Genomic DNA, 62,443 nt, shown 5'->3' on the forward strand with positions numbered 1-62,443 from the left:
GAATTTATAGTTACCATGCTCGTAAATAAATACACACATACACACACACACACACACACACACACACACACACACACACACACACACACAGAGAGAGAGAGAGAGAGAGAGAGAGAGAGAGAGAGAGAGAGAGAGAGATGTCACACTCCAAAGGGATGGAAGGAATTATTTTCTTATACTTTCCAAAATGGGAAGTAAGTTTCCTGGAGGCCATCAACGTGAAATTAGTCTTATTTTCCCACTGAGGAAAAAAAAAAAGTATCAAACATCAAACATATCTCTCATACTTAAGCATTTGGTGCACTTACTCTCAAGTCTTTTTAATGTTTAATGTTTCAGTATTTATTATTTAATTAAAATGTTCAACAATTTTGTAAATATTCCTGAGTACCACACTCTTTGATGCATAATTTTGCAGTATCCTCCCACTATAAGCAGGGTGATTACCTGTCCCCTGGACTTGAAGCTCACTCATACAACTTTATTTGATGAAGAGAAAATTGGTAGACTTCACACAGAGGTTTGAGATGGCTTCCACTTCGGAGTTTCTTGCTGTCTTCCGTTGATCATGAGATTATCACCTGGCTAGTACACTGTTCCCAGAATGAGAATGAAAACTAGTGGAGTCCGTTTGCCTCTGCCTGATCCAGCCTAAATTGGCCAAACTCTAACTGGCTCCAAGATGCAGAACTTGGCCCATCTCAAGTCACCAGAGCTATCCACCAAACCCAGCTTAGAAAGCCTGAATCCAAAGATATATGAGATAAAAAGATCTAACGTAGTTTTGGAGGGGTTTCTCTAGTAGAAAAACCTAACTGATATAGATACTATAGTGTATAACTGATATAAGTACTTGGTGTAGGTACTATCCTACACCAAGAGTGTGGGGAAATATATTCACCCATGTTTTGTCAGGAATTCAGGAACCAAAAGAAAAATAGATGGGGAGTGGCAAAGTTTTGGCATGTGAGGTAGATGACTAAAGGTAATAAAAAATGTTTGGAAAGATTTGTGTGCTGCAGGTAGCATCATCTCAAATTTCCACATGTTGCAGCTAAAAGTTTCTACTTCAGCTCTCCAAGAGTTGTATAAAAATGTATATAAATAGTGAATTTTTTGCAAGGTATATAATGAGCAGAATAATTAATATTCTTTATGGAACATTTCTCCAGTTAATAATTTTTAAATACAATTATAATGCACACTTAGAAATGGGTGAAAACAAAAATGGTAAACACAGCAATGTATCATAAATACTGCAACCATCATGCAGGGCAAAACATGTCACATTGCAAATAGCTTAGGTCCACCTCTGTGCCACTCTCCAAGCCCCTACACCTTTCTTCACATACCCTGCAGTAGCAATAGCCATAATTTAGGATGATTATTTCCTTGATTTTCTTTTTTTTTGAGATGGAGTCTCGCTCTGTCACCCAGGCTGGAGTGCAGTGGCATGATCTCGGCTCACTGTAACCTCCACCTCCCAGGTTCAAGTGATTCTCCTCCCTCAGCCTCCTGAATAGCTAGGACTACAGGTGCATGCCACCAAACCCAGATAACTTTCTGTATTTTTAGTAGAGACAGGGTTTTGCCATGTTGGCCGGGCTGGTCTTAAACTCCTGACCTCAGGTGATCCACCTGCCTCAGCCTCCCAAAGTGCTAGGATTACAGGCATGAGCCACCACGTCCAGCCTTGATTTTCTTTACACATTAACAACTAGGTAAGTAATCCTAAACTCTGTGACAGGGTTTTGCCTGCTTTAAACCATATATAGGTGTAGTCCTGTATGTTCCTACTCATGGCTTCTTGGACTCATCTTTATGTTTCTGAAATTTAGTCACATAGTTGCATCTTTATGTGATTCATTTCTTTACACTTCTCTATATTATTCCATTGTACGAATGTGTCGTAATGATTCATTCATCTTTAGTTGATACATATTTGGGGGTTTCTTTTTTGAACAGTTATGAATAATTCTAGTATGACCATTCTTTAATATATCATTTGATTCATTTCCTTTGGATATACACATAGAAAGAGAATTACAGGTCATCAAATATGGCTTTCAAATTCTCTTCACAGACATAGAAAATTCCAAATTTAAATTAACTAAATTTTCTTTTTTATACCTTTACTTACAGACTATATATAGCTATTTCTATATATCTTATTAATCTAAAACTGAACCCAAAGAGAAGCCCTTATTTTATAAACTCAAAATTTATTTAGACTTATGCACATATTTACCACTTGCATTATTTATTATTCTTTCATGCATGTTCAGCTTTATATTTTTAATAATTTTCCTTTTATCTAAAAAATATTCTCTTGAATTTCTATTTATTAAAGTCTGCTATGGTTTTGAAACACACTGAAGACATGATTACATTGAATTCTAGCTTCAATTTTGTCTGTTGAAAATAAGATTGTCATTTAGACAATTGTTTCTTTTTACATAATCTTTTTCTTCTACCTAGTTTTCAGATTTTCGATTGGTCTTTGATATCTTGTGGCATTTGTATCTTAATTGGTTTTAGTTATCTCATCTGAAGTTTAATGGCTTCTAAAAATATATGAATGTCTCAGAATAGCCAAAGTTATCCTGAGCAAAAAGAACAAAACTGAAGGAATCACATTACCTGACTTCAAAGTATACTACAGAGCAATAGTAACTAAAACAGCATGGTACTGGCATAAAAACAGACACATAGAGCAGTGAAACAGAATAGAGAATGTGGAAACAAATCCACACCTATAGAGAACTCATTTTTGACAAAGGTGCCAAGAGCATACACTGGGGAAAGGACAGTCTCTTCACTAAACGGTGCTGGGAAAATTGGATATCCATATGCAGAAAAATGAAACTAGATGCTTATTTATCACCATATACAAAAATCAAATCAAGGAGGCCTCAATGATTCAGTGATGTTTGATGAGTGGTAGTGTTTAGTGTTGATTTCTGAGAAAGAGCATTCCAAGAAGAAGGTACACAGATATGAAGTCCCTGAGGCAATTCTTGGTATATTCAAGAAATTACACAGAGTCCAGTGTTGCTAGCATGGGATGAGCCAGGCATTTTAGGACAGACAGGCAGACAAAATTGAATCACTCTAATGATTACAGGACTTTGTAAGGATTTTGACCTTACTCTAATGAGATGAGAAGCCACTGAAAAATCTAGAGCTGAAGAATGGCATGATCAAATTTGCATCTTCACAGGCTCTCTTTGGCTGCTACCTTGAAAATACATCAAGAGAAAAGGATGTGCAGTACTAGAAAGAATAATTAGGAGTTGATGGCAATTATCTTGGCTACGTATGGCAGCAGTTTAGACGAGTATGGCAAAAGTGATGACAAGGGATTGGATTCTGTATGTTTTTGAGGGTAGAGCCAACAAAATTTGCTGATGCCTTAGAGATGAGTTCTGAAAGAGAGAAAATGTTAACTCTGTGTTTTGGGTCTAAGCATCTGAAAGACTGAAGTGGTCGTTAACAGAAGAGGGAAAGGCTATAGAAGAAACGACTTTGGAGACTAGAGGAAGATCACTATTTTGATTTGGACATGTTAGTTCAAGCTCTTGTTAGACATCCAAATGAAGATGTCAAATGACCTCTTAGAGATCGGATTCTAGAGACCAGGGTTGATGTCTGAGCTGAAGGATTAAATATTGGCATCAATAGCACACAGAAAGTAACTAAGGTTATGACTAGATGAACTTACCTAAGAAGTGGGAATAAAAACAGAACAATAAAACATGAGTGTAGACCATTATTTCAAACCATACACAAAAATTAACTCATAATTAATTGATCATAGAGAAAAATATAAAAACAGAATACTGAGATACTGAGACATTAACTGTACCAAATGCAAGAAGTCAAAATGGGTTAATCAATCATCATATTTCTCATATTTCTTTACTTAGATCATTTTTTCTATAATGATAATCCCCTACTTATCAATCTATCAATATCTACATTGCTATTTTAAATAAAACTTAATTAGCTATCTGCTCACTATCACTCTGATTTAGTAGAAATTCAAGTAAAAGCATTATTGATGCTCCCACCTTCTCCATAGATTTTTAGTATTGTTACTTTTAAATGTGACTTTGATGTTTGAAAAAAAGGGTTATATAATTTGATATATGTAACTATATGTATATAAGTAAATAATACATATGAATAAACAGCCTTATTCCTCTCTATTAAACTTTTGGCTTAATTATCTATAAGGAAACTGCATGAGATCACCAAAAAAAAAAAAAAAAAAAAAAAAAAAAAAAAAAAAAAAAAAAAAAAAACAGACATAGTTTATTAGAGATTGAAGAATTTAGACCTTGGACAATCTGATATTTTCAGTTTACAGACAAGACGAAGAACTAGCAAAAGAGACTGAGAAGTTGTGTCAGTGAACAAGGATAAAATCAGGAGAGGGCAGTATCCTGAAATGCAAATAAACTATATTCAGTGCTGCTCATAGGGCATGTAACATGAGAACTAACCACTGGCAACACAGACTTACTGGTGATCTTGCAAATGTCAGATTTAATGGAGTGGCGACAGTAACAGCCTCATTTAAATGAGTTGATAGGCCAATAGTTGAAAAGGCTTCATACTTTGCTAAATAATTTTAAACCAAGAGGGGACAAAGTTGAAAAAGTTGACTCTTGAGGTCAGCCTTTGATGTTGAAAATCAAAAACCCTCAGCCAGTTCTCAGGACTGACCCAATTCAGAGAAGCAGAGTTCAATGATTGAAGGAAAACTTACATGCCCTCAGTAAATGACACTGAAGATTCACCACAAAAATATTCAGGAAATATTCACTTGACCCTTTCTCAAGCACCTGTAGTCATCTCACCTGTAGCCATAACAGTACCCAGAGGAGAGAACATATATTCATACTCTCAGAATTTTAAACATGGGGTCTGAAATAACATTAATAATATTTGAGTACTAAAAAAGACACCGTGTTTCACAGAATGGAATGGGAGGCTTTGTTTTTGGTCATTTGTTTGTTTGTTTGTTTTTAGAGACAAAGTCTTGTTTGTTTGCTAGAGTGCAGCCCAGGCTGGAGTGTAATGGCACAATCATAGCTTACTGCAGACTCAAATTCCTGGGCTAAACTGATCCCCCTGCCAGAACTTCCTAGGTAGTTGGAACTACAGGCACACAGTATCACAATCAGTTTATTTTCTTTAACAAACAGGGACTTGCTACCTTGCCCAGGCTGATCTGGAAGTCCTGGTCTCAAGTGCTCCTCCCACCTCAGCCTCCCAGATTGTTTGGATTACAGGTGTGAGCCACCTCACCAGTCCTGGAGTAGGAGTTTTTGAAAGTCAGACGCTGCATAAAGCTTTGGCTCATGTTCAACCTAAGGTGGATCTAATGGGTTTATATTTATTATCTCTTCCAGAATGTTAAATTGAAATTAACAGTTTCAACAGCTAGCAGAACTCTCACATTGCTTCCAGACCTGTATATTAAGGGGACATTATTGTAAGTAGAACCAAAAAGAGTTCTCTGAAATTCTCCTCTTCTGTCAAGAAAATGAGTAAAACATAATAACCGCATAGTCTAAGGAATAGAATTGGTCACTGACATGACAAAAAACTCTAAATTCCAGGAGGTGGTTGTCCATTTTTGATCCCTATTCAGTTAACCTATCTGGCCTCTGCCAAAACCAGATGGATTATAGGATGAATGCACATCAGCATAAACATAAATCGCGCTTGAAGATACTCTCTAGGATGTGGTACCTTCACTGAGAAAACATGGTTTCTGGCTCTTTGTATGAGGCTTTTGATTTGGTGAATGCTTTTTAATCTACATCCATTGGGAGAGAAAATCAAAATGATTTGCTTTGGTGTGGTAAGAACGAAAGCATTGCTTCACCATTTTATGTCAGGGCTATGTCACTTCTGTTTTCAGTTTAATTGGCATTTTGCAAAACATCATGCTAACTCAATATATTAATAATATTGCATTAATTGTAACCCAAAAGCAGGAGATGGTGAGTTTCTCAAATATAGTAAAATACCATAACATTGAACAGAAGTAAAATACCAGAAGAAAGATGAACAAGAAGATTCAGTGACCTATAACATAGATGATGATTTTAGGGGTCCAGTGCTCCTAGTCCACGTGCTGAAATACCCTTTTTAAAGTAAACAGCATGTTGCTCTGTATGCATCTATTTCCTGTCACTAAAAATGAGACACAATATTTGTTGGGCCTCCTGGGATTTGGGAGCCAACATATTCCACATTTGAGGATATTGCTCTGATTCACTAATGAAGTTTCCAAAGGCTACTGGTCTTAAGTAGAACTAGAACAAAAAATGACTCTAGCAAACGTAGGCTTTAGTCCAAGCTGCTGTGCTCATTGTGACAGACAATGCAGCAGAATTCAGACCTGCTAGAGGCATGCATGCATAGTGGGCATTATAGGACTTTGTGCATGCTTCTCACAAGCTCACAGGAGAGGGGAGAGCAAACCCCTAGGAAATTAGTGCAAAACTATTCCCTCTTCAACAGAGGAGTGCCCTCTGTCTCAAAAACAAAACAGCAGGTGCAGAAAATTAACCCAAGTATAAAGCGTTTCTAAGCATGCGCATCTCTAAGCACAAGACCCTGTGCAACAGTGGAAATTATATGCTCATAAAGTCAGCCATGATTGGAGGGCATGAGCACATCTGAGTGGCACAAGCAGTGGACTGCATCGGGCACAAACATGTGCTTCCTCAGATTCACTTGACTGTCTCCCATTCCCCTGGTCAGCAGCTTGCCTGACCCACGTCACCCTTCCATTTGAGACTTGAATGGATCACCACATTGTGGGCATGAGGTCTGACTTTCATTACCTCCACCAAGGGACTGGATGATGGAAAGCAGAACAACAGAGATGGTAATTCTGCCTCAGGGAAACCCTGGCCAGTGGGAAATAGAAGACAGAAGACAGCTGAGCAGATATGTTCTCCCTCCTCTGTTGCTTCCATGGACTAATGCTGGCTGTGTTTTCCTCTTGCAGCCCTTCTGAAAAAGTCCTGGGAGCCAAGTGCACACATCTGATGACCACCATGCTCTCTCTCACCTCACTGTGAAGTGGTCGTCAGCAGAGTCATATCACACATCACAACACATAGTTTCACATCTTCTCTTGCCTCAATTTCCATATGACCCGGCTTTTGCTGCCATGGACCTCCTTCCAAATAAATGTCAGCACTTTAATATCAGACATTTGCTCTAGTTCTGGACCCCTGAGACTAAGATATTCATTCAGTGTTATAATTATTATTCATTCATTTTTCTATGAGTTTATAATATGGTGATTAAAGTGATCATTTAGAAAGGATATTAAAAATACTATCTAAAAATATATTTTAGAAAGATAGTTGATAATTAAATTTTTTAAATGAAATGTCATTTTTGTTTATGTAATAACCAGCTAGAAATACCACAATACAAATATATAGTTTGCAATAGAAAAGATATGTGCACATATGCAAAACTCTTTTATATGCTAAGTAAAAAGTATTGTAATATTCCATCTGATTTTATTTTCCACTTTGTCTTTGTGTCACACATCCAATATAGCTGCATCAATGCTATATTATAGTGATAGTTCTCCTAGAATTGGGGAATAGCCTAACTTTTGCTCTGAGAAATTCTTCTTCTTGGATAATCCTGTAACTTCAATCTGAAACCAGAACAGAAATATTCATGCAACTGTAGATTTTGTGATGTGTTACATTTTCATTGGTTCACCACCCCAATATAGTTCATGTATTCGTTCATTCGCCAATTAAATTCGTTCATCAAAGTATCATTTTTGAATAACTATTCTGTGTGCTGTCTTTATGTCTACAGTAAGCAAGATCTATATGATCTCCACTTTTATGGTACTTACATTGTACCAGGGAAGATATATGATAAACAAACAAATCAGATGTGGAGATGATTTATCTTAAGATTTAGATAATTTTGTTAAAATTGCATAACACCAGAAATTAATAGTCACACAGAATTTAGCTGTTGAACTAGGTTATACATTTTCTTCTTATAATATAACTTGCTATTAGTGAAAATGTCAACACACTTTCTCTCATTTCATCATTTACACCAAGATTATAATAAAACGTATCTTTAAGGCATTTCCTATCATCAATATATAGATTTCATAGATGCCGTCGTTTCTATACCCTCTTTAGATTGAGCTTCTTTTTAAAGTAAGGAAAATTTGAGCTTTTTGAGGGATTTTAAGGATGGAAGATAAAGGAGGGAATTGGCAATTCAGGAGCTCAGAGGTGGCTTAGACAAAAAACTAAAATATATAACATCAGATCTCAACTTCAAAAAAGCTTTTGTTTAATTCAAAAACTGGAAGAGATGACTTTTCTAATTGCATATGGAAACTTATAACAGCACTGAAAAGAGCTCATGATCATGTTTCTTCATCTTTTTTATAGAAATGATTTTTTGTAAGCTATTAACATACTATATTAAATCTAATATTCCTCAGTATTGCTTTTGATATACATAAAAAAATGTACACTAGATATATATTTCACCCTTGAATTTTATTTTGTGCGTCGTTATCTAACAATAATTGTATTTGCTTTATACTATACATAAAATAAGAATTCATCATGAACGCCTATGATCCTAGCACTTTGGGAGGCTGAGGCAGTGGATCACTTGAGGTCAAGAGTTCGAGACCAGCCTGGCCAACATGATGAAACCCCATCTCTACTATTAAAAAAAAAAAAAATTAGCCATGCATGGTGGCACATACCTGGAGTCACAGTCACTCAGGAGGTTGAGGCATGAGAATCACTTGAACCCAGGAAGTGAACATTGCAGTGAGCCAAGATTGCGCCACTGCATTCCAGCCTGGACAACAGAGCAAGACTCCATCTCAAAAAAAAAAAAAAAAAAAAAGGAAAGAAAAAAAAAGAATTCATGATTTAAAAAAACAAAAAAACAAAAAAAAACCTACCCCAAAGACACATTCTCATCATTGATTTAGAATTAAATTTCCTTACCATCCAAAAAAATTACAGGCTCAAACAATGATAGTTAAACAGTTACATACACTATGGTACATATACATAATACAAATTACAATCAACAACACCAATAATTTTCTGATATAAGGTGTCAGTTCTCAATTATAAATAGAGATCATAAATTCCTCAAACGAAATATCATACAATAAAATATATGTGTGAAACACACATGGGTTCATAATTCTGACAAATTTCTTATCCTACTTTTGTATAACTGAACAGTTTATATGAAAAATTGATTAAAGGTATGTTATGGTAAATGTTAAGTTTTCATATACATTCAGACATACACACACACATATATACTTTTATATAATAAACTTAAGTAAAAGAATTTTCTAATTCTACTTTTGTAAATTACTCAAATACATAGACTATGCAAAAACTTGTAGGAAATATAAAATGTTCCGGACACCATCAATTTGTTTTCTGCTAGAAAACACACAATGAACCTCTGGTGAATCTATGGAGTTGACAGGTTCTGTCCTTTGGCCCAGCAAGTCACCTGCCACAAAATTGAAAGAAAGTTCTGCTTTAGCTTCTTGTTCCCCCAAATCAGAATGAATGAGTGGAACGATGGATATATGATTCCAATAGCTTGGCAAAGGATTAAGACAAGTTCTTTCTGTTGCTTCTTATAATTCCAAAATGATACGATTAGACATAGAAAGTAAACGGCAAATAGTATGAGGAAAGAGGTCACAGTTTGCAGAGCTTTTATGTGGATCTTGGTGCTAGGATCTTGCGATCCTTTGCCATAGAGCTTCATCTTCTTCAGATGTTTACACAGAGAGCAGATTAACAGCAGAAAAGATATCAGGGTCAGAGTGAATGGTATCAAGTTTGCTAGCGTGACTACAATCAAGTTAGAAAGGTACGTTGCATTCCTCAATTTGATCTTCCAAGTTATGTTTCTTTCATATTCTTTCGTCCACACATTTATATACACGTTTTCCGCCACAAGATCACAAACCAAAAATAACAAAGCCCCTGACACTATCCCCAGAACTACACTCTTAACCTTCCTTTTTAAGTGATGAAAAATAAGTCTGGAGAAATTGACAATCTTGAGCAAATAAAATATGCTGAGGCTAGTAGCAAGCCAGATGCTGAAATGGTTGGTTACTGCCCAGGCATTAGAAAGAAAAATTCTTACTTTTAAACTAGATGAATTTGGATTCAACACAGTTGCATACCAGTGTAAGACTATTACCCAGAGCAAACCAACTCTGGAGACCGCCAGAGCAGCAATAATTTGATCAGCTGAGGAGATCTTTTGTCTCTTGACCCAGGCAATGAAATTTATCAGTGCTATAAAGCCATTGGCAAAATTTCCAAGAACAAATGCAACCACTACTAGAATGGAAAAAACAATGGGTAGAAAACTCATCATGTCAAAACAAAAAAGCAAGTAAAAAGTTCAGGCCTAATGTCACTGGTTGTGACTCCTCTAATATTCAGACTTTAGATTAAATATGCACTTGATTCCTGAATGTTCAATGACATCCTTTATGCTTTTAAATTCTGTGAACAATGTCAACAGGAAAGCACCAGCTTAAACTAATGAATGAGTTCAATGCTGCCTTTATGGAAAATATTGTCAGTCCCAAAACAGCTCAAATTAATTATTATTCATACAGTCTCTGTTCTTGCTATAGGCTGAAATTTTTCTGACTGATGTTGAACGGAAAGCTGGATTCTCATTTGCTAGCATTCAAATAAAGACATATCTTCTTTCACTGCTTTGCAATTTTTTCCTTGTTTCACATTTCCATAATTTGTGTTCAGCCCTTCAGTTGTTAGGGAAATTTTAATACCCAGTACATAGATGACACAGCAAGTATTTAGATTGTTAAAAGAGCCTGATCACATGTAGGATCATAATCACTATGGATTTATTTTTTAATGCCAGATTTAAATACACAGAATCTAAACTTTTTATCAAAATCACCCAATATTTTATTAGGAACCACAGGAAAGCCAATACTCCTTATACTTTGGTTGCTGTAAACCAATACTTTTGTATGGCATCAGTATTAACAAACTCATAAACACACACACATAGACACACACACACTTTCACCCTTCAAGGATGAAAGGAATTTTTTTCTAATAACTTATGAAATGGAAAATGAGTTTCCAGGAGCTCATCCTGGTGGAATTAGTCCTATTTTTCCCATGCCGGATTTTCAGCCAATGAATAATACTCACGAAACATGTCTCTCATCCTTAGGCTTTTGATAATGCTACTTGAAAGCTTGTAAATATTCCTGAGTACCAGATCTTTGTCACATAATTTTGCAGTATCCTCCCACCACAGGTATAGTGAAAACCTTGCACTAGGGCTCTGAGTTTGATCATGTAATTTGCTTTAATGAACAGAAAATTACTACGCTTTACATCGAAATTTGAAATGGTTGCATATTAGGCTTTCTTGCTCTTTTCCATTTATCATGAGAACATGTCCACACTAACATACTGTTTCCAGAATGAAAATGAGTAACTCATGGAGTCACATTGCCCCTGCCTGACCCAGTCTTAAATCAGCCAAACTTTAACTAGATCCAAGAGGCAAAGCTTGAAACCTCTCAAATCACCAGCGCCATCCACAAAACCCCAGCTTAAGAAAACAGAATCCAAAAGCATGTGAGATATAAATATCTAATGTGGTTTTGGAGAAGTTTCTTTTGCAGAAAAAGCTAAGTGATATAGACACTCTGATAAAACAAGAGTGTGAGAAATATGTGCACCCTTGTTGTGTCAGAAATTCAGGAGCCGAAGGAAAAATAGGTTGGAAATGTCAAAGTTTTTGTAATATGAGGTAAATATCTAAAACTAGAAGGAAATGTTGGGAAAGATCTGGGGGATGTAGGTAATAGCATCTCAAATTTCTCCATTTCGCAACTAAAATAAGAATTCACTTTAGCTCTCTTGATTTGTATAAGAATGTACGTAAATGGTGGATTTTTCCCCTAAGTATAAAATGAGCAGAGCAATTAATAATTTTTATGTGACATTTATCCTAATTTGTAATTTTTAAAATAAAATTATAATACACACTTTGAAATGGGCCAAAACAAAAATAGGAAAGAGCAATGTATCATAAACAGTCATGTAACCATTACACAGGGTAAGACATGGAACACTGCAAACAGACTAGGTCCACTTCCAGGCCACTTTCCAAGCGCCTAAACCTTTATTCACATCTCCTGAGACAAGCAATATTCGTAATCTATGCTGATCATTTCCTTGAATTTCTTTATGCTTTACCAACTAGGTTTGCAACCCTAAACTCCACAGCTTGGTCTGTTCTGCTTTGAACTGTGTATAGGTGCAGTCCTGTGTGTTCTTCTTGTTCATGGCTTCTTGCACTGGACATCATGTTTCTGAAATTTAGTTACATAGTTGCATGTACATGTGATTCATTTCTTTTCACCTCTCTATATTGTTCCACTGTATGGATTTACTGTAATCATTTATATCATTCAATCATCCTTAGTTAATATATATTTTGGGCAGTGTATTTTTGAGCTATTATGAGTAACTCTACTATGAGTATTATTTCACATATCATTTGAAGCAATTCCTATTACAGGGTCATTAAATGTGGTGTTCAAATTCTCCTCATAGACATAGAAAAGTACAAACAATAATTTAACTAAATTTGTTCCTGTCACCTTTACCTCCAGTCTCTTTGTTGCTATTTGCATATATCTTATCAATTACATATTTAACTCAACAAGACGTTATTTTATTCAGTCAACATTCATTAAGAATTATGCACATATTTATCATATCTGCTAATTTTTATTCCTTCTTGCAAGTTTAACCTTGTATTTTCAATGTTTTTTATTTTAGCTGAAAAATATCATTTAGATTTCTGTTTATGCAGGTCCTCTATTCTTTTGAAACACACTGAAGACATGATTCCATTGAATTCTACCTTCCATTTTTCTGTTGAAAATCAGTTTTCATTTAGAAAGTTGTTCCTTTTAAAATAATCTATCTTTTTCTCTGGGCACTTTTCAGATTTTCTATTGGTCTTTGATGTCCTGTGTCATTTTATGTTAATTTTTTAGTTATCTTGTCTGAACTTTGATGGTTACTAAAAATATATGGATTAATACATTTTATCACTTTTGAGAAAATCTCCACAACATTGCTTCTACCCCATTTTCTCCCTTTTAATCTTCCAGAAATCCAAAAGTATGTTAGATCCTCTGATTCTAGCATCAATGCCTCTTATTCTCTTAGTTTTGCATTCTCTGTCTTGTGGTCTCTTTAGGCTTCATTCTTTGTAGTTGTCTTCCAGTTCACTAATTCTCTCTTCTCCTATGTCTAACTGGTTGTTAACTCTTTGTTTATTGGATTCTCAATACTGACTATTTATTTTTTGCTCTTATCATTTTAGTAGCAGAAATAATCTTTTGTTCTCCTTCTATAAATCATTATCTATGGAGAAACAGAACAAAGTACTCATAACCAAGTTTTTTTTAAAAATGGGGTTCTTTGGTTGGTTGGTTTTGTTTGTTTGTTTGTTGTGTGCTTGATATGAAAATGATAACAATTTTCTTCTTTTCCCAAGACATTGGTCACAAAATAGAATAAAAACTTGGTCTACACATCCTCCCACAAGTTGGAAGAACCTGGAAATTGATGTGATGTGAGTAGCTTGTCTGTTGATGAGTCTTCACCACAAACTCTCCCCACAGGGAAATTCAATTAGCTGTGCTGGATTTCAAAATGCCATTCCAATAAATAAGTTATAGCACCTCAACCCTAGATACATCATTCTGTTTTACAAATTAAATTTTACTCTTTTTTTTATTAGCAGAAGTAGAGCTCTGTGCCTTCAAACTTCTTCATTATCAGGTGAGATATAGAAGATATGAGGGCTTACTTCTATTTGATTTATTTAGTCCTAAAATTCTCACTTTAGATGTGCCAGCAACCTATGTGGGCTGACAACTGGGGGCAGGATGGGAGAATGCCAGGGGATAGATGCACCAAGGACTGGACATCTCCTTGTCTCCTCCCAACCTCTTCAAAACTTCAGCACAACTCTGAAGCAAAGTGTGCTTGTGGGAGAACCCAGAGTTGCCTAAAATTTAATTTCTGCCATCAGGTTTATGGAGCCCCTAGGGAAATTAAGCTGTTTTTTAAATATCTAGGAAGTTAAATTTGTTGTACATGTGAGTTTCTGAACTGAGATTAGTATTTGATTTACCTGGCATCAGGGAGTGTTATATATCAATTATTTAAATATTCATGTAAGATGTAAAAAGGAGTAGAAGTACACATATCAAATTTCCATAAATAAACTTTGCAATATAAACATAATTTATACTATTAATCCTTTGTCAATAAAATGTGGAAAGGTTAAAAAATAAATAAAATAAAATATTCATTTTAGAAATAAGAGCTTGATCATGAAATGGCTTATTTATCTTTCTAATTAAGGAATTTTATTAACACCACAACTAAATCTTTCTTATAGTGTTCCTAAGATTAGTTTATCTATAATGATTTGCTTAAGCAATGTATTTTAAACTAAACTATACTTAATTTCTAAATCTAAATGTATTTGGCTCAACTTGAAATTTTCTGTTTACTAATGTAACTTTCCCACAATGATAATATTTTTAAAATTTATTAGACATTATCCAAATTACGTATGGAAACATTTCAAAAATAAATCATTTAATGAGATAGATGTAGATGATGATTGATGATGATGATAATGTCAGCAAAAAGGGGCCATACTCTTCTATAAATATGACTTCAATCATGTTTTCTAACTGCTATATTTTAGGGTGATGGACTCATGAACTTGTTTCTTACATTATTCTCAGCATGAGGCACAGACAAACATCCTCAGACAGTATTTCATTACGAATAAGTTAAAAAAAAATGAGTTTCCACTGATTTACTGGCTGTTTCTTTTCATTTACCACATACTGAAAATCATGACAAAACTGCCCTACAACAAAGATTCTTCTCCTTTGGGCTGTTTAATTATCACTGCACTTTCACATGAACTTACACAAATCGTCTATACAACTATAGAGCATATAAACTGTATTTTATCTTTTAATAGTATCATTAGTAGGCAAAATTCTCTCAACTGCTTATTTACAATCTCAGCTACTGTCACTAAATCTGGGTTATTTGATTATAGCAGTCGAAGTAACACTACAGATACACAAGCACATTCAAAGATTACACTAGATATGTTTTATAGCTTAACAATTATCTTTCTAGGTTTTCTTCTCTAATACAGAGTCAAACAATTTATAGGAACAAAATATTTTCCCCAACACATATGCCATGCACATGCATAGTATTGTGATCTTTGAATGGTAACAATATGAATATAATTATTTCATTTAGGGATAAATGTAGCAAAAATTGTCCTATATACTTAATATCTATAGTGCTACATACTTTAATATTTGTACTTTATGAAAAATTCCCTAATTGTTGCCAATCTGAAATGTGTATCATGAAAAATTAAATTGGAAACAAGAAAAAAGTCTATTGCAATATAGTTGTTTAAAATCTGATGTTTCAAATTAAGATTAGCATTAAGAATGTGGATGTACACTTACTGCTTATATTTTTCTTTTTGAAATTAATTTTTAAAAAGTATAAAATTTTAGCCATATTTCTTACTACTATAAAGCTGTATTCTTCTTTATTCAGCAAAATTCTAATTACAATGGTACATGCAGGAATATATTAGTTTTAGCCTAATTTTACATTCATTAATTTATTTAATATTTCTGAGTTTAAAATATTTTCATTATTCTGGAACCTAACATATGTAGGGAAAGCAATAAAATCTAAATGTACAGTAAGAGGAAAAAAGAATGTAACATTAACACTCATATTCCACACCTTCGTCAAAAAATAGAATTTGTCAGCAATCTGACATTCCCCATATATGCTTTCTTGTTGATATAATTTCCTTGTTGTTTCCTCCCTCCCAAGTATCCCAGTTACGATAATCACTTATATCTTTTACTTTAGTTTTGCCACCAATGTAATAAATAATAAGAATTTATTTCAAATTATAAGAATTATAAGAACTTAAAATAATTTATAATTTGTTTTATAAAAAGTTATTTCTTTTATAAAGAGTTATAAGAATCTAAAATTTCTTTTATAAGGAGGTGTAAGAATTCATAATTTTTTATAAGCAATTATAAGAATTTGTAATTTGTTTTATAAGCAATTATCAGAAATTATAATTTCTTGTATAACCAATTATCAGAATTTATAATTTCTTTTATAAGCAATTATCAGAATTTATAATTTCTTTTGTAAGCAGTTATCAGAATTTATAATTTGTAAGCAGTTATCAGAATTTATAATTTCTTTTGTAAGCAATTATCAGAATTTATAATTTCTTTTATAAGCGATTATCAGAATTAATAACTTCTTTTGTAAGTGATTATCAGAATTTATAATTTCTTACAAGTAATTATCAGAATTTATTTGCAAAACTATAAAAATATTCTTGCAAATTTCATATAAATGTGATTATATTGAATGTTTTTCATGTTAATAATTACTACTATAGCTGTATATATTGCTATCCATGTAAATCAAATTTATTCATTTTCCTTTTTTTTTTTCTAGTTAATCTGTATTTTTGATTTTAATAAAATGACACGATTTCTTTCAGTGGTTTGTAGCATATAGTCAGGGAGTATGCAAAGTTCAGGATTAACAGGGTCCATCATCATGGATGTGGATTTTAATCAATGATAAGTAAAACAGGGTATGTAGTAAACATGTAACTATAATGGTGCACAATGCAGAACTGGAATGACAATTACAGTGAACTATGAGTTTTTTTTTTCACACTTTATTTATTTTTTTATTATGCTTTATGTTCTAGGGTACATGTGCACAATGTGCAGGTTTGTTACATATGTATATATGTGCCATGTTGGTGTGCTGCACCCATTAACTCGTCATTTACATTAGGTATATCTCCTAATGCTATCCCTCCCCCATCCCCCCACCCCACAACAGGCCCCAGTGTGTGATGTTCCCCTTCCTGTGTCCAAGTGATCTCATTGTTTAATTCCCACCTAAGAGTGAGAACATGCAGTGTTTGGTTTTCTGTTCTTGCGATAGCTTGCTGAGAATGATGGTTTCCAGCAGCATCCATGTCACTACAAAGGACATGAACTCATCCTTTTTTTTTTTATGGCTGTATAGTATTCCATGGTGTATATGTGCCACATTTTCTTAATCCAGTCTATCACTGATGGACATTTGGGTTGGTTCCAAGTCTTTGCTATTGTGAATACTGCTGCAATAAACATACGTGTACATGTGTCTTTATAGCAGCACGATTTATAATCCTTTGGGTATATACCCAGTGATGGGATGACTGGGTCAAATGGTATTTCTAGTTCTAGATCCTTGAGGAATCGCCACACTGTCTTCCACAATGGTTGAACTAGTATGGCCTTAAGGGGGCCATCTATAGACCTACCCTCAGGGCGCATTCTCTTTCTCAGGGATGTTCCTTGCTGAGAAAAAGAATTCAGCGGTATTTCTCCTATTTGCTTTTGAAAGAAGAGAAATATGGCTCTGTCCCATCCTGCTCACTGGCAGTCAGTTTAAGGTTACTCCCTTGTTCCCTGAACATTGCTGTTATCCTGTTATTTTTTCAAGGTGCCCAGATTTCATATTGTTCAAACACACATGCTCTACAAACAATTTGTGCAGTTAACGCAATCATCACAGGGTCCTGAGGCGAGGTTCATCCTCCTCAGCTTACGATGATGACAGGATTAAGAGATTAAAGTAAAGACAGGCATAGGAAACCACAAGGGTATTGATTGGGGAAGTGATAAGTGTCCATGAAATCGTCACAATTTATGTTCAAAGATTGCAGTAAAGACACGTGTAAGAAATTATAAAAGTGTTAATTTGGGGAACTAATAAATGTCCATGAAATCTTCACAATTTATGTTCTTCTGCTGCAGCTTCAGCCGGTCCCTCTGTTCAGGGTCTCTGACTTACCACAACATATATGTATTCTGATATGAGTGCAAATCCTGGGTCTGAGGATGTGATCCTTCATCTTATTCAAGTAATGCCACACTCAAAGCAATTGCACTGATTTATAATCCTAAGAGCAGTGTATGAAAATTCCCACTGCTTCATATGCTTTCTAAAATTAGTCAAATAATTTTTGCACTTTCATATTTATATAAAATATAATTAAACTTGGCTGGGCATGGTGGCTCACACCTGTAGCCCCAGCACTTTGGGAAGCCAAGGTGGGTGGATAACCTCAGGTAAGGAGTTCGAGGCCAGCCTGGCCAACATGGTGAAACCCCATCTCTACTAAAAATACAAAAATTAGCCAGGTGTGGTGACGCACACCTGTTATCCCAGCTATTCAGGAGGCTGAGGCAGGAGAATCAAGTGAACCCAGGGGCGGAGGTTGCAGTGAGCCGAGATGACACCACTGCACTCCAACCTTGACCACAAAGCAAGACTCTGTCTCAAAAATAAATAAAATCAAATATTATTAAACTTAACATTTTATAAACCTTTTTCTATTATAATTCAGAATGTATCTTTAGTTGAAAAATTATATTACTCTTTTAATTCTATGACTATAATTTCATGCACATTTATTAGGGATTGATTATATATTTCATATATTTATTTGTTCATATTCCATTATTGGTTTTTATAATTTTTTTCTTGACGTTTCAAATTCTTTTTTGTTATGAGCAAGTGTAATTACACTGGAGATATTTCCTTTAATCAATCATTATGTCAAATGACTTTGAGAAAATATGATTAGTTAATGGCATATTGTAGTGGAAATTTCAGGATTGTTTAACAACTCCTAAAAGGAAACAAAGAAAAAATATTAAAATACAAAAACAGTCTGTAAGTTTAATTTTAGCAGTCCATGGTAAAACACAAATTCCATTACCAGTATGGAAAACATGATTGGTAGTAAACATACCATGTCTGAATTCTTTTTAAGGTAGGCCTAATTTCACTGGACAAGATTCCCTTTAAGGTTCTTACCTTAAACTCTATGTGCACCTGATTTCTGAATGTGCAGTAACACTCTTGTTCTTTTTAAATTCTCTGACCAATGTCAAACAGAAAAGCACCAGGGCATGCTAATGAATGAATTCAATGCTATCTTTGTGGAAAACTTGATAATTTCTAAAACAGCTCAAATTAACTTCTACTCAAACACTATGTCCAGGCTATAAGATCAAATTTTTCATACTGATGTTGAAGTGAAAAATGAGTCATCACTTACTAGCATGCAAATAAACACATATTCTGTTTCATAGTTTTGCAGTATTTTTCCTTTTTTAACTTCTCCATAATTTGTGTTCGGCAATGTCAGTTGTTAGGGAAATTTTGAAAACCAACACATAGATCCTACATTGGATATCTAAACTGTTAAAAAGAGTTTTGTTGTAACTGGAATCATGACCACTGTGGATTTATTTTTTAAATGTCAGATTTATGTAAACAGAATCCAAAGTTTTCTTGTCAAAAGAATCCAAGGTTTTCTTGGGAAGTGCAAAAAGACCAATACCCTTTAAAATCTGCTTGCTGCTAATATGTTTGTATAAGTTTATTGTTAACAAGCTCATTAACACAAACACACACATGCATACATGCCCCTCATGGATGGGAGGAATTATTGTCCTGTAATTTCCAAAATGGAAAATCAATTTCAGGCAAGTCATCCAGGTTGAAATAGCCCTATTTTCCCATTCACCCTTTTCAGTCAATTGCTTAAACTTTTGAATAAGTTATTCTCTCATGCTTAAGCTTTTGAATGCTTAAGCTTTTGAATAAGTTATTCTCTCGAGTCTAGTAATATTTAAATATGAATTGTTTAATTAAAATATTCAGCAATTTTTAAAATACTCCTTGGGCCCTAAAAAAAAAAACCATGTATTTTCCATTGAAGACTCTAGACTTCCCTCGGTATGAATATTCACTTTTATTTTTCTCTGTTTAATTTCTTTTGATTACTCTATTAAGAAGAATAGATGTTAGTATTGGTCTCCAATCTTGTATTTTATTTCTTTTTCAGGTTTTATAGTATAATTGTTTCCAAGAGATCTCGGAGTCAGACTGCCAAGAGAGGAAACCAGTTTTTCTGCTTCATATAGTGATGATTCTGAGATTCCATTTTACAACTACTCTCTGCATCAGTATGATCACCAAAAAACGCAGATGATAATGACATTCTCTTTGTGAGGAGTTAGTATAGCATTTGTATAACTGCTTTCCATTTTACCTGTCTGGGACTGGAAGAAACAAAGATGGCTAGTTACTGATTTGATCCTGTATTACTAGATATTTAGAAGATGCCAGTGAAAACTTCCATTTATTTTTTTCTTCTTTTCTTTTCTTTTCTTTTTTTTTTTTTCCTGAGACAAGCTCTTGATCTCTCACCCAAGCTGGAGTGCAGTGGCACAATCATACCTCACTGTAGTCTTGAACTCCTGGACACAAGTGATACTCTTGCTCTCCTGCCTCAGCTTTCCAAGTAACTGGAATTACAGGCATGCACCACCAAGCCTGCTAATTTTTAAATTTTTTGTGAATACAGGGTTTCCCTATGTTACCTAGTCTAGTATCGAACTCTTGGGCTCAAGTGTCCTCTCAAAGTGCTGGGATTACAGGTATGAGCATCAGTGGCTGGTCAAGAACTTCCATTTTTGAGTAGAATATAGCAAGTTCAAGAAGGGAAGATATCCTTCTGCAATAACTACGATAAGAGAAAGAAAAGGCCAAAAATATTTTTTAAATTCATCAGAGAGTTGTACAAGCAACCAAGACCAGCTGAACTGAAATCCAGCATGAGAGCTTTCATAGATGAACAGTCGATTTATATGTTCAGTGCAATCCCTATCAAATTCCAGCAGGCAGTTTTTTTTTTTTTTTTTTTTTGGATAAAATGAAAAACTAGTCCTACAATATATCTGGAAATACCAAGTTATCAGATGACCAAAATAAATTTTAAAAAATAACAAAGTTGGCCCGGTGGCTCACAGCTGTAATCTCGGCACCCTGGGAGGCCAAGGTGGGTGGATCACAAGGTCAGGAGATGGAGACCATCCTGGCTAACACGGTGAAACCCCGTCTCTATTAAAAATACAAAAAATTAGCTGGATGTGGTGGCGGGCGCCTGTAGTCCCAGCTACTCTGGAGGCTGAGGCAGGAGAATGATGTGAACCCGGGAGGCGGAGCTTGCAGTGAGCCAGATCCCGCCACTGCACTCCAGTCTGGGCGACAGAGTGAGACTCTGTCTCAAATAAAATAAAATAAAATAAAATAAAATAAAATAAAAATAAAGTTGCAGAATTACAATTTCTGATTTCAAAGCTTATTACAAAGCTGCAATTATCAGGATGGTGTGGTGTTGGCATTACAGTAGACAAAAAGAACATAAAACATAACTGAGAGTCTAGAAATTAACACTGACGTTCATGGTCATTGAGTTCAAAAAGACTACCACTGCAGTTGAATAGGAATTAATAATTTTTTCAACAATTGATAATGAGAAAGTTGAATAATCACATACATAAAAAATGAATTTATATCCTGTTTCATATCATACCAAACCAAAAAAAAAACTCATATTTAATCATAGAGTTACATGTGAAATCTGGGATTAGTAACTGAGATACAAACATATATTAAATGTACCAAATGCAAGTAATAAATGTTATGGATGCACCCTAGATTTTGTAGTGTTTTTGTTTGTTTGTTTGTTTCTGTTTTTGTTGAGACACAGTCTCACTCTGTGGCCCAGGCTGGGGTGGAGTAGTACACACTTGGCTCACTGCAGCCTCCAACTCCAAGCTCAAGGAATCTCTTGCCTTTAGCCTCCTGAGTAACTGGGACTACAGGCTACAGGCTACAAGCACACACCACCACACCTGACTAATTCTTGTATTTTTGGTAGAAACAGAGTTTGGCCATGTCTCCCAGGCTGGTCTTGAACTCCTGGGCTCGAGCAATCCTCCTGCCTCAGCTTCCCAAGTATTTGGAACTATAGACATGCACCACCACGCCAGCTAAATTTTAATTTTTTGTAGAGATGAAGTTTTGCGAATGGCACTCTGGCTCTCAAGGGATCCTCCCACCTTGGCCTCCCAAAGTACTAGGACTACAGGCAGGAGCCATCACATCCAGCCTGCAGTGGGAATGCTTGAAAGTCAGATGCTACCTAGAGCTTCGGCTCATGTCCATCCTAAGGTAGATGTAATCAGTTTGTAGTTATTACCTCTCCCTGAATGTGTAATTGAAATGGATATCTATGGCAGCTGGCAGGACTCTCACATTCTTCCTCAACTGTAGAGTAAGGGACATTATTATAGCAGGACCCAAGGGAAGCCTCTGCAATTCTCCTCTACTGGCAACACAATGTATAAAATATAACCGCATTCCTTAAGGAATGGAATTGGTCACTGCCATGAAAAAACACTTGCAAGTTGCAAGGGATGGTAGTCCTTTCTATAATCCGATTCAGTTAACCTACCAAAACCAGACGGGTTATAGAATGAATGCAGATTACTCTAAACTTAAATCAACACTCACAAATGCTTTCCAGGATGTGCTATATTCACTGAGCAGAGCAGAGCTTCTGGCACTTTTTACAGGGCTCGTGATTTGGTGAATGGTTCTTAATCTACACCCATTATGAGGAAAAATCAAACAATTTGCCTTGTATTGTAAGAATAATAGCACTGTTTCACTGTTTTAATATCATGGCTATGTCACTTCTGTTCTCTGTTTACATTTTGTAAAAAACATCGCGCTTATTTAATATATTAATAATATTACAGCCTGGGCCCTGTGGCACATGACAGTAATCCCTTCAATTTAGGAGGTCGACACAGGAAGATCACTTCAGCCCAGGAGTTTGAGACCAGCCTGAGTAACATGGTGAAATCCTAACCCTCCAGAAAATACAAACATTAACCAGGTGTGGTGGTGTTCCCCTGCAGTCCCAGCTGCTAGCAATGCAGAGGTGGGAGAATCACTTGAGCCCGGAAGGTTGAGGCCATAGTGAGCTCTGATCCTGCCACTGCACTCCAGCCTCAGGGACAGAATGAGACCCTGTCTCAAAATAATAGCAATAATAATAATATATGAGTTGGTACAATAGTCAGGAAGTGGCAAGTTTCTTAAATATAGTGAATGGAAGTAAAACACCAAAAGAAAAGAAATAAACCTGAGGAGATTCAGGGACCTACAACATAGGTGATGTTTTAAAGTGTTCATTGTCCCTAGACCACATGTTGAAACAATCTTTTTTTAAAGTAATTGACATGTTGCTCTACGTATATATTTCCCATTACTACAAAAGAGACACAATGTTTCAGGGGGCCATTAGGATGTTGGAGACAACGTATTCTACATTTGAGAATATTGCTCTGACTCATTACAGAAGTTTCCAAAGGCTACTGGTCTCAAGTGGAACCCAGAGCAAAAAAGGACTCTACAGCAGATATAGGCTCTGGTCCAAGCTGCTCTGGCCACTGTGCCAGATGATCCAGCAGGATTCAAAGACGCTAGAAACATACAGAGCGGGTATTACAGGACTCTGTCCATGTCACTAACAAGCCTGTAGGAGAGGGGAGAGCAAATTCCTATGGAATTAGTGCAAGACCATTCCCTCTTCAGCAGAGGAGTATCCTCTGTCTGATAAGCAAAACAGCAAGTGCAGAACATTAATCCAAGCAGAGAGTCCCTCTAAGCACAAGCCCCTATAAGCACAAAACCCTATGCAACTGTGCAAGTCATATGCTCATAAAGTCAGCAATGACTGGAGGGTATGAGGACATCTCAGTGGCACAAGGAGTGGCGGTATTGAACACAGACATGTGCTTTCTTAGATTCCCCTCACTATCTCCTATTCTCCAGGCCAGCACCTTGCCTGATCCAGATCATCCTTCCATTTGGGATTTGAATGAATCACCGCACTGTGGGCATGAGGTCTGACTTTCATAATCTCTACCAAAGGACTGGATGATGTAAGACAGAGCAGCAGAGATGGTAGTTCTGCTTCAGGTAAACCATGGTGAATGGGAAATAGAAGTCAAATGACAGCTGAGCAGATAGATTCTCCCTCCTCTCTCTCTTCCATGGTCTAATGCCGGCGGTGGTTTCCCCTTGTAACCCTTATGGAAAAGTGCGGGAGCCAAGTGCACACATCTGATGACCACCGTGCTGTCTCTCTCACCTCACTGTGAAGTGGCTGCCAGCAGAGTCACACCAGACATCACCACACACTGTTTCATGTTTGTTCCTGTCTCAGTTTCTACATGTCCTTGCCATTTTTTGTCTTGAACTTGACTTCTAAATAAATGTCATCACTTCAATAACAGGTACTACATTTAAAAAAATTTGGTAAAGTAGCTGGTTACTAACTCAATTTTTTGAAATGAAATGCCATTTTTGTTTAAATAACAATCAACTAGAAAATATCAAAATACTAATATATAATTGACAATAGAAAAAAATACATATTCAAATAGACCAAAGTTGTTTATATGCTTTTTAAAAATATTGTAATAGGTGCCATCTAATTTTGATGTTCTACCTTGTCTCCAAATCAGACACCTGATACAGCTTTATCAAGACTATATTATTGTGATATTGCCCCTAAAATTGTGGAATAACCAAACTTTTCCTTTGAGGAAGGATTCCGCTTGGATAAGACTGTAACCTTAACCTGAGACCGGAACAGGGGAATTCATGCAACTGCAGATTTTGTGATGCATTTCCTTTTCATTGGTTTACCACATCAACTTATCCATTTTATGCACCAATTTATTTGTTCATTAAAGTATCATTTTTGACCATCTATTCTTGGTGCTGGGTTCTAGTTCCTAGGAGTCAACAGAAAGCAAGACAAACATGATCTCTTTTTTTTACGGTTCTTACATTGTACTGAGGAAGATATATGATTAAAAAATACATAAATCAGGTTTGGGGATGATTTGTCTTAAGGTTTAAATCACATAGCTAAAATTTCATAACACCAAGAATTAATACAGTCAGGTAGAATTTAGCTGTGAACAAGACTGTACATTTCTTTCTTATATTAGAGCTTCCTGTGAATGAATATGTCAACACACATTCATTTCATTATTGACAACAAAATTACAACATTAAGGCACATCCCATAATTAATACATAGATTTCATAGATACCATTTTAATATTTACAAAAAGTTTCACTGAATTATTGTCGATAACCTATATTAATTTTACATTGTGTTTTTTTAGAAAAGATCTGATCTAAGAAGATCAGATTTATAATATTCCTTCTAAACTTCAGATAAGAGGTCTTTTCTCTTATCTGAAGTTTAGAAGGAATATTATAATGGAAGATAAAGATATAATTAGCAATCAGGCGCTTAGAAGTGCTTTAGAAAAAATACTAAAATAGTTTACATCAGATCTCAACTTCAAAAACAGCTTTTCTTGAATTCAAAAGCTGGATGAAATGATGTTTCTAACTGCATATGGAAACTGATAATAGCAATCAAGATCATGATCATGGTTTTTCATCCCTTTATTGCAGAAGAGATTTTTTTCTAAGCTATTCACATACTTATATCAAATCTAATATTCCTCAGTACTGCTTATGGCAGACATACACGAAATTTACTGTGCATGTGCTTGTCCCACGAATTCTCTTGTGTGCATTGTTTCCTAACAATAATTCTGTTTGCCTTTACTAAACATAAAACAGGAATTCATAATGGAATAGAACCCCGAAGATACATCCTCATTACTGATTTAGAATTGAATGACCTTACCGTCCAATAAGTTAGAGGTTCAAACAGTGAATTCTAAGCACAATATGGCATATTTGTGTCGTTCTAATCACATTAGAAAACAGCAATATTTTTCCTGGGATAAGCTGTTAGTTCTTAATAATGATAAATAGATAATATAAATTCTACAAATGAAATATAAAGTACATAAATGAAATACACATGACTTCATAATTCTGAGGAATTTTTGTCATATTTTGTATAATTTGATTGTCTGTATGAAAAAACACAAAAAGGTCATGTTATTGTGAATATTCTAAGCTTTCATACACACATAAACACACACACATATATATATGTGTGTGTATATATATTTATATGTGTGTGTATATATATATATACTTTTTAAGACTAATTTTAGGTCAATGACTTTTCTAGGTATACATTTGGAAATTATTCATACACGTATATTACAGAAAAGTCAATAAGAAATATAAAATGTTTCACACACCACCAGTTTGTTTTCTGCTAGAAGACACACAATGCCCCTCTTGTCAATCTATGGAGATTGAAGCTTCTGTCCTTTCACGCAGTACCTCACGTTCCACAAAACTGAAAGAAGAGTCTGCTTTAGCTTCTTGTTTCCCCAAATCAGTATGAATGCGTGGGCTGAAGGATAGCTGAATGTAATAGCTTTGCAGAACATGAAGATAGCTTTGTTTCCCACCCTTCCCAAACTCCAACTTGATATCATTATGGACAGAAAGTAAATGGCACATAACGACAAGGAGATGACAGTTTGCAAAGCTTTTATGTGGACCTTGGTGCTGGGATCTTGAGATCCTTTGCCGTGGACCTGCATCTTCTTGAGATGTTTACACAGAGAACAGATTAACAGCAGAAAAGATATTAGGGTCAGAATGAAGGGTACTAAGTTTGCTAGTATGGTTACAGTCGTATTTGAAAGGTACATTGCACTCCTCAATTTGCTCTTCCAAGTCATGTTTCCTTCATATTCTTTTGTCTGTATAATCTCATTCATGTTTACCACAAAAAGATGACAAACCAAAAATAGCAAAGGCCCCAACAGTATCACCAGAACGACACTCTTAACTCTCCTCTTTAAGTGAAGAAATATAAGGTTGGAGAAATTGGCAATCTTGAGTAAGTAAAATATGCTTAGGCTAGTAGCAAGCCAGTTGCTGAAATGGTTGATTACTGCCCAGAGATTATAGACAATAGTTCTTACTTCTACACTATAAAAAGCTGGATTCAAAACATTTGAATACCAATTTAATAATAATATCCAGAGCAAACCAACTCTGGAGACTGCCAGAGCAGTGAGAATTTGGTCAGCAAAGGAGATCTTTTGTCTCTTGACCCACTCAATGGAATTTACCAATGCTATGAAACCATTAGCAAAATTTCCAATAACAAATGTAAACACTACTAGAATGGAAAAAATGATGGGTAAAAAAGTTATCATGTCTGAACAGAGAAAAAGAAATTTTTAAAATGCTGGTGGTGTGTCCAGAGTTGGATCCTGCATGTGGGTTCGTGGTCTCGCTGACTTCAATGACGCAGACACACACCTTCACTGTGAGTGTTACAGCTCTTAAAGATGGCACGGACCCAAAGAGTGAGCAGAAGCAAGGTTTCTTGTGAAGAGTGAAAAGACAAAGCTTCCACAGAGCAGGAGGTGACCCAGACAGCTCTTATTCCCTTATTTGTCCCCTCCCATTTTCCTTTTTTGTCCTATCAGGGTGCTCTTTCTTCAATCTTCCCTGCGATTGGCTACTTTTAGGATCCTTCTGATTGGTGCATTTTACAGAGCACTGATTGGAGCATTTTACAATCCTCTTGCTAGCTACAGAAAAATTCTTCAAGTCCCCACTCCATCCAGGAAGTCTAGCTGGCTTCACTTCTCAATGTAATATAACTGTGTGATTGCTTGAACATCCTGACCTTAAATACCATATGCACCTGATTTTTTAGTGTGCTGTGACATCCTTTTTACTTTTAATTGTTGTGACAAGTGTCACAATTTCCAAGCCAGAAATCACCATGGCATGTTAATTGATGAGTTCAATGATTTCTTTATGGAAAACATTCTTATTTTCAAACTCAAATTAATTCATTCATTCACTGTCTGTTCTTGTTTTAGGCTGGAATTATTCATACTGAAGATGACATGAAACCTGAATTCTCATTTGCTAGTATGCAAACAAGGACATATTCTCTTTCAGTGTTTGCAATTTTTCCTTGTGTAACCTCTCCATCATTTGTCATTAGCGACTTCAGTTGTTAGGGAAGTTTTGTAACGCAATACATACATCATATAGTAAATGTCTAAATTCTTAAAGGGAGCTTGGTCATATCTAAGATCATCACCTATACGGACATTTTTCAATGACATAGTTAAATATACAGAATCCAAACTGCTTTTGTCAAAAGCGTCTAAGATTTTCTTGAGAACCACAGGCAGTCCAATAATCCATAAGATCTACTAGCTGCTAATACTTTTGTATAACTTTGTTACTTACAAGATCATAAATATGCACACAAATACAAACATGGGCACACCACTTATGAACGGAACAATTTATTTTCTTGTAATTTCCAAATTAAAAAATGCATTTCCAAGAGGTTTCCAGATGAAATTAGTCCTATTTTTCCCACTGAGGGTTTTCAGCTCATTAATAATATTTATTTTTCATACATATCTCCAATTCTTAGGATTTGGTAAAGTTTCTCTCAAGTCTAATGTTTAAATATTTATTATTATCTTAAATATTTAGCAATTTTATAAAAATTCCCGAGTACCAGGCCATTTGATATATAATCTTGCAGTATCCTCCCATCATAGGAAGACTGACTACCTTTCCCCTGAACTTGGAGTTCAATCATTTAACTTGCTTTGATGAGCAGAAAATTAATACTCTTTGCATAGAGATTTGAGATGGCTTCCATACTGGGGATTCTTCCTCTTTCCATTTACCATGAGAATATCGCCTGGCTAATACACTGTTTCCAGAAGGAGAATGAGAAATTAATGACGTCAGATTGCTGCCACCTGATCCAGACTAACTAGGCAAAACTCTAACGTCCTCCAAGATGCAGAATTTGGCCCATCTGAAATCACCACAGTCACCAGCCAAACCCAGCTTAGAAAAATGAAATCCAGGCCCAGTGTGGGTGAGGCCGAGCAGACGAATTATGAGGTCAAGAGACGGAGACCATCCTGGCCAACAGGGTGAAACCCCATATCTACTAAGAATACAAAAATTAGCCAGGAATGGTGGCATGTGCCTGTAGTCCCAGCTACTCAGGAGGCTGAGGCAGGAGAATGGCATGAACTTGGGAGGCGGAAGTTGCAGTGAACTGAGATTGTGCCACTGCACTCCAGTCTGGGCGACAGAGCAAGACTCTGTCTCAGGAAAAAAAAAAAAAAAAAAAAAAAAAAAAATCCAACAACGTGTGAGATATAAATATCTAATGTAGTTTTGGAGGATTTTCTCCTGGCACAAAAATATAATTGATAAAAGAACTCTGCTAAACCAAGTGTGGGAAATATGTACAAGCTTGTTTTGTCAGGAATTCTAGAGCCAAAAGAAAAAATAGATTATCCACTTCACAGGCAAAGATTTGTTCCTGTGAAGTGGATAATTAAGGCTAGAAGAAAGCCTTTGGAAAGATCTGGGGTTGGAGGATAACATCTAAAATTTGCTCCTGTTGCAACCAAATGAGAAAGTTCCCATTTCCACTATCTTAGAGTTGTATAAGAATGTATGTAAATAGTTGATATTTCCCCTCAGTCTGTAATGAGATCAGTAATAATAATTTCTATGAGACATTTCTTCTAATTACAAATTTGTATATTAAAGTTGTAATGCACAATTAGAAATGAACCAATACAAAAATGGGAAATACCACGATGTATCATAAGCACTCAAGTAACTGTGATGCAAGGCAAGACAAGGAACACTGAAAACAGCGTTTGTCCACCTCCATGCCAGTTTCCAAGTCCCTAAACATTTCTTTGTATCTCCGGAGATAAGCAATATCCATAATTTATAATGAGCGTTTCCTTGATTTTCTTCATACTTTACCACCTCGGTATGCAACCCTAAACTGCATAGCTTGGTCTGGCCTGCTTTGAACTGTGTGAAGGTGCAATCCTACATGTTCTTGTTTGTGGCTTCTTGAACTCAACATTATGTTTCTGAAATTTAGTCATATAGTTGCAAGTACATGTGATTTTTTTTTCACTTCTCTATGTTGTTCCGTTGTATGGATTTACTGTAATGATTCATCCAACCTTAATATATATTTGGCCAGCTTCTTTTTTGAATAGTTACAAATAATTCTACTAGAATATTCTTTCATATATCATTGATACAATTCCTTTGTATATATACCTATGAGTAGAATTATATTGTCATTGTTCAAAATTTCCTCATAGACACAGAAAGTTCAAAAAATAATTTAACTAATCTTACTCCTGTCACCTTTACCTCCATTCTAGTTTTGCCATTTTCATATGTCTTATCAATTATATAATTACCCCAACAAGACATTATTATTTTTTACAGTAAACATTCATTTAGAATTATGCACATATTTGTCACTTTCATTAATTTGTATTCCTTCTTGCATATTCAACTTAATATTTTCAATAAGACCCTTTATTGACCAGGCAGGGTGGCTCACACCCATAATCCCAACATTTTGTAAGGCTGGGGTAGGAGAACCCCGGAGTTTGAGACCAGCCTGAGCAACACAGCAAAACGGCCTCTACAATAAATGAAAAAGCTAGCCAGGCATAGTGAAGCTACTCACAAGGCTGAGGTGGGAGGATGGTTTGAGCTCAGGAGTTCCAGACTGCAGTAAGCCATGATCCTACCACTGAACTCCAGCCTGGACAACAGAGTGAAACTCCAACTCTACAAACAAAAATAATAACAATAACAATTTTTCTTTTATCTGAAAAAATATATTTTAAGTTTCTGTTTATCAAGATCTATCCCACTTTTGAAATACACTGAAGACATGATTCCTTTGAACTCTATCTTTATTTTTGTCCGTTAAGAATTAGGTTGTCATTTAGACAGTTATTCTCTTTAACATAACCTATCTTTTCCTCTAGTTACTTTTCAGATTTTCTATTGGTCTTTGATGTCCTGTCGTTTTATTTTAATTTGATTCTAGTTATCTTGTCTGAAGTTTGATGGTTTCTAAAAATATATGAACTGATACATTTTATCACTTTTGGAAAAATCTCCACATTGCTTCTGCCCAACTTTCTTCCAGAACTGCAGAAGCATGTTAGCTGTTCTAGCTGTAGCTTCAATGTCTCTGACCCTCTAGCCTTATATTTTCTATCTCTTAGTATCTTTATGCTTCATTCTGGGTAGTTATCTTCCAGTTCACTAATACTTTCTTATGTTTAACTAGTTGTTAACTCTGTCTATTGGATTCTGAATATTGATTACTCTTTTTATCTTACTGTTTTAGGGGTAGAAATGAACTTTTATTCTCCTTATTTCTCCATTTTTTAATGGAGAAACTAAACAAAGTATTTATAACACCAAGTTCTTAAAAAATAGTTTTTATAAATTTTTAGTACACCTGACATGAAAATGGTAATGATTTTCTTTTTTTGGCAATACTTAGGTCTTATAGCCTCATGATTCTTATATTATTCTCAGCATCAGGCCTAGACCAGTATCCTCATGTGGTATTTCATCAAGAATAATGAAAACCCAACGTATTTTCAATAATTTCTTTCCTTTTCTTTCTTTTATTATGTTTTAAAAATTCATAGCAAAGTGACATCCAACAATTAGGATTCATTTTTGGGGTTTTGGGGCATTTTTCAATATGAATATAGACAAATACTCTATGCAATAATACAGTATATTAACTTTGTTTCATTTTTAATAGCATCATTATAGCAAGACAAATTCTTACAATGCTTTTTAACATTCTTAGCTATGGTGACTAACTCTGGATTATTTTACTATAGCAGTCAAAGTAGCATTGTATATGCACAAACATAGTCAAAGATCATGCTAAATATGTTTTATACATTAACAAATTTGCCTTGCTATGATTTTTTTCTCTAATGCATAACCAAAAAATTTACAGTAACAAAATATTTTACCCAACATGTAGCTGTACAAATGAATAGTATTGTGAAATTAGAATGCTAACAATATGAATACAAATATTTCATTTAGAGACACATTTTGGGATAATAGGTCTAATACTTAATATCCATCATAGTATAATTTATTGGAAATTCATGAGTTTGTGACACTTTGAAATATGTGTTATAAATAATTAAATTGGAAATAAGAAAAAATGTGTCTAGTAATCATAAGTATTCAAATTTGGATATTTCAAATTCATATTAGCATTAAGAAGGTGGATTTAAAGTTCTTGCTTATGTCTTCTTTTTTTAAAAAAATAATTTAAGAAAAGTTTCAGGGCAGGTCTAGTGGCTTGCATCTGTAATCCCAGCATTTTGGGAGGCTGAAGCAGGTGGATTGCCTGAGCACAGGAGTTCAAGACCAGCCTGGGAAACATGGCAAAACCCCATCTCTACCAAAAATAGAAAAAATTATCAGGGTGTGGTGGTGTTGCACGCCTGTTGTTCTAGCTACTCTGGAGGCTGAGATGGGAGACTCACTTGAGCATGGATAGCAGAGGTTACACTGAGCCAAGATTCAGCTTGTGCACTCCAGCCTGGGCAGTAGAGTGAGACCCTGTCTCAAAAAAATAAGAAAAATGTTAAATTTTAACTTGAATTTCTTAGTACCATAATGCTCTATTCTCCTTTATTCAGCAAAAACTCTAATTACAATGGTATCTATAAGAATATGCTGTATCACCCTCATTTTATATGTAGAAATATACTTTATATTTCTGCTTTTTTAACATTTTTTTGGGGGGGAGCATAGCCTACATATGGAGCATAATAAAACCTAATAAACAGTAAGATAAAAAAAAAAATAACGTTAACATCAATGTTACCACGACTTGGTCAGAAAATAGAATTTGCCAGCAATCCAGATACTCCCAATACATGTCTCCTTGTTGATATTTCCCGTTTATCTCCTCCCTCCTTACTATCCCAATTGTTTTGATGATCACTCATATGTTTCACCGTAGAGTTTTATCCCCAATGTAACAAATTACAATGCATTAAAAATATGTTTTCTTGAACTTTATGTAAATGACATTATACTGAATGTATTTTTCCATCTTGATAATTCCTCTCATATCTGTGAGTATTATTATCTATGTAGCCCAAATTTGTTCATTTTCTTTGTCGTATTACTCTGTTGTAAACATGTCTGTCTAGTTTGTTAATTTTGATCACTGTATAGAATTCTATTGTATAAGTATGCGACAATTTGATTATCCACTTGGAGGATTGAAAGACATTTGGAGGATATACATAAGGATAAATTTAAATTCTTATTTCATACCATACACAAAAAACTCATATTTAATTGATTATGCAGCTATGTGTAAAAAGTGAGATTAGTAACTAAGATACTAAAACATACTAACTGTACAACTGCAAGTCATATTATGTCTATAGTAATAATATCCCCTGCAGAGTAATCTATCAATATCTATATTGCTATTTTAAATAAAACTAAATTAGATACTGGGTCACCCTCACTCTGATTTAGTGGAAATTCAAGCAAAAATATTATTGATGCTCCATCATTCTCCTTAGATTTTTGGTACTATTACTTCTTTCTCTCTCTTTTTTTTTCTATCCTGATAGCGTTTGTTTGTTTGTTTGTTTCTTTGTTTTATTATTATTATACTTTAAGTTCTGGGGTACATGTGCACAACGTGCAGGTTTGTTACATATGTATACTTGTGCCATGTTGGTGTGCTGCCCCCATCAACTCGTCAGCACCCATCAACTTGTCATTTGCATCAGGTATAACTCCCAATGCAATCCCTCCCCCCTCCCCCCTCCCCATAATAGGTCCCGTGTGTGATGTTCTCCTTCCCAAGTCCAAGTGATCTCATTGTTCAGTTCCCACCTATGAGTGAGAATGTGCAGTGTTTGGTTTTCTGTTCTTGTGATAGTTTGCTGAGAATGATGGTTTCCAGCTGCATCCATGTCCCTACAAAGGACACAAACTCATCCTTTTTTTATGGCTGCATAGTATTCCATGGTGTATATGTGCCACATTTTCTTAATCCAGTCTGTCACTGATGGACATTTGGGTTGATTCCAAGTCTTTGCTATTGTGAATAGTGCCACAATGAACATACGTGTGCATGTGTCTTTATAGCAGCATGATTTATAATCCTTTGGGTATATACCCAGTAATGGGATGGCTGGGTCATATGGTACTTCTAGTTCTAGATCCTTGAGGAATCACCATACTTTTTTCCATAATGGTTGAACCAACAGTGTAAAAGTGTTCCTATTTCTCCACAACCTCTCCAGCACCTGTTGTTTCCTGACTTTTTAATGATTGCCATTCTAACTGGTGTGAGATGAAAACTCATTGTGGTTTTGATTTGCATTTCTCTGATGGCCAGGACACAAACAAATGGAAGAACATACCATGCTCATGGATAGGAAGAATCAATATTGTGAAAACGGCCATACTGCCCAAGGTAATTTATAGATTCAATGTCATCCCCATCAAGCTACCAATGAGTTTCTTCACAGAATTGGGAAAAACTGCTTTAAAGTTCATATGGAACCAAAGAAAGAGCCCGCATTGCCAAGACAATCCTAAGTCAAAAGAACAAAGCTAGAGGCATCACGCTACCTGACTTCAAACTATACCACAAGGCTATAGTAACCAAAACAGCATGGTACTTGTACCAAAACAGAGATCTAGACCAATAGAACAGAACAGAGTCCTCAGAAATAATACCACACATTTACAGCCATCTGATTTTTGACAAACCTGAGAAAAACAAGAAATGGGGAAAGGATTCCCTATTTAATAAATGGTGCTGGGAAAATTGGCTAGCCATAAGTAGAAAGCTGAAACTGGATCCTTTCCTTACTCCTTATACGAAAATTAATTCAAGATGGATTAGAGACTTAAATGTTAGACCTAATACCATAAAAACTCTAGAAGAAAACCTCAGTAATACCGTTCAGGACATAGGCATGGACAAGCACTTCATGTCTAAAACACCAAAAGCAATGGCAACAAAAACCAAAATTGCCAAATGGGATCTAATTAAACTAAAGAGCTTCTGCACAGCAAAAGAAACTACTATCAGAGTGAACAGGCAGCCTACAGAATGGGAGAAAATTTTTGGAATCTACTCATCTGACAAAGGGCTAATATCCAGAACCTACAAAGAACTCAAACAAATTTACAAGAAAAAAACAACCCCATCAAAAAGTGGGCAAAGGATATGAACAGACATTTCTCAAAAGAAGACATTCATACAGCAGAGCCTCTGGTACTTTATACAGGGCTCGTGATTTGGTGAATGTTTCTTAATCTATACCCATTAAGAGGGAAAATCAAAACAATTTGCCTCATATTAAGAATAATAGCACTGCTTCACTGTTTTATGTCATAGCTATGTCACTTCTGTTCTCAGTGTAATTTACATTTTTTAAAACATTGTGCTAATTAAATATATCAGTAATATTACAGACAGGGTCCTATGGCACATGACTGTAATCCCAGCACTTTAGGAGACTGACATGGGCAGATCACTCAAGCCCAGGAGTCTGAGACTAGCCTGGCAAACATGGTGAAATCATATCCCTCCAGGAAACACAAAAATTAGTCAGGCATGGTGTTGTGCCCCTGCAGTCCCAGCTGCTAGCAATGCAGAGGCAGGAGAATCACTTGAGCCCAGAAGGTTGAGGCTCCAATGAGCTGTGATCCTGCCACTGCACTCCAGCCTCAGGGACAGAATGAGAACATGTTCAAAATAATAACAATAATAATAATATATTACTTGGTACAATAATCAGGAAATGGAAATTTTCTTAAATATAGCAAAATACCCTAAAGTTGAATGGAAGTAAAATTCCAAAAGAAAAGAAATAAACCTGAGAAGATTCAGGAACTTACAATATAGGAAATGTTTTAAAGCCTTCAGTGGCCCTAGTCCACATGTCAAAACAACCTTTGTTGAAGTAACGGCATTTTGCTCTCCCTATATATTTCCTATCACTACAAAAGAGACACAATGTTTTGGGGACCTATTGGGATTTTGGAGCTAACATATTCCACATTTGAAAATATTGCTCTGATTCATTAATGATGTTTCCAAAGACTACTGGTCTCAAGTGAAACCCAGAACAAAAGAGGGCTCTACAGCAGATATGGGCTGTGGTCCAAGCTGCTCTGGCCACTGTGCCAGGTGATCCAACACAAGTCAAAGTTGCTAGAGGCATGCACAGTGGGCATTATAGGACTCTATGCATGTCACTGACAAGCCTGTAGGAGAGCGGGGAATAAATCCCTGGCGAATTATTGCAAGACCATTCCCTCTTCAGCAGAGGAGTAACCTCTGTCTGACAAACTAAACAGCAAGTGCAGAAAATTAATCCAAGCATAGAATCCCTCTAAGCACAAGCCCCTATAAGAACAAACCCTGTACAACTATGCAAGTCATACATTCATAGAGTCAGCTGTGACTGGAGGGTATGAGCACATCTCAGTGGCACAAAGAGGGGCGGTATTGGACACAAACATGTGATTTCTCAGATTCCATTCACTGTCTCCTATTCCCCTGGCCAGTACCTGGCCTGATTCAGATCATCCTTCCATTTGGGACTGGAATGTATCACCACACTGTGGGCATGAGGTCTGACTTTCACAACCTCCACGAAGGGACAAGTGATGTAAGACAGAACAGCAGAGCACCTCACTGGGAAGTAGCTGGTTACTAACTCAATTTTTTGAAACGAAGTTCCATCTTTGTTTATATAATAATCAACTAGAATATATCATATTACAAATATATAATTCACAATAGAAAAAAATACATATGCAAATACACCAAAGTCTTCTATATGCTTTTTAAAAGTATTGTAATAGGTGCCACCTAATTTTGATGTTCTACCTTGTCTCCAATTCAGACACCTGATACAGCTGCATCAAGACTATATTATTGTGATATTTCCCCTAAAATTGTGGAGTAGCCAAACTTTTCCTCTGAGGAAGGATTCTTCTTGGATAAGCCGGTAAACTTAAACTGAGACCAGAACAGGGGAATTCATGCAACTGCAGATTTTGTGATGAGTTTCCTATTCATTGGTTTACCACATCATCTTATCCATTTTATCCACTCATTTATTTGTTCATTAAAATATCATTTTTGACCATCTATTCTTGTTGCTGGGTTCTAGTTCATGGGAGTCAACAGAAAGCAAGAGAGATATGATCTCATTTTTTATGGTTCTGACATTGTACTGAGGGAGATACATGATTAAAAAATACATAAATCAGGTGTGGGGATGATTTATCTTAAGGTTTAAATAAGATCGTTAAAATTTTATAACACCAAGAATTAATACAGTCATATAGAATTTAGCTGTGACCAAGATTGTACATTTCTTTCTTATAATAGAACTTCCTAGTAATGAATATGTCAACACACTTTCATCACTGACAACAAAATTACAATGTTAAGGCACATCCCATAATTAATACATAGATTTTATAGATACTATTTTAACATTTACAAAAACTTTCACTGAATTATTTTCCATAATTTCTATAGTGTTTTTACATTGATAGTTTTTTTTTTTATTAGAAAAGAGAAGATTTGAGTTCTCTTCTCTAAAGTTTAGAAGGAATTTTATAAATAGAAGGTAAGGATATAATTAGCAATTCAGGGGCTTAAAAGTGCTTTAGAAAAGATACGAAAAATAATTTACATCAGAGCTCAATTTCAAAACAAGATATTCTTTAATTCAAACCCTGGAAGAAATGACTTTTGTAATAGCACATGTAAGCTGATAATAGCAATCAAGATCATGATCATGAGTTTTCATCCCTCTTATAGAATATATTTTTTTCTAAGCTATTCACATACTTGTATGAAATCTAATATTCTTCAGTACAGTTTACGGTAGATATGGAAGAAATTTACTCTGCATATGCTTGTAACTTAAATTTTATTGTGTGCATTGTTTTCTAACAATTCTGTTTGCTTTTTACTAAACATAAAATAGGAATTCATAATGAAATAAAACCCCGCTGATAGATCCTCATTATTGATTTAGAATTGAATGACTTTACCATCCAAAAAGTTAGAGGTTCAAACAATGAATTCTAAGCGCTCTGTGGTGTATTTGTGTGGTTCAAATGACAATAGAAAACAGCAGTATTTTTCCTGAGATAAGCTGTTAGTTCTTAATAATTATAAGCAGCCATCATTAATTCTAAAAGTGAAGCATAAAATACATGTATGAAATAAATCTCTTCCTAATTCTGAGAAATTTTTGTCATATTTTATATAATTTGGCAGTTTGTGTGAAAAAACAAAAAAGAGTATGTTATTGTCAATGTTCTTAAGGTTTTCATATCCACATAAACACACACACACATATATATATATACACACACACACACACATATATACATACACACACATATTTAGAATAACTTTAGGTAAAACACTTTTCTAGGTATATGTCTGGAAATTACTCATACACATACACTACAGAAAACACAGTAAGAAATAGAAAATGTTTCATACACCACCAGTTTGTTTTCTGCTAGAAGACACACAAGGCCCCTCTTGTGAATCTATGGAGATGAAGGCTTCTGTCCTTTCACCCAGTACCTCACTTGCCGCAAAACTGAAAGAAAAGTCTGCTTTAGCTTCTTGTTTCCCCAAATCAGTATGAATGGGTGGGTTGAAGGATAGCTGAATGTAACAGCTTCACAGATCATGAAGACAGGTTTGTTATCCCGACTCTCAAAACTCAAAGCTGATATGATTAGAAACACAAAGTAAATGGCACATAGCAAGAGGAAAGAGATCACAGTTTGCAAAGCTTTTATGTGGACCTTGGTGCTGGGATCCTGAGATCCTTTGCCATGAAGCTGCATCTTCTTCAGATGTTTAAACAGAGAACAGACTAACAGCAGAAAAGATATTAGGGTCAGAGTGAAGGGTACTAAGTTTACTAGCGTGGTTACAGTCGCATCTGAAAGGTACATTGCACTCCTCAATTTGATCTTCCCAGTCATGTTTCCTTCATATTCTTTTGTCTGTACAATATGATTTATGTTTATGACAAAAAGATGACAAACCAAAAATAGCAAAGGCCCCAACAGCATCACCAGAATGACACTCTTAACTCTCCTCTTTAAGTGAAGAAACATAAGGTTGGAGAAATTGGCAATCTTGAGCAAATAAAATATGCTGAGGCTAGTAGCAAACCAGTTGCTGAAATGGCTGGTTACTGCCCAGACATTGTAAGTGGTAGTTCTTACCTCTACACTATAAAAAGCTGGATTCAACACAACTGAATACCAATGTAATAATAACACCCAGAGCAAACCAATTCTGGAGACCGCCAGAGCAGTGAGAATTTGGTCAGCAAAGGAGATCTTTTGTCTCTTGACCCACTCAGTGGAATTTACCAATGCTATGAAGCCATTAGCAAAATTTCCAATAACAAATGTAACCACTACTAGAATGAAAAAAATGATGGGTAGAAAAGTTATCATGTCTGAACAGACAAAAAGAAATTTTTTAAATGCTGGTATTGTGTCCGGAGTTGGTTCCTGCATGTGGGTTCATGGTCCGGCTGACTTCAAGAATGGAGCCTCGGAGCTTCACAGTGAGTGTTACAGCCCTTCAAGATGGCATGGACCCAAAGAGCGAGCAGTAGGAAGGTTTATCGTGAGGAGCCAAAGAACAAAGCTTCCACAACATGGGAGGGGACCTGAGGAGGTTGTTGCTGTGGGCTGGGGTGACTAGGTTTATTCCCTTATTTGTCCCCTCCCAGGTTCCATTGTTGTCCTATCAGAGTGTACTTTTTACAATCCTTCCTGCGATTGGCTACTTTTAGGATCCTGCTGATTGGTGTGTTTTACAGAGCACTGATTGGTGCATTTTACAGAGCAATGTTTGGTGCTTTTTACAGAGCACTGATTGTTGCATTACAAGCCTCTGGCTAGCTGCAGAGTGCTGATTGGTGGGTTTTTAAATAGTGCTGATTGGTGCATTTCACAATCCTCTTGCAAGCTAGAGAAAAGTTGTCCAATTCCCCCACTCAACCCAAGAAGTCCAGCTGGCTTCACCTCTCAATGTAATATCACTGGTTGTGATTGCTTGAATGTCCTGACCTTAAATTCTGTGCAAACCTAATTTGTGAATGTGCTGGGTCATTCTTTTTACTTTTAAATGTTGTGACCGGTGTCAAGCCATAAATCACCATGGCATGTTAATTGATGAGTTCAATCATCTCTTTATGGAAAACATTCTTATTTTCAAACAACTCAAATTAACTATTTCATTCATGGTCTGTTCTTGTTATAGACTGGAATTATTCATACTGAAATTGACGGGAAACCTGAATCCTCGTTTGCTAGTACACGAATAAGAACAAATTCACTTTCAGTGTTTGCAATTTTTCTTCCTGTAACCTCTCCATCATTTGTTTTTAGCGACTTCAGTTGTTAGGGAAGTTTTATAACCCAATACAGAGATCATATAGTAAATGTTTAAATCTTTAAAGGGAGCTTGGTCATAACTAAGATCATCACCAGTATGGACTTTTTAAAATGCCAGATTTAAATACACAGAATCCAAACTGCTTTTATCAAAAGCATCTAAGGTTTTCTTGAGAACCACAGTCAGGCCAATACTCCATAAGATCTGCTTGCTGCTAATACTTTTGTATAATTTCATTATTCACAAGCTCATAAATATGCACACAAATACACACACATGCACACCACTTATGAATGGAACAAATTATTTTCTCATAATTTCCAAAATAGAAAATTAGTTTCCAAGAGGTTGTGCAGATGAAATTAGTCCTATTTTCCCACTCAGAATTTTCAGCCCGTGAATAATATTTATTATCAAACATATCTCTAATTCTTAGGACTTTGGTAAAGTTTCTCTCAAGTCAAATGTTTAAACATTTATTATTAGATAAAATATTTATCAATTTTCTAAGAATTCCTGAGTACCAGACGCTTTGATATATAATCTTGCAGTATCCTCCTATCACAGGAAGACTGACTACCTTGCTCCTGAACTTCGAATCGATCATTTACCTTGCTTTGATAAAGAGAAAATTATTACACTTTGCATAGAGCTTTGAGATGGCTTCCATGCTGGGGATTCTTCCTCTTTCCGTTTACCATGAGAATATCGCCTGGTTAGTACACCGTTCCCAGACAGAGAATGAGAAACTAATGAAGTCAGATTGCCATCACCTGATTCAGACTAATTTGGCAAAACTCTATCTACAAGATGCAGAATTTGGCCCATCTCAAATCTCCAGAGCCATCCACCATACCCAGCTTAGAAAAATGAAATCCGTGCTGACAGCAGGGAAGGCCAAAGAGGGTAGATCACTAAGTCAAGAGATCGAGACCAACCTGGCCAACATGGTGAAGCCCTGTCTCTACTAAAAATACAAAAATTAGCCGAGCGTGGTGCTGTGCACCTGTAGTTCCAGCTACTAGGGAGGCTGAGGCAGGAGAATCGCTTGAACCCGGGAGGCAGAGGTTGCAGTGAGCCGAGATCACACCACTGCACTCCAGCCTGGATAACAGAATGAGACGCCATCTCAAAAAACAAACAAACAAACAAATGAAATCCAAAGACATGCGAGACATATGTGTCTAATGTAATTTTGGAGAGTTTCTTCCGCAGAAAAACATAACTGATAAAAGAACTCTGCTAAACCAAGAGTGTGGGAAATATGTACAACCTTGTTGTGTCAGGAATTCAGGAGCCAAAAGAAAAAATAGATGGGGAATGGCAAAGGTTTTTCCTGTGAGGTGGATAATTAAGGCTAGAAGAAATCCTTTGGAAAGATCTGGTCTTGGAAGATAACATCATCTCAAATTTCCTCATGTTGCAACTAAATAAGAAAGTTCCTATTTCAACTAAGAGTTGTATAAGAATGTATACAAATAGTTGATATTTACCCTCAGTATACAATGAGACAAGTAATAGTAATTTCTATGAGACATTTCTCCTAATTATAAATTCGTATATTAAAGTTATAAGTCACACTTAGAAATAAACCAATACAAAAAATGGGAAATTCAACAATATATCATAAACACTCAAGTAACCATGATGCAGGGCAAGAGAAGGAACATGGAAAACAGTCTAGGTCCATCTGCATGCTACTTTCCTGACATGAAAATGATAATGATTTTCTTCTTTTTGTAATACTTTTGTCAAAGAAGAGAATAAAAGAAAGGTCTAGGCATCCTCCTGCAACTTGGAAGAAACTGGAAATTGATTTGATGTGAATAGTTTTTTTTTTGGATAGTAGCATGTCTGTTTCTGGGTCATCATCACAAACTCTCCTCACAGGGAAATTCAATTAGCAGTACTGGATCTCAAAATGTCATAAAATTATTAAAATACAGTATCTCAACCACAGCTCCACCATTCTATTCCATGATTTAAATTTTACTGTTTTTATTAGAAGAAATCAAGACTTCTTAGTTTATAACAAACTTTAAATGATCAAATAGTAAAACAGTACTTACAAGTTTATCAAAAACTGAAGGACATCTGACATAAGTAGGCTTGAAGTTCCATGGAAACAAAACTGAATCTGGTGCTTCTGTGAAATTCCACCTTTCATTCCCTGTCCTTGAATATAGTTCTGGTTATAGAACTACAATCTTCAAACTCCATCATCATTCACTCAAGTGTGACAGAAGATCTGAGGTCTTACCTCTGTTAGACAATTTGGTCCTAAAATCCGCTCTTTAGAAATAAAAATTTGTTCTTAAAATGTGTTATTTGCTTTATCTTTCATGTTAGGGAATTTTATTTACACTAAAATCTAAATTGTTTTTATAGTGATCATAGTGAAAGGAGGATTCATTGAAGGTCCTCCATAAATAATTATTTGCTTAAGTAATGTATTCTAAAATAAAATACACTTAATTTCTAAATCTAATGTATTAAGCTTGACTTAAACTTGGCTGTTCGCTACTGTACCTGTCCCACAATGGTGATCATTTTTAAATTACTTATTTTCCAATTTATGTATTTAAATATTTCAAAAATGAATCATTTCATGAGCTAGATGAAGATATAGATGATGATGATAATGATGATGGCAGGTGAAAGGGATAATGCTATTTGATAAATGTGATTTCAGCCTTGTTTCTATGTACTGGAATTCAGGGTAATGAGAGAACACTATTATTCTTCCTCATTGCCTCATAATTCTTCTATGATTCTCAGCATCAGGCCTAGACAAATAACCTCATATGGTATTTCATCAAGAATAATGTAAAATGAACATATTTTCATGATTTATTTGCTTTTTTTCTTTCACTACATTTTAAAAATTGATAACAAAAGTGACCTGCAACAATTAGGATTCTATTTTGAAGATTTGGGGCATTTTTCAATATGAACATGGATACATAATCTATGCAATAATACATTATATCAACTTTATTTCAACTTTTAATAGCATCATTAGTAAGCCAAATTCTTGCAAATGCTTTTTCCTATTCTTAACCATGGTGACTAAATCTGGATTATTTTACTCTAGCAGTCAAAGTAGCATTAAATATGCATGAACATAATCAAAGATCATGCTAAATAAGTTTCATACCTTAAAAAATTTGCCTGTTTATGATTTTTTTCTCTAATGCAGAGCCAAAAAAAGGTAACAAAATACTTTACCCAACACACCAGTGTACACAGGAATAGTATTGTGAAATTAGAATGCTAACAATATGAATATAAATATTTCATTTAGAGAAACATTTTTAATATACTTAATTTAATATATTTAACATCCATCGTACTATAATTTATTGGAAATTCATGAATTTCTGACACTTTCAAATGTGTATTTTAATTAGATAATGCCATAGTCAGCTGAAATGATGGCACAGATTTATAATTCTAGGAGTAGTGTATGAAAATTCCCATTGTGTCATATCCTTTCCAAAATAAGTAATGTCAGGCTAACATTTACACTTTTGTATTTATATAAAATATTATTAAATAACATTTTCCAAGCCCTTTTCTATTTTTATTCAGAATGTATTTTTTCTTCAAAAAATTACATTAATCTTTTTTCATTCTATGACTGTTATTTCATATACACATTAAGAATGCCTTATATATATGTAATTATAATGGAGATACTTCTGTTAATTGATCATTGTGTCAAATGACTTTGAAAAAATATAATAGGTTAATAGCATACTGTAAGGGAAATTTCAGAATTGTTTAACAACTCTTAAAAGGAGTCAAAGAAAAAATGTTGAAATATAAAAATAGTCTACAAGTTTAATGTAGGCATCCACGGGAAAATATAAATGTATTATTGTTGTTAGTGAAAAAAATGATTGGTAGTAAATTTATCATATCTGAATGTTTTAAAGGCAGGCCTGATATCACTGGTCAAGAGTCCCTTTAAGGTCCTGACCTTAACTTCTATGTGTACCTGATTCCTGAATGTGCCATAATGTTCTTGTTCCTTTTAAATTCTGTGACCAATGTCAAACAGGAAAGCATCTCAATATGCTAATGGATGAAATCAATGCTGCCTTTATGGAAAACACGATAATTTCCAAAACAGCTCAAATTAACTCTTATTCAAACACAATGTCCTTGCTCTAAGATGAAATTTTCCATATAGGTGTTGAAGTGAAAGGTGAATTCTCATCTACTAGGCTCCTAATGAAGAGTTTTTAAATTGATCTGCAATTTTTTCCTTGTTTAACCTCTCCATAATTTGTGTTCAGCAATTTCAATTGTTAGAGAAATTTTACAACCCAATACATAGATGACAAATTGGTTGTATTACCCAGTAAAGGGAGCTTGGACATAACTAGGATCATCACCAAAGTAGATTTAATTTTTCAATGCCAGTAATATGTTGAGTGAATCTCAACTTTTCCTACCAAAAGCATTCAAGGTTTTCTTGGGAACCTCAGAAAGGCCAATAATTCTTAAAACCTGGTGGCTAGTAATACTTTTGTAAAACTTATTGTTAACAAACTCATTAATACAAACACACTCACACACATACACATATACTCACCCACTCATGGATAGAAGGAATTGTTGTCCTGTAATTTCTAAAATGTATAATTAATTTTGGGGAGATCCTCCAGGTAGACATAGCCCTATTTTCCCATTTGGGCTTTTCAACCCATTTTCAATATTTATCAAACTTATCTCTCATGCTGAGGCCTTTAAATAAGTTTTTCTATTGAGTCTAATTCCTAAATATTAATTTTTAAATTAAAATTCTCAGCAATTGTGTCACTATTGTGGGCTACTTGAAAAACAGATGTTTTCCTTTGAAGAGTCTAGATTTCTTTGTATATGAATATTTGGTTTTATTTTTCCTTATTTAATTTATTGACTAATTAATGGTTTAAGAGGAATAGATGTTAAAATCAGTCTCCAATCTTGGATTTTATTTCTTTTCCATTTTTTAGTATAATTGTTTCTAAGAGAGGATTTAGGAGTCAGACTGCCAAGATAGGAAACCAGATTTTCTGCTTCATATAGCCATGCTCTGAGACTTCATTTTACAACTACTCTCTGCCTAAGTATAATCATCTGTAAAACTCAGATGATAATAATATTCTCTTTGGGTAGTCTTTATGAGGAGTTGGTATACTATTTGTATAACTGCTTTCAATTTTAGCTGTCTAGTACAGGCAGGAAGAAACAATTATTAATTTTTCATATGATCTTACGTTACTTGATACATAAAAGATACCAGTGAGAACTTTTTTTTTTTTTTTTTTTTTTTTTTGGTGGGGAAGCAAGGAAGACAGGGTCTTGCTGTGTCACCCAGGCTGGAATTCAGTGGCTTGATCACAGCTCACTGCAGGCTCAAACTTTTGGATGCAAGTGGTCCTCGCACTTCAGCTTCTGGAGTAGCTGTGTCTACAGGCATGCACCACAACACCCAGCTAATTTTTTTATTTTTATTTTTTGTAGAGACAGAGTCTCCCTATGTTGCCCAGTCTGGACTTCAACTCCTGTTCTCAAGTTGTCCTCTCATCTTGGCCTCCCAAAGTGCTTGGATACAGGCATGAACAACTGCACCTGCCCGAGAATTTCCATTTTTGAGCAGAACACACAAGGTTAAGAAAGGCATGGTATCCTTCTGCTACACCTAGGATAAGAGAAATAAAAGGCCAAAATTATATTTTCAATTCATCACAGAGCTGTACAAGCAAGGATGACCAGCTGAAATGAAATCCAGTACAAGGAGAGTCTTTGTAGATTGCAGTTATATATCAGTGCAATCCCTATCAAATCCCAGCAGATGCTTTATCACAAAAAGTAAAAAGCTACTCAAAAAATATATCTGGAAACGCCAAATCAACAGATCAACAAAAGAAATTGATAATAAGTAACAAGTTTGGAGGATTACACTTTCTGATTTCAAAGCTTACTTCAAATCTGCACTAATCAGAATTCCATGGTACTTGCATTATGGTAGACAAAAAGAACAATGAAACACAACTGAGATTCCAGAAATTAACACCAACATTCATGGTAAATTGATTTCAAAAAAGGGACTATTGCAATTCGATAGGAATTAATTGTTTTTCTCAAAAACAATGCTGGGAAAAATTGAAGAAGACTACCATAAGCAATTTAATAATCAATTTCCCTGAAACTCACGGATAAAGAAAGGATTCTGAAAGCAGCAAAAGAAAAGAAACAAACAATGTACAATGGAGCTCCACTACATTTGGTAGCAGCTTTTTCAGTCGAAAAAGGCCAGGAGAGAGTGGCATACATATTAAAGTGCTGAAGCAAAAAAAAAGTTTTAGCCTAGAATAGTGTAACTGGAGAATATATCCTTCAAACAGGAAAGAGAAATAAAGACTTTTCCACACCAACAAAAGCTGAGGGATTTCATCAGCATCAGATCTGTCCTATAAAAAATGTTAAAGGGATTGCTTCAGTCAGAAAGAAAAGGACATTCAAGAGCAATAAGTAATCACTTGAAGCTATAAAACTTACTGGTAATAGTAAAGAGACAGAAAAACACTGGCTAGTATAACACTGCAAATGTGGTGCATAAACCTCGCTTCAGTAGAAAAACTAAATGATGAACAAATAAAAAAACAGCAGAATGGTTGGCAAGATGATCGAATGGAAACAGCTCTGGTCTGCAATTCCCAGTGAGATTAATACAGAAGGTGGGTGATTTCTGCATTTCCAACTGAGTTACATGGCTCTTCTCACTGGGACTGGTGAGACAGTGGCTGCAGCCCACGGAGGACGAGCTGAAGGAGGGTGGGGCATCACCTCACCTGGGAAGTGCATGGGGTCAGGGAACGCTCTCCCCTAGCCAAGGGAAGCAGTAGGGACCATGCAATGAGGGACAATGCATTCCAGCCCAGATACTACGTTTTTCCCACAGTCTTTGTAACCCACAAACCAGGAGACTTCCTCCGGTGCCTATGCCACCAGGGCCCTGGGTTTCAAGCACAAAAATGGGCAATCATTTGGACAGACACCAAGCTAGCTGAACAAGTTTTTTTCATGACCCAGTGGTGCCTGGAATGGCAGCAAGACAGAGCCATTCACTCCCCTGGAAAGGAGGAAGAAGCCAGGGAAAAAAGTGAGCTTTCTCAACACATCCCATGCCCTTGAAACCCAGCAAGCTAAGATCCACTGGCTTGAAATTATCACTGAAGGTGGGTCATAAACTCAACTGAGCTAAAGAAGCATGGTCTAACCCAATGCAAAGGAGCTAAGAACCTTGAAAAAAGGTTAGAGGAATTGCTAACTAGAATAACCAATTTAGAGAAGAACATAAATGCCCTTATGGAGCGGAAAAACACAGCATGAGAACTTTGTGAAGCATACACAAGTCTCAATACCTGAACCGAGCAAGTGGAAGAAAGGATATCAGATACTGAAGATCAATACAATGAAATAAAGCATGAAAACAAGATTAGAGAAAACAGAATGAAAAGGAACAAACGCTCCATGAAATATGAGACTATGTGAAAAGACCAAACCTATGTTTGATTGGTATACCTGAAAGTGATGGGGAGAATGGAACCAAGTAGGAAAACACTCTTCAGGATATAATCCAGGAGGATTATGAGTTCAAGACCTCAACACCTGAGATTATGAGTTCAAGACCAGCATGGCCAACATGGTGAAACCCTGTATCAACTAGAAATGCAAAAATTAGCCAGGTGTGGTGGTGCATGTCTATAATCCCAGGTACTCAGATCGCTGCAGCAAGAGAATCATTTGAACCCAGGAGTGCAGTTGGTAGTTAGTCGAGATCACACTACTGCACTCCAGCCTGGGAGACAGAGCAAGACTCTGTCTCAAAACAACAACAACAACGACAAAAGGAGATGATAATAAAACTGTCTTTGGCTTGTTTTCTTAGGAGTTAATATACTATTTGTACAACTACTTTCAATTTTACCTGTTTGCTATAGGCAGGAACCAAATATTGTTCAATATTGATTTGAACCTGTTTTACTTGATATTTAAGACACTAGTAAGAACTTTTAATTCTTTTTTTTCTTCTTCTTCTTAGACAGAGTCTCTCTGTTACCCAAGCTGTAGCACAGTGGCAGGATCATAGCCCACTACAGCCTTGAATGCCTGGGCTCAAGCAATCCTCCTGCCTCAGCTTCCCAAGTATTTGGAACTATAAGCATGCACCACCACGCCAACTAATTTTCCAATTTTTTGTGGATATGGAGTTTCCACATGTTGCAAAGGGAACTCCTGCTGTCAAGGGATCCTCTCACCTGGTCTCCCCAAGTAGTAGGGCTACAGACATGAGCGATCACTTCCAGCCTGAAGTGTGAGTTTTTGAAGGTCAGATGCTACCTAGAGCTTCGGCTCATGTCCATTCCAAGGTGGATCTAATCAGTTTGTAGTTACTTCTTCTTCCTGAATGTGTAATTGAAATGGATATGCATGGCAGCTGGCAGAACTCTCACATTCTTCATGAACTGTAGAGTAAGGAACATTATTATGGAAGGACCAAGGGGAAGCCTCTGAAATTCTCCTCTGCTGGCAACACAATATCTAAAATGTAATAACCACATTCCTTAAGGAATGGAATTGGTCACTGCCATGATAAAACACTTGCAAGTTACAAGGGATGGTAGTCCTTTCTATAACCGGATTCACTTAACCTATCTGGCCTCTACCAAAACCAGATGGGTTATAGAATGAATGCAGATTACCATAAACTTAAATCAGCACTTACAACTGCTTTCCGGGAGGTGCTATTTTCATGGAGCAGAGCATAGCTTCTGGCACGTTTTACGGGGTTCGTGATTTGGTGAATGTTTATTAATCTACACCCATTAGGAGAGAAAATCAAAAAATGTGACTTGTATTGTAAGAATAATAGCACTGCTTCACTGTTTTATGTCAGGGCTATGTCAATTCTGTTCTCTGTTTAATTTACATTTTTTTTAAACATCGTGCTAATTTAATATATTAATAATATTACAGACCGGGCCCTATGGCACATGATTGTAATTCCATCACTTTAGGAGGCTGACATAGGCAAATCACTTGAGCCCAGGAGTTTTAGGCCAGCCTGGGTAACATGGTGAAATCCCAGCCCTACAAAAAATACGAAAATCAGCCAGGCGTGGTTGGTTTTCTGCAACCCCTGCAGTCCCAGCTGCTAGCAATGCTGAGGCGGGAGAATCACTCGAGCGCAGAAGGTTGAGGCTGTAATGAGCTGTGATCTTGCCACTGCACTCCAGCCTCAGGGACAGAATGAGACCCTGTCTCAAATAATAATAATATATTAGTTGGTACAGTAAACAGGAAGAGGCAAGTTTCTTAATATTGTAAAATACTATAACATTGAGCGGAAGTAAAATACCAGAAGAAAAGGGATATGAGAAGATTCAGGGACCAACAACATAGGAGATGTTTTAAGGTTTTCAGCGTCCCTAGACCACATGTTGAAACAATCTTTTTAAAAGTAATTGGCATGTTGCCCTCTCTATATTTCCTATCGCTACAAAAGAGACACAATGTTTTGGGGGCCTATTGGGATTTTGGAGACAACATATTCCACATTTGAGAATATTGCTCTGACTCATTAACGAAGCTTCCAAAGGCTACTGGTTTCAAGTGGAAGCCAGAACAAAAGAGGGCTCTACAGCAGATATAGGCTCTGGTCCAAGCTGCTCTGGCCACTGTGCCAGATGATCCAGCGGCATGCATCGTGGGCATTATAGGACTCTGTGCACGTCTCTGACAAGCCTGTAGGAGAAGAGAGAGCAAATCCCTATGGAATTAGTGCAAGACCATTCCCTCTTCAGAGGAGGAGTATCCTCTGCCTGACAAAAAAAAAAAAAAAAAAAAAAAGCAGCAAGTGCAGAACATTAATCCAAGCATAGAGTTCATCTAAGCACAAGCCCCTCTGGGCACAAAACCCTGTGCAGCTCTGCAAGTCATATGCTCCTAAAGCCAGCCATGACTGGAGGGCATGAGCACATCTGAGTGGCAAAAGGATCGGACTGCACTGGACACAGACATGTGCTTTCTTAGATTCCCTTCACTATCTCCCATTCCCCTCGTCAGCACCTTGCCTGAACCAGATCAACCTTCCGTTTGGAACTTGAATGCATCACCACACTGTGGGCATGAAGTCTGACTTTCAAAACCTCCACCAAGGGACTAGATGATGTAAGACAGAACAACAGAGATGGTAGTTCCGCCTCAGGTAAACTCTGGCCAATAGGATATAGAAGTCCAATGGTAGCTGAGCAGAAACATTCTCCCTCCTCTCTCTCTTCCATGGACTAATGTTGGCTGTGGTTTCCCCTTGTAGCCCTCCTGGAAAAAAGCTGGGAGCCAAGTGCACGTATCTAATGACCACCATTCTGTCTTTCTCACCTCACTGTGAAATGGCTGCCAGCAGAGTCACACCAGACATCACCACACATTGTTTCACGTTTCTGTCTCAATTTCCGCATGTCCTTACCACTTTTGTCTTGAACTTGACTTCTAAATAAATGTCATCACTTTAATAATAGGTATTAAATTGAAAACATTTTAGTAAAGTAGCTGGTTACTAACTCAATTTTTTGAAATGACATGCCGTTTTTGTTTAAATAATAATCAACTAGAAAATATCATAATATACATATGTAATTCACAATAGAAAAAAACACGTATTCAAATAGACCAAAGTTGTTTATATGCTTTTTAAAAAATATTGTAATAGGTGCCATATGATTTTGATGTTCTACTTTGTTTCCAATTCAGACACCTGATACAGCTTCATCAAGACTGTATTATTGTGATATTTCCCCTAAAACTGTGGAATAGCCAAACTTTTCCTTTGATGAAAGATTCTGCTTGGATAAGCTTGTAACCCTAACCTGAAACCAGAACAGGGGAATTCACGCAACTGCAGATTTTGTGATTTATTTCCTTTTCATTGGTTTACCACATCAACTTACCCATTTTATCCACCCATTTATTTGTTCATTTAAATTATCATTTTTCATCTTCTATTCTTGGTGCTGCGTTCTAGTTCCTGGGGTCAACAGAAAGCTGGACAGACACGATCTCTTTTTTTACAGTTCTTATGTTGTACTGAGGAAGATACAGAATTTTAAAAAAAATACGTAAATCAGGTGTGGGGATGATTTATCTTAAGGTTTAAATGACATCGTTAAAATTTCATTACACCAAGACTTAAAACAGTCAGGCAGAATTTAGCTGTGAACAAGAGTGTACGTTTCTTTCTTACAATAGAACATTGTATAAATGAATATATCAACACATTTTCATTTCATCATTGACAACAAAATTACAACGTTAAGGCACATCCCATAATTAATACATAGATTTCATAGATACTATTTTAACATTTACAAAATGTTTCACTGAATTATTTTTCATAATTTCTATTTTAATATTGATAGTTTTTTTGGAAAAGAGAAGATTTGAGTTCTCTTTTCTGAAGTTTTCAAGGAATATTCTAAATGGAAGATAAGGATACAATTAGCAATTCAGGGGCTTAAGAGTGCTTTAGAAAAAAAATACTAAAATAATTTACATCACATCTCAACTTCTAAAATGGCTTTTCTTTAACTCAAAAGCTGGAAGAAATGACGTTTCTAACTGCATATGGAAATGGATAATAGCAATAGAGATCATCACCATGATTTTTCATCCCTTTGTTACCAAAGAGATTATTTTTAGCTCTTCACATACTTGTATGAAATCTAATATTCGTCAGTACTGCTTATGGCAGACATACACGAAATTTACTGTGCATACGCTTGCCACTCGATTTCCATTGTGTGCATTGTTTTCTAACAATAATTCTGATTGCTTTTTACTAAACAGAAAATAGAAATTCATAATGGAGTAAAACCCCAAAGATACATCCTCATTATTGATATCAAATTGAAAGACCTTACCATCAAATAAGTTATAGGTTCAAGCAATGAATTCTAAGCTCACTGTGATATATTTGTGTGGTTCAAATAACAATAGAAAAGAAGAATATTTTTCATGGAATAAGCTGCTAGTCCTTAATAATTATAAATAGACATCATAATTCTACAAATGAAATATAAAATACATGAATGAAATACACATGGCTTCATAATTCTGAGGAATTTTTGTCATATTTTGTATAATTTGGCAGTTTGTATGAAAAAAAAGAACATGTTTGTGTCCTTGTTCCTACGTTTTCATACACTCATAAACACACACACACACACACACACACACACATATATATATATAAATAATTTTAGGTCAAAGACTTTTCTAGGTATATGTTTGGAAATTATTCATCCACATATTTTACAGAAAAACCAGTAAGAAATAGAAAATGTTTCATACACCACCAGTTTGTTTTCTGCTAGAAGACACACTATGCTCCTCTTGTGAATCTATGGAGATGAAGGCTTCTGTCCTTTCACCCAGTATCTCACTTGCCACAAAACTGAAAGAAAAGTCTGCTTTAGCTTCTTGTTTCCCCAAATCAGGACGAATGTGTGGGCTGAAGGATACATGATTCTAATAGCTTTGCAGAACAGGAAGAAAGATTTATTTTCCAGCCTCTCCAAATTCCAAACTGATATCATTATGGACAGAAAGTAAATGGCACATAAGAAGAGGAAGGAGATCACAGTTTGCAAAGCTTTTATGTGGACCTTGGTGCTGGGATCTTGAGACCCTTTACCATAAAGCTGCATCTTCTTGAGATGTTTACACAAAGACCATATTAACAGCACAAAAGATAGTAGGGTCAAAGTGAAGGGTACTAAGTTTGCTAGCATGGTTACAGTCGTATTTGAAAAGTGCACTGCACTCATCAATTTGATCTTCCAAGTCATGTTTCCTTCATATTCTTTTGTCCGTACAATCTCATTCACGTTTATGACAAAAAGATGACAAGCCAAAAATAGCAAAGGCCCCAACAGCATCACCAGAATGACACTCTTAACTCTCCTCTTTAAGTGAAGAAACATAAGGTTGGAGAAATTGGCAATCTTGAGCACATAAAATATGCTGAGGCAAGTAGCAAGCCAGTTGCTGAAATGACTGGTTACTGCCCAGAGGTTATAAGCAGTAGTTCTTAGGTCTACACTATAAAAAGCTGGATTCAACACAGTTGAATACCAATTTAGTAATAATACCCAGAGCAAACCAACTCTGGAGACCGCCAGAGCAGTGAGAATTTGGTCAGCAAAGGAGATCTTTTGTCTCTTGACCAACTCAACGGAATTTACCAATGCTATGAAGCCATTAGCAAAATTTCCAATAACAAATGTAACCACTACTAGAATGGAAAAAATGATGGGTAGAAAAGTTATCATGTCTGAACAGACAAAAAGAAGATTTTAAAATGCTGGTGTTGTATCCGGAGTTGGTTCCTGCAGGTGGGTTCGTGATCTCGCTGACTTCAAGAATAGAGCTGTAGACCTTCACAGTGAGTGTTACTTCTCTTAAAGATGGCACAGACCCAAAGAGTTAGTGGTAGCAAGGTTTATAGAGAAGCTTCCACACCCAGACAGGTTGCTGCTGGTGGCTGAAGTGGCGAGCTTTTATTCCCTTATTTGTCCCCTCCCATTTTCCTTTTTTGTCCTATCAGAGTGACCTTTTTTCAGTCTTCCCTGTGATTGACTGCTTTTAGGATCCTGCTGATTGGTGCATTTTACAGAGCGCTGATTGGTGCATTTTACAGAGCACTGATTGGTGCATTTTACAATCCTCTGGCTAGCTACTGAGCGCTGATTGGTGTGGTTTTACACAGTGCTGTTTGGTGCATTTTACAATCCCCTTGCTAGCTACAGAAACTTTCTCCAACTCCGCAATGGATTGAGGAAATATAGCTGGCTTCACTTCTCAGTGTAATATCACCGGTTGTGATTGCTTGAATATCCTGACCTTAAATTCTATATGCACCTGATTTGTGTATGTGTTGTGACATTCTTTTTACTTTTAATTGTTGTGACCAGGGTCAAGCCGGAAATCACCATAGCGTGCTAATGGATGAGTTCTATGATCTCTTATGGAAAACATTCTTATTTCCAAACAACTCAAATTAACTCATTCATTCACTGTCTGTTCTTGTTCTAGGCTGGAATTATTCACATTGAAATTGACATGAAACCTGAATCCTCATTTGCTAGTGTGCAAATAAGGACATATTCACTTTCAGTGTTTGCAATTTTTCCTTGTGTAACCTCTCCATCATTTATCTTTAGCAATTTCAGTTGTTAGGGAAGTTTTCTAACCCAATACAGAGATCATATAGTAAATTTCTGAATTCTCAAAGGGAGCTTTGTCATAACTAAGATCATCACCAATATGGCCTTTTTTAAATGACAGATTTAAATACACAGAATCCAAACTTATTTTATCAAAAGCATCTAAGATTTTCTTGAGAACCATAGGCAGACCAATGTTCCATGAGATCTGGTTGCTGCTAATACTTTTTTATAACTTCATTATTCACAAGCTCATAAATGTGCACAAAAATACCCACATGTGCACACCACTTATGAATGGAGCAAATAACTTTCTTGTAATTTCCAAAATAAAAAATGAGTTTCCAAGTTGTTGTCCAGATGAAATTAGTTCTATTTTCCCACTCAGGGCTTTCAGCCCATGAATGATACTTATGTACCAAACATATCTCTAATTCTTAGGACTTTGGTAAGGTTTCTTTCAAGTCTAATGCTTACATATTTATTATTATATAAAATATTTAGAAATTTTATAAGAATTCCTGAGAACCAGACCCTTTGATATATAATCTTGCAGTATCCTCCTATCACCGGAAGACTGACTACCTTTCCCCTGAATTTGGCGTTCAATCATTTAGCTTACTTTGATGAACAGAAAATTACTACACTTTGCATAGAGATTTGAGATGGCTTCCATGTTGGGGATTCTTCCTCTTTCCATTTCCTATGAGAACATCGCCTGGCTAGTACACTGTTCCCAGAAGGAGAATGAGAAACTAATGACGTCAGATTGCCGCTACCTGATTCAGACTAAATTGACAAAACTCTAACGTCCTGCAAGATGCAGAATTTGGCCCATCTCAAATCACCACAACCATCCACCAAACCCAGCTTAGAAAAATGAAATCCAGGCAGAGCATAGGCAAGGCCGAGGTGGGTGGATCGGGAGGTCAAGAGATAGAGACCATCCTGGCCAATATGGAGAAACACTGTCTCCACTAAAAATACAAAAATTAACCGAGAGTGGTGGCATGTGCCTGAAGTCCTAGCTACTCGGGAGGCTGAGGCAGGATAATGGCGTGAACCCTGCAGGCGGAGGTTGCAGTGAGTCGAGATGGTGCCACTGCACTGAAGCCTGGGCAACAGAGTAAGACCCTGTCTCAGAAAACAAAACAAAACAAAACAAGACATCAAACGACATGTGAGATATAAACATCTAATATAGTTTGGAGGGTTTTCTCCTGCAGAAAAACATAACTGATAAAAGAACTGCTAAACCAAGAGCGTGGGAAATACGTACAACCTTGTGTCAGGAATTCAGGAGCCAAAAGAAAAAATATGTGGAGAATGGCAAAGGTTTGTTCCTGTGAGATCGATAATTAAGGCTGGAAGAAATCCTTTGGAAAGATCTGGGGGGTGGCAGATAACATCATCTCACATCCTCATGCTGCAACTAAATAAGAAAGTTCCTATTTCAACTATCTTAGAGTTGTATAAGGAGGTATACAAATAGTCGATATTTCTCCTCAGTATACAATGAGACGAGTAACAATAATTTCCATCAGACATTGCTCCTAATTACAAATTTGTATATTGAAGTTATAATGCACACTTAGAAATGAACCAGTACAAAAATGGGGCATACCACAATTCACTGTAAACACTCAAGTAACCATGATGCAGGGCAATACAAGGAACATTGAAAACAGCCCTGGTCCACCTCCAGGCCACTTTCCAAGCCCCTCAACCCTTCTTTGCATCTCCTGAGTAAGCAATATCTGTAATTTATGATGAATATTTACTTACATTTCTTTATACTTTACCATCTAGGTATGCAACTCTAAACTGCATAGCTTGGTCTGACTTGCTTTGAATTGTGTGTAGGTGCAATCCTACATGTTCTTCTTGTTTGTGGCTTCTTGGACTCAACATTGTGTTTCTGAAATTTAGTCACATAGTTGCATGTACATGTGATTTTTTTTCACTTCTCTATATTGTTCCATTGTATGGAATTAATGTTTCATCCAACCTTAATATATACTTGGTCAGCTTCTTTTTTGAACAGTTATGAGTAATTCTACTACAACATTCTTTCCTATATCATTTGATACAATTCCTTTGTATATATACCTTTGAGTAGAATTACATTGTCATTGTTCAAAATCTCTTCATAGACATATAATATTTCAAAAAGTAATTTAACTAAACTTACTCCTGTCACCTTTACCTCCAGTCTATATTTTGCCATTTGCATATATCTTATCAATTATATAATCACCCAATAAGACATTATTATTTTTAAAGTAAACATTCATTTAGAATTATGCACTTATTTACCAGTTTCATTAACTTGTATTCCTTCTTGCATATTCAACATATATATTCTATATATATGAAACTATATATTCAATAGTTTCAATAAGACCCTTTACTGGCTAGTCAGGGTGGTTCACAACCATAATCCCAACATTTTGTAAGGTTAGGTCAGGAGCACCCAGGAGTTCAAGATCAGTCTGTGCAACACAGCGAAACGGCCTCTACAACAAATGAAAAAGTTAGCTAGGCACAGTGAAGCTACTCACAAGGCTGAGGTGGGAGAATGGTTTGAGCCCAGGAGTTCCAGATTGCAGTAAGCCATGATCCTACCACTGAACTCCAGCCTGGACAACAGAGTGAGACTCCAACTCTACAAATAAAAATAGTAATAATAATAATTTTTCTTTCACCTGAAAAGATGTATTTTAAGTTTCTGTTTATCAAGATCTATTTTACTTTTGAAATACACTGAAGACATGATTCTATTGAACTCTAGGTTTATTTTTGCTCATTAAAACTCAGGTTGTCATTTAGACAGTGATTCCCTTTAACATAATCTCTATCTTTTCCTTGAGTTACTTTTCAAATTTTCTATTGGTCTTTGACGTCCTGTCATTTTATGTTAATTTGGTTTTAGTTATCTTGTCTGAAGTCTGATGGTTTCTAAAAATATATGAACTGATGTATTTTATCACTTTTGGGAAAATCTCCATATTGCTTCTGCCCCATTTTCTCTCTTCAAATATTCCGTAACTGCAGAAGTATGTCAGTTGTTCTGATTGTAGCTTCAATGTCTCTGACCCTCCTAGCCTTATATTTTCTATCTGTTGGTCTCCTTATGCTTCATTATGGGTAGTTATCTTCCAATTCACTAATTCTTTCTTGTGTTTAACTGGTTGTTAACCCTGTCTATTGGATTCTCAAAACTGATTACTCTTTTTTTTGTCTGATTGTTTTAGCAGTAGAAATGAACTTTTGTTCTCCTTATATAAATCATTTTTCTAATGGAGAAACTAAACCAAGTATTCCTAAAACCAAATTCTTATTAAAAAAAAAAAGAGCTTTTTAAACTTTTAGTATACCTGACATGAAAATGGTAATGATTTTTGTTTTTGTAATACTTTGGTGAAAGTAGAATAAAAGCAAGGTCTAGGCATCCTCCTGCAACTTGTAAGAAACTGGAAATTGACTTGATATGAATAGCTTTTTTTGGGATAGTAGCTTATCTGTTGCTGGGTCATCACCACAAACTCTCCCCACAGGGAAATTCAATGAGCAGTACTGGATCTCAAAATGTCATTAAAATTCATAAAATACACTATCTCAACCACAGCTCCACCATTCGATTCCATGATTTAAATTTTGCTCTTTTTATTAGCAGAAATCAAGACTTCTTAGTTTAAAACAATCTAAAAGATCAAACAGTAAAACAATACTTGCGAGTTTATACAAAAATGAAGGACATCTGATATAAGTAGACTTGAGGTCCCATGGAAACAAAACTGAATCTGGTGCTTCTGTGAAATTCCACCATTTAATCCCTATCTGTGAATATAGTTTTGGTTATAGAACTATAACTTTCCAACTCCATCATCACTCACTCAAGTGTGACAGAAGATCTGAGGTCTTACCTCTGTTTGACAATTTGGTCCTAAAACTCCCTCTTTAGAAACAAAAGCTTGCCATAAAATGTGTTATTTGCTTTATCTCTCTTATTAGGTAATTTTATTTACACGAAAATCTAAATTGTTTCTGTAACATCATAGTGAAAGGAGGATTCATTGAAGGTCATCCATAAATAATTATTTGCTTAAGCAATGTATTGTAAAATAAACTACACTTAATTTCTAAATCTAAATGTATTGAGCTTGACTTGAAATTTGCTGTTTACTATTGTAACTTTCCCGCATTGATGATGTTTTAAAAATTCCTTATTTTGCAAATTACGTATTTAAATATCTCAAAAACAAATCATTTCATGAGATAGCTGAAGATATAGATGATGATGAAATGATGATGGCAGATGAAAGGGAGAATGCTATTTGATAAATATGATTTCAGTCTTGTTTCTAAGTACTGAAGTTCAGGTTGATGAGAGAATACTATCATTCTTCCTCGTGGCTTCATAATTCTTCTCTTATCTCAGCATCAGGCCTAGACAAATACCCTCCCATTGTATTTCATCAAGAAAGATGTAAAACCGACATATTTTCAATGATTTATTTGTTTCTTTTTTCATTAACTACATTTTGAAAGTTGATAACATAAGTGACCTCCAACAATTAGGATTCTATTTTGGGATTTGTTTTTCTTTGGCATTTTTGAATACAAACATGGACAAATATTCTATATAATAATACAGTATATCAACCTCATTTCATCTTTTAATAACATCATTAGCAAGCCAAATTCTTGTAAATGCTTTTTCACATTCTTAGCTATGGTGACTAAATCTGGATTATTTTACTATAACAGTCAAAGTAACATTATATATGCACACACATACTCAAAGATCACACTAAATACGTTTTATACCTTAACAAATTTGCCTTTCTATGTTTTTTTCTCTAATGTAGAGCCAAAAAATTTATAGTAACAAAATATTTTACCCAACACACCCATGTACAACAGGAGTAGTATTGTGAAATAAGAATGCTAACAATATGAACATAAATATTTCCTTTAGAGACCCATTTTTGGATATATTTAATTTAATATATTTAATATCCATTGTACTATAATTTATTGGAAATTCATGAATTTCTAACACTTTCAAATGTGTATCATAAATAAATTGGAAATAAAAAGTGTCTATCAATAATGAATATTCAACTTTTGATGTTTCAAATTCATATTAGCATTAAGAATGTGGATTTACAGTTCTTTATTATATTTCCCTTTTTAAAATTAATTTAAGAAAGTTTTGGGCCAGGTCTGATGGCTCACATCTGTAATGCCAGCTTTTTGGGAGGTTGAGGCAGGTGGATTGCCTGAGCACAAGTGTTCAAGCCCAGCCAGGGCAACATGGTAAAACCCTGTCTCTACAAAAAATAGAAAAAATTAGCAGGGCGTGGGGGCGCATGCCTGATGTCCTAGCTACTCAGGAGGCTACAATGGGAGAATCACTTGAGCCCAGGTGGCAGAGGTTGCACTGAGCCAAGATTGCAGTTGTGTACTCCAGCCTGGGCAACAGAGCGAGACCCTGTCTCAAAATAAAACAGGAAAAGTTTTAAATTTTAACTTGGATTTATTAGGACCATAATGTTCTATTCTCCTTTATTCAGCAAAAGTTCTAATTTCAATGGTATCTATGAGAATATGCTGTATCACCCTAATTTTATACTTAGAAATGTACTTTATGTTTCTGCTTTTTTAACATTTTTTTTTATTGTGGAGCATAGCATACATATAGAGTAATAACATCTCATAAACAGTAAGAGAAAAAATTATAAGGTTAACATTGATGCTACCATACCTTGGTAAGAAAATATAATTTGCCAGCAATCCAGATACTCCCAGTATATGTCTTGCTGTTGACATTTTCCTCCCTTCTGGCTATTCCAATTGTTATGACGATCACTCATATGTTTCACTGTAGAGTTTTATGACCAATGTAACAAATTACAATTACTAAAAATAATGTTTTTGAAACTTTATGTAAATGAGATTATACTAAATGTGTTTTCCATCTTGACAATTCCTCTCACATCTGTATTATTATCTATGTAGCTCAAATTTGTTCATTTCCTTTGTTGTATTATTCTGTTGTAAACTGTGAGTCTTGTTTGTTAATTTTGATCACTGTGTAGTATTCCATGATATAAGTATGCTGCAATTTGTTTATCCATTTGGAGCACTGATAGACATTTGAAGGACTTCTCAACTTCAGCTATTAAACCTCAGTGATATGCACGTGTGTGCGTATGTATTCTGATAAGAGTGCAAATACTGGGTCTTCGAATGTGATCCCTCATCTTAATCAGATAATGCCACACTCAATGTAATTGCACTGATTTACAATTCTGGGAGCAGCGTATGAAAATTCCCATTACTTCATATGCTTTCCAAAATAAGTAACATCAGACTAGTTTTTATACCTTTATATATATAGAAAATATTAAACCTAACATTTTATAAGCCTTTTTCTATTATAATTTAGAATGTATCATTTATTCAAAAATTGTTATTCTGTTTAAATTCTATAACTATGATTTCATGCACATTTATTAATAATGAATTATATATTTATTTATTCATATTTCTTATTAGTTTTTCTAATTTTTTTTTTTTTTTTTTTTTTTTTTTGAGACGGAGTCTTGCTCTGTGCCCCAGGCTGGAGTGCAGTAGCGCGATCTCGGCTCACTGCAAGCTCCGCCCCCCTGGGTTCACGCCATTCTCCTGCCTCAGCCTCCAGAGTAGCTGGGACTACAGGCGCCCGCCACCTCGCCCGGCTAATTTTCTTGTATTTTTTAGTAGAGACGGGGTTTCACCGTGTTAGCCAGGATGGTCTCGATCTCCTGACCTCATGATCCTCCCGTCTTGGCCTCCCAAAGTGCTGGGATTACAGGCTTGAGCCACCGCGCCCGGTCATTCTAATATTTTTTCTTAAAGTTTTAAATACTCTTTTGTTATGAACAAGTGTAATTATACTAGACATATTTCTTTTAATTAAACATTATGTCAAATTACTTTGAGAAAATATTATTAGTTAACAGCATACTGAAAGGCAAATTTCAGCATTGTTTAACAACTCATTAAAAGGACTCAAAGAAAAAGAAATGTTGAAATATAGCTTCTTTTAATGTTTAAGATATTACATTATATATATAAATTATTATAGTTGATAATATTATACTTTGTTCTTAAAACATAAATACAATTTGTAAAACACAAAGGAGAAATAAAGCCTGTTGAAAAAATAAAAAAAAAAAATAGTCTATAAGCGTAACGAAGTTGCCCATGGGAAAATACGAATTCTACCATTACTGTTATGGAAAAAAAATGATTAGTAAAAATGATACCATGTCCGAATTTTTTAAGGCAGGCCTAATATCAATGGACAAGATTCCCTTTAAGGTCCTAACCTTAATTTTTATGTGCACCTGATTTCTGGTTGTGCAGTAATGTTTTTGTTCCTTTTAAATTCTCTGACTGGCCGGGCACACGCCTGTAATCCCATCCGGAGGTCGGGAGATCCAGACCATCCTGTTTAACACGGTGAAACCCCCTCTCTCCTAAAAATACAAAAAAAAAATTAGCCGAGCGTGGCGGCGGACTCCTTAGTCCCAGCTACTGGAGAGACTGAGGTAGGAGAATGGCTTGAACCTGGG

General features: G+C 35.6%; 4 protein-coding genes across 4 annotated transcripts; all 4 read right to left on the bottom strand.

Annotated features, from left to right (window-relative positions):
- Positions 1-8,564: 8,564 nt before the first annotated feature.
- On the bottom strand, positions 8,565-10,889 carry LOC102133262 (taste receptor type 2 member 20). The gene has a single exon (XM_005570148.4). The coding sequence runs from the start codon at positions 10,459-10,461 to the stop codon at positions 9,532-9,534; it is 930 nt and encodes a 309-aa protein (XP_005570205.3). The 5' UTR covers positions 10,462-10,889; the 3' UTR covers positions 8,565-9,531.
- Positions 10,890-26,440: 15,551 nt separating this feature from the next.
- On the bottom strand, positions 26,441-27,367 carry LOC102133644 (taste receptor type 2 member 43). The gene has a single exon (XM_005570149.4). The coding sequence runs from the start codon at positions 27,365-27,367 to the stop codon at positions 26,441-26,443; it is 927 nt and encodes a 308-aa protein (XP_005570206.3).
- An 11,274-nt stretch (positions 27,368-38,641) lies between these two features.
- Positions 38,642-39,661, bottom strand: LOC102134038 (taste receptor type 2 member 46). Its single transcript, XM_005570150.3, has one exon. The coding sequence runs from the start codon at positions 39,651-39,653 to the stop codon at positions 38,661-38,663; it is 993 nt and encodes a 330-aa protein (XP_005570207.3). The 5' UTR covers positions 39,654-39,661; the 3' UTR covers positions 38,642-38,660.
- Positions 39,662-52,982: 13,321 nt separating this feature from the next.
- LOC102134799 (taste receptor type 2 member 43) lies at positions 52,983-54,008 on the bottom strand. The gene has a single exon (XM_005570152.4). It carries the CDS (start codon positions 53,922-53,924, stop codon positions 52,995-52,997), a length of 930 nt encoding a protein of 309 aa, XP_005570209.1. The 5' UTR covers positions 53,925-54,008; the 3' UTR covers positions 52,983-52,994.
- Positions 54,009-62,443: the final 8,435 nt, after the last annotated feature.

The sequence above is a fragment of the Macaca fascicularis genome, chromosome 11 (genome assembly GCF_037993035.2).
Source record: "Macaca fascicularis isolate 582-1 chromosome 11, T2T-MFA8v1.1".
Taxonomy (NCBI): Eukaryota; Metazoa; Chordata; class Mammalia; order Primates; family Cercopithecidae; genus Macaca; species Macaca fascicularis.

Excerpts from the sequence above, each read along its gene's own strand:
- LOC102134799 (XM_005570152.4), bottom strand. The coding sequence starts at position 53,924 with ATGATAACTTTTCTACCCATCATTTTTTCCATTCTAGTAGTGGTTACA.
- LOC102134038 (XM_005570150.3), bottom strand. The coding sequence starts at position 39,653 with ATGCAGGAACCAACTCCGGACACAATACCAGCATTTAAAAAATTTCTT.
- LOC102133262 (XM_005570148.4), bottom strand. The coding sequence starts at position 10,461 with ATGATGAGTTTTCTACCCATTGTTTTTTCCATTCTAGTAGTGGTTGCA.
- LOC102133644 (XM_005570149.4), bottom strand. The coding sequence starts at position 27,367 with ATGATAACTTTTTTACCCATCATTTTTTCCATTCTAGTAGTGTTTACA.